This window comes from Helianthus annuus, chromosome 14, assembly GCF_002127325.2.
Source record: "Helianthus annuus cultivar XRQ/B chromosome 14, HanXRQr2.0-SUNRISE, whole genome shotgun sequence".
In the NCBI taxonomy this organism is placed as follows: domain Eukaryota; kingdom Viridiplantae; phylum Streptophyta; class Magnoliopsida; order Asterales; family Asteraceae; genus Helianthus; species Helianthus annuus.
In genome coordinates this window covers 114795378-114867466 of record NC_035446.2, presented here as the reverse complement: position 1 = coordinate 114867466, position 72089 = coordinate 114795378, and the positions used below count along the sequence as shown (strand labels likewise).

At 38.1% G+C, this 72089-nt stretch overlaps 4 protein-coding genes and 1 pseudogene across 4 annotated transcripts; 4 read left to right on the top strand and 1 right to left on the bottom strand.

Moving 5' to 3' along the window:
* The first annotated feature begins 1772 nt into the window (after nucleotides 1-1772).
* Nucleotides 1773-3148, top strand: LOC110907194 (proline-rich receptor-like protein kinase PERK8). The gene is made up of 2 exons (XM_022152210.1): nucleotides 1773-1906; nucleotides 2665-3148. Exons 1-2 carry the CDS (start codon nucleotides 1773-1775, stop codon nucleotides 3146-3148), a joined length of 618 nt encoding a protein of 205 aa, XP_022007902.1.
* A 6038-nt stretch (nucleotides 3149-9186) lies between these two features.
* On the top strand, nucleotides 9187-10803 carry LOC110909088 (dehydrodolichyl diphosphate synthase 6). Its single transcript, XM_022154095.2, has 2 exons — nucleotides 9187-9402; nucleotides 9642-10803. The coding sequence occupies exons 1-2, from the start codon at nucleotides 9365-9367 to the stop codon at nucleotides 10576-10578; spliced, it is 975 nt and encodes a 324-aa protein (XP_022009787.1). The 5' UTR covers nucleotides 9187-9364; the 3' UTR covers nucleotides 10579-10803.
* Nucleotides 10804-11252: 449 nt separating this feature from the next.
* LOC110909087 (ankyrin-1) lies at nucleotides 11253-15256 on the bottom strand. Its single transcript, XM_022154094.2, has 6 exons — nucleotides 15179-15256; nucleotides 14949-15102; nucleotides 13970-14470; nucleotides 13496-13624; nucleotides 12401-13272; nucleotides 11253-12319 (listed from the first exon to the last, which is right to left on the bottom strand). The coding sequence occupies exons 2-6, from the start codon at nucleotides 15100-15102 to the stop codon at nucleotides 11687-11689; spliced, it is 2289 nt and encodes a 762-aa protein (XP_022009786.1). The 5' UTR covers nucleotides 15179-15256; the 3' UTR covers nucleotides 11253-11686.
* A 46424-nt stretch (nucleotides 15257-61680) lies between these two features.
* LOC110905781 lies at nucleotides 61681-65326 on the top strand (annotated as a pseudogene).
* A 5719-nt stretch (nucleotides 65327-71045) lies between these two features.
* LOC110905780 (dirigent protein 19) lies at nucleotides 71046-71723 on the top strand. The gene has a single exon (XM_022151286.2). The coding sequence runs from the start codon at nucleotides 71059-71061 to the stop codon at nucleotides 71596-71598; it is 540 nt and encodes a 179-aa protein (XP_022006978.1). The 5' UTR covers nucleotides 71046-71058; the 3' UTR covers nucleotides 71599-71723.
* The last annotated feature ends 366 nt before the right edge of the window (nucleotides 71724-72089 follow it).

Genomic DNA, 72089 nt, shown 5'->3' with positions numbered 1-72089 from the left:
TAATTAGGTTAAATAGGTTAAGTTTAGGGATTAACTCGGTTAGTTGCGTGTAGTGTTTTAAAGCGGGTGTTAGGGTGTTCAGGGACCCTAACTGGCTCAGAAAAAGATTAATAATGTTAATGTCATTATTTTTATGTTCCGGGTATAGTCCGGTTGTTCGGTTGGATAGTAATCCGTTAAAGCGCTTAATAAAGCTTTAAAGTGTCGTTAATTCCCTTTTTAGTGACACAACTTATTCCCGACACTTTGGTAAGTGTCTAGTAATATTTTTCTCATGTTTTGGCACTTTATTAGCTAGCTAGAAGCTGAATTGTAAATTAAAGTGCTGTGTTTTGTGCTTAGAGTACGTTTTAGGCACATCCGATCACTGTATTTTATTCCTAGAGACGCAGTTCTACAACCCTTGTATCCATACACTCACTATGGGTGTAGTAGAATAATTCTGGCTCATACAGGCCTTAGAGGCAGTATCTGCCCGATGCTGGCTTTATCAGCATGTTCAATAGGTTATCCGTTCATAGTGCTACTGTGCTTTTGTGCATCATGTTTGTCACTAAGGCTCAGCATGTAAATAATGTAGTGACGGTATGTAAAGTATGATGCAGGAATGTACAAGTATCAGAAATCAAGTAGCAGTTCATCAGTAATTTTAAGTAAGCACAGTAATTAAGCAGTAATTAGTCATTAATTAAATCGTACGGATACCTGGTTTAGTGAGGGTTGTCACAGTGGTTAAGTATCTTCTCCATTCATCGGAGTTCAAAAAGGTCTTGGGTGATGTGTACACCGAGCTTCTTGCTCATGGGAGACACCAAGGTTTGTTTGCTGGTTACAAAGCTTTGTGAGCCTGGGGAGCCTCAGGAAAAGTCTTCTCTTTTTCAACCCAAAGCCTTCGAAGCCTTCAAGGAAACTGTTTTGAAGGTAGGGCATATTATTTACCCTTATGTGGGTGAAGTCTCCAAGTGTTTTGGTAAACCTTTGCCTGTCTTGCAGGAGCTAAAACCCAAGGGCCTTAATGAGGCTGTTTGTAACGAAGTGTTGAAGTCCCTCTCGAAGAAACGTCCTTGCTCCGGAGATAGCGAGGAAACGTGTTCTGAAGGTGGTGAGGGCTCAAAGGGTTCAAGCCTTGAAGCCTCCGAGACAACGGGTGTCGTAGGGAGGAAAAAGAGGATGGCTAAAAACTCCCAAGATGATGGGGTTTCGAATAAGGATGATGCAGCAAAGTCTACCGTCTCTGATGCTGATAAGTGAAGAAGAAACTTTGATTTGTAGTATTCTTAGCATGTCGAACAATGTTATGGAGCTACACAACTGGTCTTTAAGATAAAGTAAGCGGCGTAGCCCCACGGTGGGCGCCAACTTGTTGATGCAACAAATAATAGACCAAGGCCTGTAGCGATATCTCCGGGTAAAAGGGTTCAAGGGTTTCGATTAGCCTAACGCAGGTCGTGGGGTCCCCCCACGTTTGCAAGACGTGGAGAGAGGTTCATTAGTGTTATTGTTGTTCTTCTTGAATTCTAGACTGATATGAAACCAGCCCATAACGTAATCATTGGAGAAGATGAATTATTTGGTGTGAAGAAGAGAAGCATAAAGCTAGTTCTCATGGGAGAAGAAGAAGAAGAGAAGCAAGCATGAAGCTTGTTCTAGAGAGGGAGAAGGAGAATCAGAGAGTTAAGATAGTTTTCAGCTGATTCTGGAGTGTTTCATATGTTTGGCATGGGCTGCAATTTATAGGGGAAGAGGTTTCTCAAAGGAGAAACCTTTAACTAATGAACCTGGCTTGCAGTGAGGGACTTACCCTTTTAGGGGTTGAACGGTTTGGACCTGCGGACAAAAGGGTGTTCTCTGTGCACATGGGTGGTGGTGGTGGCGGTGGCGATGGTGATGGCGGAGGTGGTCGAAGGTGGTAGTGGCGGCGATGACGATGGGTGGTGGTGGTGGTGGCGGCGGTGGATAGCGGTGGTGTGGTTGGGTAGCGACGACGACAGAGGCGGTTGGTGACGAAGGCGGAGGTGGGTAGCGGCGGTGATCGAAGGTGGCAGCGGTGATGGTGGGTGGTGGTGGCAGACGTGGGTAGCGACGGTGATTGATAGCGACAGCGACGGCGGTGGCGGAGGTGGGTGGCGACGGTGATCGGAGGTGGCAGCGGTGACGGTGGCGGTGGTGGGACAAAGGTGGGTGGCGGCAGCGAGGGTGGCGGGTAGGGGCGATGGTGGTGGCGATGGTTGCGGTGGTAGTGGTGGTGTTATTGGTGGGTGGCGGCGGTGGGCGGTGGTGGTGGTGGTTGGAGCTGGTCGGCGGCAGTGGTAGCGGGACGGCGGTGGGTGGCGGCGGAGGTGGGTGACGTTGACAGGTGGCAGTTGTGGTGGATGATGATGGTGGGTGATGGCAACAGTAGCGGGTTGTGGTGTTGTTAACGAAGGCTGAAGAAGGAATGGAATGGAAAAAATTATGTAACGTTTGGTATGCAGGAATGAGAGGTGGAATGGAATGGACCATTGTGAGGGAATTGAGAAAAGAGTGTTTGGTTGGTCGATGAAATGGAATCGTCCATTCCAAAATGCATTCCATTCCCTCAAAATCATTCCATCCGTCCCCCCTGTTTTTTTTCTATTCCATTCTCTCTTCATCCTTCATTAACAACACCACAACCCACCATAGTTGCTACCACCACCCACCCACCACCACCATCACCGTCATCCGCCACCGTTACCCACCTCCGCCGCCACCTGCCACCACCGCTACCACCACCTACCGCCGCCACCCACCTCCGTCCCCGCCACCGCTGTCGCCGCCACCCACCGTTCTACTGCCACCTCCAATCATCGCCACCACCCACATTCGATCATCGCCGCCACCATTGCCACTGCCACCTCCGATAACCGCCGCCACCACCACTATCAACCGCCACCACCCACTGCCACCACCGCTACCACCTCCGACCACCGTTGCGGCTGCTACCACCCCCGCTACCACCATCGCCACCGCCGCAACCTACCTCCACCGTCATCCACCGCCCCGCCACCTACCTTCACCGCCATCCACCACCACCACCATCGTTGTCACCATCCGCCATCGTCTCCACCCACCACCACCGTCGTCGTTACAACTGACACCTAGCACCACGCACCATCATCGCCCATAACTGACCACCGCCATCTGATTTTATTCCTTCGTCTTTTTTCGCATACCAAACAACAAAAAGTAATTGTTCATTCCATTCACACATGGTAACCAAACAAGCTATGGAATGGTAATGATCAATTCCATTAACTCATCCATTCCATTACCTCATTTATTCTATTCCCCTGTCCATTCCATTATCCCATAGCAAATAGACCCTTAGACTATCCACATCAAGGATGTTTGTAGGTGACATGGAGGGTGTTCATTCCTACGTGGAGGACATTTGTGAGAGGGATGGATTAGTGGGTGTTGTAGAGGATGACATGGAGGGTGTTCATTCTTTACAATTCTTGGGGAAGAATGGTGAAGAATGGCCTAATGGTGGGTCCTTTTTTTTATAAGGTTGTTTGTGGGAATGATATATATGTTATTGTTGTGGGTAAAAAGTGTTTGTGAGAAGAATAAGTGAAAAGCTGATGTGGCATGCTGATTAGGCTGTTTGTAGAAAGGATAGCCTTTCACTGATGCGGATAGTCTTAGGGTGGACGGATGGAATAATTTTGAAGGAATGAAATGCATTTTAAAATGAGCGATTCAATTATATCAGCCAATAAAAAACTATTTTCTTCATTCCCTAACAATAGTCCATTCCAGTCCTTATTCGTGTATAGGAGACGCTAAATGAAATATCTAGAAATCGGACCATTAAATGAAATATCTCACGTGGATGAATTAGTTATATAAAATTAGCCGTTCAGAAGGAAAAGTTGAATAAATTGCTTTTTGTTTCTCGTGCAAAATATCTCACGTGGATGAATTAGTTATATAAAATTAGCCGTCCAGAAAGGAAAGTTATATAAAATGTTTTTTGTTTTTCATGCAAAATCCAAGGAAATGCCAATATATGTAGAGGATCCTGATGTGAGAAGTGTATTATAACACTATATATAACACTATATAACATCATATAAACACCGTATAACACTATATAACAAATATAACACTATATTTTGTCTGATAACATGTCTATGATAGATGTATAGTGTTATATAGTGTTACATAGTGTTATATGGTGTTACGTAGTGTTATACGGTATTTATATGGTGTTATATAGTGTTATATATAGTGTTATAATACACTTCTCACACTTCTGGATTAATGTACAAGATCCATACCCTGCCAATATATATACTTTTGCAAACCAAACGCGCTGATTAGATTTTCAAAAGTTGTCGAATAAACTAGCGTTTAACCAACACAAGTCTAATTTTCTAGGACCCAACATTATTTGATTATGAAAATCATCTAGTTTATATAATGGTTAAGTGCTTTAAAGTTTCTTCCTAACATATTTCATGTCAGATACAAACCGAAATTACAAGCCTAAAAAAATTAAAAAGGATCTCGAACTTTTAATTCGCTTTGGGCCTCCAAAATTCTAGGACCGGCCCTGAGAATATATACACAATATCTACACTATGTAGGTTTTAAACCCTAAACCTTTAGATTGTTACGTACACCATTTACCAACATGAGGATGGCTAACAACATATTAGAGTCTGTAACTCGCTTGTGTGTGAATACAAACAAAGAGAGACCAAGTTACTTCCTTGTCATCCAAAGTATTTGTTAGTAAATTACTTTTTGAATTCATATCTTTAAGTGGTTTTAACCACTTAAGTACAAAATCAAAAAGTTTAATGCTCTGAGTCTCTAACCGTTCATTTTATAACTTTTTGAATTCAAGTTTGTTCTTTTTTTAACGTTTTGAGTCCAATTTTGTTAATGGAATTGGACTCAAAAGGTTAAACAATTGGAATAATGGATTTTAATAATCCTAAATATTAGTCGTTGGCCGGTAACGATTCCAACTTAAAAAATAACCAGTAGTGGTCTCTCTTTTCATATATTGTAAAGAGTAAATTGCTAAAATCGTCCCTGACGTTTGTTCACATTTGCTAGATCCATCCAAAAAAGGTTTTTTTCTCATAGGAACCACTAAGGTTTCAAAAAAGTTGCTAAATCCATCCAAAATGACTAATACTCTAACAATACTAAGTTGATAGAGGGGTAATTTAGTCATTTTTTAATTTATTTAATTTACCCTTTTTTTAACATGTTATTACATGCCCCACCCTTTTATATGAGGTTGTATGCACTGATAAACCATCTGCGATCTGCGTATGATAAATATTAGCAGGTTCAATTTCCCGAAATGCAATTCAGTATGTGTGAGGTGGAGAACAGCTGGGAATAACAGACCCTTAACTGCCATTAACAGTAATCCGGAGCTCATTACAACATTTGACTGCCAAAGTGTTGGTATAATTTAAACTTTACTTTTAACCAATATCGCTAATATCAAGTTAAAAATTAGTAACAGACCTTGTTGAACACTTGTTGTTTATTAGGATGAACGAAAGTAGCTGGTAGCATTCAAAAGACCCCCAACTGCAATTATATGTCAGAGCATAATTCACATAACAAATAATACCGAGAGCTTTTTCTGTAGAAAATAGATATATAATGGAAAGGTGGATCGGAATAAGCTGGATAAAAACATGATTTCAACATTGAATGGAAAGGTCAGGTTGAAATGGTTTATTCAATTGCTGGTCTGAACCAGCTGATATGAAAACAACCATCGAATGGGTCAGCTGGATCGGCTTTATCAAACAAACATAACAAATACATTCCGTCGAATACAAAATGCTTATATGGGTCAGCCAGAAGTAAAGAAAAAGATAGTAACAAATACATTCCGTCAAATGCAAAAAATAGCCATCGATTTCATTAGATGATAACTAGTACATTACAACATCTTTCAATGATAACCAATACATTTGAACATCATTCAATAATCCCCTCGAAGATAATACAATATGATAATCATCCAAGTAACTATCAACATACGCATGTCTGTCTCAGATGGTTTATCAGTGCATACAACCTCATATAAAGGGGTGGGGGCATGTAATAACCTATTAAAAAAAGGTAAATTAAACAAATTAAAAGAATGATAAAATTACCCCTCTATCAACTTAGTATTGTTAAGAGTATTAGTCATTTTGGATGAATTTAGCAACTTTTTTGAAACCTCAGTGGTTCCTATGAGAAAAAAACATTTTTTCGATGGATCTAGCAAATGTGAATAAACGTCAGGGACGATTTTAGCAATTTACTCTATTGTAAGCCAATGGACCTTTACTAAACCGAAAAGGATAAGGGGACAAAAACAAATTAAGGTTCTTTAGTAAAAGTCCATTAGTTTATAATATGTGGAAAGGTGGGACTACCACTGGTTATTTTTTTAAGTTGGGAACGTTGTCGGTCAATGACAGATAGTTTGGATTATTAAAATCCATTATTCCTAAAAACATGGACTCAAAAGGTTATAAAAAAGGTCTAGGGACTCAGAGCGTTAACCATTTTGATTTTAGACTCAAATGGTTAAAACTAATAAAACATAAAGACTCAAAAAATATTTTACTCTATTAGTTAATACTAAATTCTCGCTTTAAAAATTGTAATTCTAAATGCCAACATGTTTGTTTTTTCAGTTTTCTCAAGTTTTATGCATTTGGATATTAGTCGAAAATCTTAAAGTGTCTAAAACTACTGTTGCAATTATTTTTATTAAATGACGGATGGTTGTAAATACTTCTATAAGTTGTAGGAGTTGAATCCTTCACCTTTTGAATATGGTGAGACACACCTTACCACCACACTACAACAACTAATTTGAAAAACCCGTATACAAACAAACCCAAATGACTTATTTTTCCACTACCAAGAATCAGAGAAGTTGCAACTATTGGATTGACTACACACCGAGAGTTGTGGCTTGTTGCCATCATTGATGTTGTGTTTCTTTTCTTTTTTATTTTATTAAAAAAATGATGTTTATGAGCGAGAAGTGAAATCGAAAAATAAGGAGAGAAGAAGCCTTGGTTTTATAAAGCGCGCATGAGACAGCATGTCAAACTACACAAGACGCGTGAAATACAAATAGCACACCCAAGGCATGTATATATTTTTTTTTTTGAGAAAAGCCCTCCAAGACGTGCACCTCACATATTTATCAATTTTTTGTGCAGCAAATCTAATCTAATCTAATCTAATCTAACTACTATAATAAAAGAAACCAACTTTTGCACACGTGTCACTCATTGAAGGTATCCTCAAATTTATATTTATCTAAATAAATAAATAATAAATTAATATTAAATCTTATCATACTTTAATAAAATATTATCCTCAAATCTAAATTGTTAATTTAATATATTTTTAAAACAAATACCTCTCTTATCTATTTATCTTATATTAAATATATAAATAATAAATTAATATTAAATGTTATCCTAATTATTTAAAAACATAACTTTTTTTATTATTTGGTATACAAAATTATGTTTATTCAACTCGAGTAAAACGCGAGGTTTTTAAGGATATAATTTTTTTTTTATTATTTGGTAGATTTTTCAACCCGACTATATACGGGTTTTTTAAAGATACGACGTTTTTAGTATTTAATATACAAAATTACATTTATTTAGGATATAATTTTTTTTTATTATTTGGTAGATTTTTCAACCCGACTATACACGGGTTCTTTAAAGATACGGCGTTTTTAGTATTTAATATACAAAAATACATTTATTTAACCTGTGTAATACACATGGTTTTTAAAGATATAACTCTTTTTTATATCTATTTAATACGTGTAATATACGGGGTTTTTAAGGATGTAATTTTTTATTAGAGTAAACTGCCATTTTGGTCTGGTCACTTTTGCCACTTTAGTCCAAAACTTAAACTTTTTGCATCTGGGTCCCTGTGGTTTCAGTTTTATTGCCATTTTGGTCCAAAAATGAAATCAGGTCATATTTGTCTTATAAAATCCTGCTATTTTGTCATTTTTCGCATGTGCAAAATGATCATTTCTTTTTTTATAAATAAATACCATATTTTATAAGACAAATATAACTTGATTTGCCTCTGAGGAAAATGACAAAATTGCAGGATTTTATAAGACAAATATGACCTGGTTTAATTTTTAGACCAAAATGGGAATAAAACTGAAACCACAGGGACCCAGATGCAAAAAGTTTGAGTTTTGACTAAAGTGGCAAAAGTAATCAAACCACAGGGACCAAAATGGCAGTTTACTCTTTTTATTATTTGGTAGATTTATTCAACCCGATTATACACGAGTTTTTTTTAAAGCTACAACGTTTTTAGTATTTAGTATATAAAATTACATTTATTTAATATGTGTAATACACATGGTTTTTAAAGATATAACTTTTTATTATTTGATATATAATATTACATTTATTTAACCCGTACAATATACAAGGTTCATAAAGATATAAGTTTTTATTATTTAATATATAAAATTACATTTATTCAACCCGTGTAATACACGGGTTCTAACCTAGTTGTTTTATAATAGGTTTTTTGGCTTGTACGTTTAGGTAAAATCATATATAAACCTTATATATAGCTATATTTTGGATAAAGGATGCTAAAAATCTACATGATATATATAAAAAGTAGTATATAACTACCCTGCGCCTCAGGCACAAAACGTCCACCGCTTTTGCGCTTTGGTTTTAGACCTCGTTGTTTTTGTATGATTCCCGCTTTAAAAAAACCAAAGGAGAGACAAATCGTCTTCTGATCAGGAGCGGATCCAGGTACAATCCTGGGCGGGCAAGCATACCCCTTGAAAAAAATTAGTGTATTCTTTTTGATAAAAAACTTGACCGCACCTTTAAAAATATGCTTGAACCACCCATCCACACCCCTAGCTGCCATTACTTCTAATCTAGTGACGTTTTAACATGGTGACAATAGGTAGATTTTAGAAGTGAATTAAATTAAAAAAAAGTAGAGGAAATGGAACTTTTTTTTGTATTCTTTTCTTATTTATTTATACAATTACTAAAACATAACGTGTGCCCTAAAAATAAAGCACTTTGCCGTTACCAGAATATATTTGTGGACTATGGTTGTTATATGATTGTATATAAAATACGACATTTTGTATATATTTGTGGACTCTGGTGTTAAATGATTGTATATAAAACACGACATTTTGTTTTTATTTGATATTTGCATTATTGCATTACCAATCACAACAGCTTCGACTGGTCTCCATTGCTATAAAAGCGATGTTATTGGACACAAGCCATAAATCTCTCAACAGATTCTCCTCTTCTACCAACTGAAAATGGAAGTGAATCCGATCATTACAACTGATAATTCTTTGTAAGTCTGTAAGATTTTAGTTCAAATATGTGTTTTTCATTTGGATTTTTTAAATCATGCTGAAAATGATGTAACTTGAGTTGTAGTTTTGTTGCACATTAGGTGTTCGATGAAATGCCCCAATCACATTTTCAAGGATATTGGCATTCGTTATTCACAAATTTTGTTTTTAAAAGAAACAGAGTAACATTTACAACTACATTGAACTGTTATTTAAAGATTTGACTGTTAAATTTCAGGAAAAAGATGGAAGAAGAAAGATCAGAAAGTATTATGACCAAGTTCTTAGCAGACTTAAATATAACTGCAAGAAAACTCCTTTTTCGGGTCATTTCCACCGGCCCGATTCCACAACATATAGCATTCATCATGGATGGAAACCGGAGGTTCGCCAAGAAATGGAAGCTAACCGAGGGTGGGGGCCACAAAGCCGGATTCTTGTCGCTCATGTCGGTTCTAAAATATTGCTATGAAATAGGTGTGAAGTATGTGACAGTTTACGCATTCAGTATTGATAACTTCAATAGGCGCCCGGATGAAGTACAATATGTAATGGACTTGATGCAAGAAAAGATTGAAGGGTTTATGAAAGAATTAACAATTGTGAACAGGTATGGTGTTAGAGTCTTGTTTATCGGCGATCTTAAAAGGTTATACGAGCCCGTTAGAGTTGCAGCCGAGAAAGCAATGGAGGCCACTGCTAACAACACACATACATATCTTTTAGTATGTGTTGCTTACACTTCTTCACACGAAATCCCGCGTGCCGTTTATGAATCTTGCGAAGAAAAGAGTGGTGGAACCGGAGTTATGATTAATGGAAATGGAAGTGTGAACGGAGATTACAGTGAAGAAAAGAGTGGTGGAACCGGAGTTATGGTGAATGGAAATGGGAGTGTGAATGGAGATTACAGTAATGGAGATCATGAGGAGGGGGTTAAAGTGGTGGATATTGACAAACATATGTATATGGCAGTGGCTCCTGATCCTGATATTTTGGTCAGGAGCTCAGGGGAGACGAGGTTGAGTAACTTTTTGCTGTGGCAAACCACCAACTGCGTGTTGTATTCGCCGAAAGCGTTGTGGCCGGAGATGGGACTGTGGCAGGTGGTTTGGGGGATCTTGAAGTTTCAGAAGCATTATAAGTATTTGGAGAAGAAGAAGAAGCAGGCTTGATGTTGAAGTAGAGGTTAATGACATAATGTGTGACACCTACCAACAAACCAATAAATTGGTTTTCCAAACTACATGTTTTAAATAATTGGTCGCTTGTTTTAGATGACTAGTTTGTACACTGTTCATTGAATTAAAGATTGTTTGCTATTTAAAGTCTATACTTTAGTAGTAGATAACTTTAATATTAGAGTAAATTTCACTTTTCAATTAATCCTTTATCTTTTCCAACTTGGTGTGTTACAAATTTTATAATTTCCTTCGGTGTATGACTTAGATGTCTTGTATATCTTGAAAAGTGATTTGAGGTCGGTGATGTTATTAGATTGATATTCAATATGTGTTGTACTTTCACTTATTTTGAGGCTTGTACTTTGTTGCGGTCTGGGGCAAAGCTTCATGGAGCCAAGTGTTAGTTTTACCAAAAATTCCTTTTCATAGTTGTGTTCAAGTAGGTAAACTATTGGTTAGAACAATTACAATACTAGTCCCTCAAATATCTTACTATGGCACTATTAGTTCAAACTACAATTGCAACGTAACAGAAATCATACACTGTACATTTAAAACAGAGATATGTTCTCAATTTTTGTGTCAAGTAATTTACATGTTACTATGATCATATGACAGAAATCATACATTGTTCTAGTTACATAAGCTATTTATTTTTTCATTCTGACATGCATAGATCATCATAAAAAGTGTTGTGTTTCTGAGTGTTATTTATTTATTTTTTGTTTTTTTCCAGAATTACGCTGATCCTAAGAAAAGGAGTGTTTTTTTGTACAATGTATTGAGCAATGAAAACACTTTCTAGGAAGTAAAGCTAGGCGTTTTCCGTAGGAAACGAAATCTTAAAATCTTCATTATCTTCTTAAAAATTTACAAAACCTGCACTCACCATCACAACGTCATTGTTGCATTAAGACAATTTACATACTCTTAAAAATCTTCATTATCTTCTTTCTATCCATCAATAAATCTTCAGCCTTTCTTCTCCTATGTACTTTTACAAACGAACCCTCGATCTGTACTAAACAACGTTTGCAACTTAGTACAACTAGTGCCTTCTGAAATTAATCAAACCATTACAATATGAAAACGACAATGGTTACACCCTCGGGTTTACATAGTAGAGGAATTGTTTACCGGGCTTAAATAGATATCTAGAACCATATGTTGAGCGAATTACATCGACTAACAGATGATATTGCAGCACAACATATAGAAGGACCGGCGTGACAGCAAACACACTAATAAAGATAGGTATCCATTTCATTTCTTTATGGTATAGTATGAAGAAGCTGACGCTAAATGTGATCATCATGGTTGTTATAGAGAGGAACAGAGTTGCTAGACCTAACATCAACTTTGTAGGTAATGATTCCACAAAATCACGTTCCGCGTAACGGGATGTGAGGATGGATAAGAAGGTAAGTATGGAAGCTGATGATAAGAACAAGGATATGGCATCTGCCACTACAAATACAACGAAGATTGATTTCCGATAGAAGATAGGAATACCATAGTTTTGACTATATCCACCTGGAATTGTAAAAGCCGCTGCAAATACTATCGTGGCAATAAGCGCCGCAACAACCATACATTGACTAGCCGTTCCTTTCATCCACTTTTCGCCTTCTACAATAAGTTCTTTGTGTTCCTCGGTGAATAACTCGCGTGGTGTTAGACCATCTTTGTTCTTCCTTTCTCTATAAGAAGGGGGGATCATATTCCTTACTTCCTACAACACAATCAACCTAGAATAGTTATACACTAATATAGACGCTCTTATCACCAATGACTTTGATAGGAATATATGTACCTTGAACCATAACAATTCTCTTTGCATTTGTAAAGCAGCCCCGGACACATCAGCAAGTCGCTCTTTCGTGGCACTCTTTCCGGCTAAGTGCAACATATTGTTCTCATCTGCATCTCGGAGGGGAGTTATCAAATCCTTCATTGAGCCTATCTCATACAATAGATTGTAGATACCCTCATGACGATCTTTGACAGCAATATGAAATATTGTTTGATTGTAATCGTTTACCTTCCACATCAGATCAGGATATCGACGGATGAGCTCAACTAAAAATTTAGTATTGCCCATTTCTGCAGCAATAAATAGTACCCGAGAAGAGTGTGTTTCCTTTAAAGTTGACGCAACACGCATTTTGGCAATATGTTTAGAAACAAGCTTTTGTAAGTACCGCACTTGATCTTTCTTTCCAGATTCTCGCTTGAGTATGTTTTGCGTGTTAACATGCATGCTAACAATATGATCAGAAATGAGTTTTTGTAGTTCGAGAGCGTGATCTCCCTTACCTGAAACTGGCCTCTTGTCTTGCTTAATCATGTTCTTTGTTTCAACATGCATGTTCACAAGATGTTCGGAAATTAGTTTCTGTAATTGCAGAGCTTGATCAGCATTTGGCGGCCCTCTCATTATGTTTTGGGTTTCTACATCCAGTTTGTCAAGAAGTTCCGAAATGAGTTTTTGTAGTTGCAAAGTTTGAACGACCTTTTCTGAAGTTAGCTTCTCCTCTTGTTTAATCGAATCAGGTGAACCTCGCAGTATTTCATCAATTTCAAGCCGAGGCTTTTTCGCAATATCTTCCCAAACAATTTTTAGTAGTTGCAGTGCTTCACTTTCCTTTTCATAAACTCCCACATTTAAACTAACTAATGCCACAACTGAAAGCAACAACAAGAAAAAAAAACGGTCAAATTGATATATAATATGATCCTCGATATCTTGTTCTCTAGCCTATATGGTTACACGATTATCAACGTGTGTCTCATATGCGTCTGTTTGCGTGTTTGTTTATGAATTTTTGCAATGGTATAAACGTAAAAAACGTTAACTAAATAATTAACATAAAAAGGAGAATGAGACATTACAAGTAGAGATGTTTACCGGAACTAATACTTCTTTCAGTGACATTATAGTTTGTTTCAGAAAACGCGTCAGGCTTTCGAGCCAATATTCCAAGTAGATTCCCAGTTTCAAGCTTCGGATGCTTTTTAACTATCTGCAGGGCGACATCTAAAAAAGGTTCCACAATCACTTTGAGTTTCAACAAAAGCAACTATGAAAGCAAACACTTTAAACACTACTTTAACTAATTACATAACCTCTGTTTATTATTTATATTTTAAATCAATTAACGAAATAAATACTAAAAAAATTATGACGAACCAAAACTACATATAGATAGATCATAATGAACAAAATATAAAATCTATATATTATATGGAAATGTGTAATAACCACACACACACATATATATATATATATATATATATATATATATATATATATATATATATATATATATATATATATATATATATATATATATATATATTATATACTAGCCGAGATGCTTACCGAACATATCAGCTTCCACACATTTCTCAAGAAGCCAACCGCGATTCTGAGGATTCCAACCATCATCATTCAACTCGTTTGAATTTTCATACAGATACTTCACCACTTCATAATTCCCATACAAGGCAGCCGAATACAACGGCATCATTTGTCCCCTAGCACCAGGGATTATCAGCAAGCCCCTATTCTTTTCCACCATTATCCTAACCGTTTTAATATTTCCAGCTGCAGCTGCTAAATAGAGCGCGGTGTTGGAATTTTCATTTACAAGTTCCAAGTCTTCCTCTTTCATCATATCCACCAGATTTTTCACAAACTTCTCCACATGTTTGTTTGTTTTCACCGATGCTGCAACGTGAAGTGCTGTTTCCCCATTCTCGGTGATGCTATACCTTACCAACTCCGGATCCTTGTCAAGAATGGCTTTTGCGGCTTTCCAATCACATTTAACCGATGCTTCGTATAGAGGTACGCAAAATTTGAAGTACATTTCTCTTTGAGCTTCAATCAATGCAACCATTACTTAATTAGCACCCTACTCATGTCAATATTATCTTCCCTAAAACTAGAGTAAAGTACACGGATGGTCCCTGTGGTTTACCAAAATTTTGGATTTGGTCCACAGATGGTCTTTAGTCCCCAACCAACACATCTAAAAGTTTCAGCAAGTCCAAGTTAGAGGCTAAATGCGTTGCAAAGTGCAAACCACATGGACCATCCATATACTTTTGGAAAAAGCTGGGGACTAAATGCGTTACAAAAGGCAAACTATAGGGACCATCCGTGTACTTTTGAAAATCTAGGGACTAAATGTAAGATTTTAGTAAACCACAAGGACCATCTGTGTACTTTACTCCTAAAACTAATTAGCATCATTCAAATGCATATGGGCAATAGTTAACATTGGCTTAAGTGACATCATAACTAACATATATATTACAGTAAATAATGAAGCATAATGTAATGAAACCGAAAGTACCTGCAATGAGAGACCGATTGGGTAGGTTGCGTCGATTGGATTTTAATCTTCTAGAGTTGGCAAATGAAGCAGCACGAGGGTTGATTTGCTGCTGATGGTTCAAGGGTTTCTGCTCATCTATTGAGGTTAACTGAGCACCTGTTTCCTTCTTCATCTGCACATCCATATATACCTTTATTATTATTTAATACGTAAAGTGTAACCAAAATGAGTGATACAACTGAAAATACCTCTGGGGACAGCAGGAGTGAGTTATGTGTGTTTGAATGAATGAAAAAATGAAAGGCTGTGAGTTGAGTTGAGTTGTGTAATCAATTATTTGAACATCTGTTCCATGATAATATATAGAAGCTAAACTTTTAAAGTCAACGTCAACGTGTATAGAAATTCAAAAAAGAAAAGAAAGTATATTGTTACTTTCTTTTAAGTGACAAGTGTTCACATTTTGTTCTAAGTCGGCAAACCTACATTGGTGAAGAAAACATTTATATGTATTTTTTAATATCCAATGAAATCATATGTGACAGCTATAAATAAAACTTGGCTATCACATTCACAGGTTATAGCATTTGTTTGAAGCTGCACTATATATTTCCTATAATTATTTATTGGATCTTTTTTTGGCTTTGAAAGCTAGTAGCTACTACTAACCCAAAAAAATTTCAACCTAGTAATTTACCTATCTTTTTAGGTTCTTATGTTATTTTTAAATAAATTTTATGAATGTCATATGTTTTTTATGATTTCTAAATTTTACTAGTGATAAAACAACAAGATTTGTAGGATTTTTCAAGTGGTAAAAAGAATTTTGTCTTGTCTGAAGACCAAAACATGTTTGACACCTGTAAAAAAAAAGTTGGGTTTGCCACATTTGATAGTGTATACACATGTGTGTAAGCGTAATTCAAAAAGAAACTGGTATGAAAAGAGATTATTATACCAAATGCACCATAAAAAGAGATTATTACCCGTTGTAAGACCACATTGACAAATATAAATGTATGAAAAGTTTGGATTCATGTTATTGTAAAGTAGAATTTGCATGTATGAGTCAATTGGACTGATATTTGGATCAATGAAAATCATTTTTTACTTAGTAATAAGTTCTTCACTTAGATGTTGGCTTTGAGTATCCTGGTGTTCATTTCCATTTTGATGATGGTAAGATATGACCATGTCATATGGGTTTCTACACAAAAGTGTTTTTATTTTTTGGTTTCTCTGTCTTTATTTTTTGGTTTTTATGTCTTTATATTTATATTTATTGAATTTAGTCAATCATTCACTATAACCCATTTTTTTATAATGAAGCCCACCCATTTTAAGCCCATTATCCATAACCTAATAAGTTTACCCTAAGCTGCGCCCATTCCAAAAAGTTTACTTGAATCTCTTGATTATTTATAAAATGATTATTTAATTTACAAAAATGATCTTTGGATTATTGATTTCTTCTTGTTTAGATTGAATATTTGATAGACTATTTAAATGTTAGTAATAATAATTAGAAACAACTCTTAACCCCATACATTTATCAAACTCGATTGGTGTGTTTACTCAAGTTAACAAATAAAAAGGATATTTTCCAAAACATTCTTGACACATAAATTAAAGAAAAGATTATAAACCAAAGGGTTGGAATCAAATATCAAGTTTATTTCGGCTAGAAAGGATAGAAATCAATAGAATTAGGACATGTGGCAAAATTTAAAATAAAGAGCAATGGTATTTTAGTCAATCTTATCCTTTCTTCTTCCTTTTCAAAACACAGTAACTTCAAAACCCACCATTTTCAAAACCCACAATCTACAACCATTTTTTCACTTTCTCTCTTAATAATCACTACATTATAGTGCGATTTTCGTCACCAATTCGATGATTCAAACACCCAATTAACGTGTTCTTCAGCTTTTTTGAAGAAACCCAGTTTAATTTCATACAAAATCTCGTTTTTTCCGGTGATTTTGAAGATAATCATTCGATCCGTTCGATTCGAGAGCTGATAAGTGTTTCAATCATTCAAAATTTGTCAATTGTTGAAGAAATCACTTCGATCCATGTAAGAAATTCTTAGTTTCATTTTTATGATATGGGTTTTTGATTTAGTCATTGCGTTTTACGATCTTGGCGGGGATCCGGGGGCAGCGCCCCTGGTAGCGGGGTCCCAGGGGCGGCAGCCCCTGGCGGGGTCTAAGGGGCAGAGCTCAGACAATTCAAAGCACAAAAAATTCACAGCATTAAAGAATTAATTTTCTGTAAATTGCCTCTGGAAAAATGCATTCGTAAACTACATTGGTTCAGACAATTCATAGCTCAGATAATTCAAAGCACAGACAATTCACAGCACAGACAAAACTATTGCCATGGTTCAATGCGTTTTAGAGAGAACACTTTCTTTGGTGTTTTTAGCCAATTGCGTTTTAGAACTAAAACATTTTTATGTGTTTTCTGGCCATTGCGTTTTAGAAAAACACATTCTTGAAGTGTTTTTAGTCATTGCGTTTTAGGTAAAACACATTTTTAGGTGTTTTCAGTCCATTGCGTTTTACAGAGAACATTTTCTTTTGTTTTTTTAGGCAATTGTGTTTTAGAATGAGACATTTTTTAAGTGTTTTCTGGCCACTGCGTTTTACAAATAAGACATTTCTTTGTGTTTTTGGTGCATTGCGTTTTAGGTAAAACATTTTTTTATGTGTTTTCAGTCCATTGCGTTTTAGAAAACAGACATTTTAAGTGTTTTCTGGCCATTGCGTTTTAGAAATAAGACATTTGTTTGTGTTTTTTGGTGCATTGCATTTTAGGTAAAACACATTTTTATGTGTTTTTAGTTCATTGCGTTTTAGAAAATACATTTTCTTTTAAGTTTTTAGGCTATTGCGTTTTAGAAATAAGACATTTTTTTGTGTTTTCTAGCCATTGCGTTTTACAAATAAGACATTTCTTTGTGTTTTTGGTGCATTGTGTTTTAGAAAAATGTCATTTTTTAGGTTTTTTTCCAATTGCGTTTTACGCAACTGGGTTTTTTCCATTGCGTTTTACGCAACTGGGTTTTAGAAAAAAAAATTCGAAAATATAGCAATAGTATACTCGTTTTAAAGATAAAAAACGCTCGTTTTTTTGGTGAAATTTTTATAAAAAAATAATGTCGTATGAAAGAGTTATTAACGTTTAAAAATGTGGGGAATTGGAGGAGAGAGAAGCTATTGGCTTGGATTGACTAGAATACCCCTAAACAAACTTATGCGCCTCTTTTCTTCCCTTCAATTTCCCTGATTTAATCTTAACCCTTGATTAACTAAATGGATGGTCAAGATCACTTTCTAGCCTTGTTAGCTAAATATGTGTATAAAGAACGTCATAGTTTTTGTTACACAAATGCAAAATGAAGTGTAATATTGTTTTACAGTTAAAATTCTCATAGTAACCGAGGGGTTTCAGCAAAAATCGAATAAACAAAAGTAGCAGAATAATAAATAGTAAATACATGTTAGATATAAGTAACATATGTATATAGTATAGATTAAATTCCACTAAAAATGCTTTCTAAGGGGCTGTTTGTTTGCATCTTATTAGCCTCTTATTAGTCTCATGTTTGACTGAGTCAGATATCAGCTTGTTTGTTTCATTCCTCTTAAAACTTCCCAGCATATCAGCTTGTTTGTTTCATTCCTCTTAAAACTTCCCAGCCTCTTATTATAGTCTGAACGAGTCATACATGTGGAGTAGTCTGACCAAGCTCTGAATGATACTTGTGACAATTGTGCCCTAGCAAAAAAAAAAACCCATCTTCTTCCACAGCACATTCCTCTCCTTCTTCACAATCGTCGGACATAGCCAAAACCACAGCTGCCGCCGTGCTTCGTCGAGACCCGCCACCGTTGTTCCTCTCAATCAAGTTCTTTCTCTCCTCAGCTCGGCTCCCTACTCTCTGCTCTGTACCGATATCGCCGCTCAAGACCCTCGCTGGACCAACGAGGTGTGGTGGTCGCCGCCGCTCACGGCGGCGAGTCTTTATCCGCTGCCGTCATCAGAAACGAGAGGGGGAGGTGTGGCTGTCGTCGGCCGGTTCTTCACGGGAGAGGAGGCAGGGAGTAATTTCATCTGTGTGTGTGTTTATGTGTGTATATACAGTTTGAAGTTTTTTAGGGTTTGGAAATTATGTGGTTTCACGGGAGAGGAGGCATGATTATATTCTTGTTGTCGTTGATGGTTGAGGGATGGGGATGGAATGATATGATTTTTAAAACAAGAAATAAGGTAGAAAGGGAGAGAAAGTTCTGGTGGAATGATATTTTTTTCTTTTTGAACGGTGGAGGTGGAGGTGGAATGTGATGGGGATGGAGAAAGTAATATATTTAATAATAAAATAGTTTTTTTAATTAAAAGGGGTAAAAATGTCATTTTACACCGTCATTCAGATGTGCAACCAAACAGCACTTTACTGGTTCAGCACTTATTGGTTCAGAGCCTCTTACCCATTCAGACCTCTTATTCATTCAGCACTTATTGATTCAGATGTTGCCAAACAGCCCCTAAGATTATTATGTGACCCGGTTTGATCGAACTAGACCAAAACATCTAAAATTGAGTGAGATATCCGAGCATCTAATAGTTCCGATGCCTATGGAAAAAAAATTCCGTGCTTATGTTCTGAGAGCATCCACAGCAATAAACCTGGTCCAAAATTCAGACTGCCTAGTCAGCATGCCACATCATTTCAAACCGCACTTTTTCCCACGACAATAAACATTCTAAACTTCCGCATCACACCCCACTTTTTACACTTAAAAAATGTTTTTGAGTGGGTGGTCCCCAAAATTGCCACATATGTTTGTCCGCTTAAGCAAACGACCCACCACCGGACCACCTCCTCCAACGGTGTGGTTTGGAAAACTCCTTGCCCGCTCTGCCAAACCTGTGGTGGACTCCATTGTACCACCTCCTCCAACGGTGTGGTTTGGAATACTCCTCGCCCGCTCTGTCAAACCTGTGGTGAACTCCATCGTACCACCTCCTCCAACGGTGTGGTTTGGAAAACTCCTCGCCCGCTCTGCCAAACCTGTGGTGGACTCCATTGTCAGAGATGCAATACCTATTTTAAGTTTAAATTCTTTTTATGAAGCTCCATGTTATAAACTACTATTGATTGATTTAAATCAAGTTTAAAATACTTCAATAGCACAGCTACTTTTACGACTACCGTTAAAATAATCCTGTAAATCACTAGTTAAGTTAATGCAGTTAAAATAAGAGCCAGTAGGAGTAATCTATAGGACATTGGTTATTGAAATCATTGTCATGTATGCCAAGTTCAATTTTTTTACGTGTATGACCTTTCTAAATTAGTGTAGAAAATTACAATTCAGAAAATAAACCATCTACGCGTGTGACACACATTTCTTCATTAGTTGTGAAAAAAAAATTAGTATCGTCTATAAAGGTTTAGTATGTTATGGAACTAGTAAATTACCTCGCACTTCTCAGCGGAAACTCGGCTGAGAAAATCCAAGCGAAAAGGTCATGTTATATCTAAAAAGATGTAGATACGTGTTTAAATCAATTGAAAAATATAGAAATGAATACCCGTAACCTATATGGTAGTTAGGATTCAATCTCTCAAACAACACACACAAACGAAACTGCAAGAGAAAAAAATTAAACAAAGATGAACATACGAGATTTACGTGGTTCGGTCGGCTAACATACGTTCACGGTCTACAACCGGGATACTTTTATTATTACAAGTATAGGACATTAATATATAGAGATAGATCTAGGGTTACAATCTTAGTGAACAAGAAAGCTAAATGGGCCCAAATTGTCTTCATGTCTTCATTAAACCCGAGCAATCAAGACTCCACAAACCCAACAATCTCCCACTTGGAGGCTTGATAATTTTCAAACTGCTATCCACTACGAATTTGTACCTCTCGTAATCTTCCTCATCTCCATAGTTGCAACGGCCTTCTTTTTAGTTAACCTGAAGGCCCGATGAAGCTCCCCAAGCTCCAACACATCAGTCGTGGCTGAAACTGTCCCTGGCCCGTCCTCAATCCCTACTGACTCCCACTGACACAAACCGGATTCTGGAACACCCTACGAACAAACACTCTCCATATTCAGCAAGTAATCCACTTGAGAGATTTTACCAACTGGAACGCCTGTTCTCCTGACCCAATGTCGACAAGGAACTTTGACTGAAAACAACCTGTGCTCCCAGTCTCCCACTGCCACGGAAACCTCTGAGTGGTCTGCCTGAAACTTTTTCCGCTCGTTCATCCTCAATCTGAGTAGTGACTCTCGTTGCTCACTTGCAAAGACAACCTTCTTCTGCCCACGAGATTATGTGAACCTGACTTTGGTTTTCTTCTGAATTGGGATGGTCTCTCACTCAGATGGTAAATTAACCATGTAAATCAAACCTCTCTTTCTTCCTTAAGCTATGACAATATTTCCCTTAACAACTTTTCACTGCCCGTTCCCGAGTTTAACCAAATGTCCATGTTCATCCAACTACCCAACAGAAATCAATCTTTCTTCAAGCCACAACTTCTAGAATTAATGTGGGATGTCATTGATCACCTAGTGTAAATTGACCTCGCCATGCATTAGGACAAATACGCCACGACCAATGCATATAATCAACGCCACCATGCATTCCTAAGAAAACAAGTCTATTTTTATTTGCGTTAAACAACTTTAGGATGTAAACTTTTTGTTGGTTTTCGCAAATATCTCTAGTTGTATAACTTGACCACACCTTTGCAAAACTTGTACAAACTTTCTCGTGATATTTTTTCAGACATATGCAAATATTCATCTCATGTGTCGCTAGCTTTTCCGTAAGCTAATTGACGAATTGTCGATGTACACTTTTTGTAAAGTAGTAAACCCCTGTTTGCCTCTAGTATCCCACCGTAATGTGAAAAACGGGTCAAAATTTGCCAAATTATCGGCTATCCGTAGGAAAAGACGACGACTCATTCGAAACCGACGCCTAAAAATATCATCGATATAGACAGCGTTTTCGGCAAAATAGTCGGCCCCAACCTATCATGAGCACCTATGTTGAGTATAAATATTAATGACAATAATTGTTAATTACACTAAAAATAAAATCTTATTGCACTAAAAATAATTTATGTTAAAGACAAAGTATATTTACGCTAAAAAATAATAAGCCAAAATTAATTACATTACACTTTACATTACATGCTATTACATACTATTATTACATAATATAGGGAAAAGATCAAATAGAAAGTTAATTTTCGCTAGGAAGGATAGGAAGCCATAGGATTATGACATGTGGCAAATTTTAAAATAAAGAGAAAGGGTATTTTAGTCAATCCAACTCCTTCTTCTTCCTTTTTCAAAACCCAGTAAATTCAAAAACCCACCATTTTCAAAACCCACCATCTTCAACTATTTCTTCACTTTCTATCTCAATAATCACTACATTATAGTGCGATTTTCATCACCAATCAATGATTCAGAACCCGATCAACGTGTTCTTCAGCTTTTTTTGAAGAAAACCCAGTTTAATTTCATAAAAAAATCTCGTTTTTTCCGGTGATTTTGGAGATAATCACTCGATTCGTTCGATTCGAGCGTTGATAAGTGTTTCTATCATTCAAATTTTGTCAATGGATGAAGAAATCGGCTTCGATCCATGTAAGAAATTCTTTAATTTCATTTTCATGATCTGGGTTTTTGATTTAGTCATTGCGTTTTACGATCTTTGCGGGGGTCCGGGGGCGGCAGCCCCCGGTAGCGGGGTCCAAGGGGCAGAGCCCCTGGCTGGGGTTGAGCTGCATTTTAGAATGAGTCATTTTTAAGTGTTTTCTGGCCATTGCGTTTTACATATAAGACATTTCTTTGTGTTTTTGGTGCATTGCGTTTTAGGTAAAACACTTTTTTATGTGTTTTCAGTCCATTGCGTTTTAGAAAACAGACATTTTAAGTGTATTCTGGCCATTGCGTTTTACAAATAAGTCATTTCTTTGTGTTTTTGGTGCATTGCGATTTAGGTAAAAACACATTTTTATGTGTTTTCTGGCCATTGCGTTTTACAAATAAGACATTTATGTGTGTTTTCTGGCCATTGCATTTTACAAATAAGTCATTTCTTTGTCTTTTTGGTGCATTGCGTTTTAGAAAAATGTCATTTTTAGGTTTTTTTTTCATTGCGTTTTACGTAACTGGTGGTTTTTCTATTGCGTTTTACGCAACTGGGTTTTAAATTTTTTTTAAATATAGCAATAGTATACTCGTTTTAAAAATAAAAAAACGCTCGTTTTTTTGGTGCAATTTTTATAAATAAATAATGTCGTATGAAAGAGTTATTAACGTTTAAAAAATGGGGGGGGGGGGAATTGGAGGAGAGAGAAACTATTGGCTTGGATTGACTAGAATGCCCTTGAACAAACTCACGCGCCTCTTTTCTTCCTTTCAATTTCCCTGATTTAATCTTAGCCCTTGATTAACTTAATGGATGGTCAAGATCATTTCCTATCCTTCCTAGCCAAATAAACTTTCTATTGTATCTCCACCCTACATATATATACTATTATTAATAATAGAAACTAATGAATAATACTTTTAAGGGTAAGATCAAATAAAAAGTTTATTTTGTGTATGTAGGATGAGAAAAATTTTAACCATTTATTTTTCAAATCAATGGTTAAGATCAAAGTGTAGGAGAAATGAGGAGTGCAAGAGTATCTTGGGAAAATCCTATTTATGGACTTTCTCTCTCCACACGCAAGACACATGCATGTTCCACCCTCATTTTTTAAACGTTCATAACTTTTTTGTACGACATTAATTTTTCATAAAAATTTCACCGTAAAATCGAGCGTCTTTTTATCTTTAATTTGAGTACCATATTGCTATATAAAATACGAAGACAAAAAAAAAACAACTAAAATGTGTTATATTTCTGTGTTGTATAACATTTTTTGTACTGGATTTTTATACTATATTTTTGTGTTGAATTTTTTTATATTAAATTTTTTATTCTCAATTTTTTGTGCTGGATTTTTTTGTACTACATTTTTTTGCTGAATTTTTTCGTGCTATATTTTTTTGTACTAGATTTTTTTGTGCTATATTTTTTCGTACTACATTTTTTGTGCTATATTTTTTTGTAGTAGATTTTTTGTGCTAGATTTTTTTACTAGATTTTTTTGTTGTATTTTTAAAAAACAAAAGGAGTGACACATGTCATTTTCACTCCTATTTATAAGAACTAAAATGTCTTTCTTTCCTACTTATTAGGAGTGCCACATGTTATCTTCACAATCCTTCTAAGGCTACTTAGACAAAATCCACTTTTTAGTGGATCCTTTCCTGTACTTTTAATATTATAATAATATATATTTTTAACATTTTTATTATATTAATAATTATAATAATAATTATTTTCTTTACTTTTTAAGTGAATACATTTTCATATTTTTCTTAACTTTAATGTTTTTTTTTTGCATCACAGGTTGAGATAAGCTTGGTGTTAATCGGTATCGAACCGGTACTGGTATTGAAAATACCGGTACGGTCATGTTCGATATCAGTGCATGAATGTAAAAACCGGTACCAGCCTGGTATAGAAAATGCCAAAAGTCGGTACCGAATTGATATTGAAAATCTTTTAGTTTGGGAAATTCGGTACTGCTACCCGGTACTATTGCTCCTCCCTGATCACGGGTACCGTACGAACAACAACGATATCGTACAACTTTCTTTTGTTGATTTTCTTCAACTTCTAATGATTTCTTTTTTTTAGTTTCAGGTGTCACACCCCAACCAATGGCGGAATCATCGGAGTGGGACTAGTTCGAGATTGCAAGAGACTTCATAACACTATTTGTGACAATATTTAATTCAACCATTTTCATTTCATAATCAAATTGTCAAACATTACAAGGAAAATTCAAATAACAGCTTGTTTATAACATAACAATAACAAAATTGATACAACACTTTAAACCTAAACGTCTAAGTGAGTATCTAAGCATCATTGCTAATCCATTTCATAGCATCATCAATTATCAACCTGTAACATGTTTAAAATAAAGTTCAATGCAAAAGCAAAGGCGAGTATACAAGTTTAAGAATAAGTATAAGTATAAGTTTAAAAGTTTAAAACGAATCCACATGACAACTTAGTTTATACAAGATCATCATACAAGGCATGCAATATCTCTAGTCAACCCTCTGTTTACGCAAAATGATATAATTCAACATGACCTCTCGTTCACGGGTGGTGCGTTACTCCTATGGCGCTATAGCCTATACATGTTAAATGGAGGCTCATACAAAGCTAATGACTATGGTATCACATAAGAATCACCCAAGTATAAGCATCAAGTATCACAACATAGCATTCATGTATTTGGATTGTTTCGTGCAAGTATAAAGATTAAAGTTTAAGTGTGATTTTATAATTTAACATGTTACACCCCAAAAGTGGTAAACATAAAAAGGGGGTTTCGAGTATACTCACGGTTTTGCAAGTCTTCAACTTGTGAATCCGCGAGTGAGTTGTTGTGGGAGGTTGGAACACCAAGTCCTTATACACGAAGAAACAAAGTGTATGAGTATTGGGAATTCGAGAGATTAATGATTAGGAATTTAAACAACATGAACTTAGACATATGAAAATAATCATCTTTAACACATATGAGGCTTTAGATGATGTAACCAACACTTTGACAAGTGAACATTAGTTCATCATCAAGGTTGTTCACTTAGATAATATATAGGATATGTAATATATTAACATGTCTAATAGATCAAGCATGATGTAGGAGGGTAAATCCTCCATTTAGGAACCTCTTAAGTATCATAGAAATTATGTAGGAGTTAGGAAGAAAAGTCTTCCATTTAGGCACCTCTCAGTGTTCACCACTACAGTTGATGTTATGAACATTAAAGGAGGGTCATGAACTTACAAGTAATACAAGAATATGAACCACTAATCTAAGAGAAATCATCAAGCAATGCGTGGATTTTATGTAGGATAACCCAAGTTAATCCTAAATCACACATTCATCAAGCTTTAAGCTTGAACATCACTTGTGGGTTAAACCCTTGAAAAAAAAGAAAGTTTGTGAGGTTATATGATGGAGAGGGTGAAACCCGAGAATTTGGTATTTTGCAGGTAAAGTATGGAATTTGATGTGTATTTGATGTGTTTATTAGCTTGGAATGAAGTGAATACGAGAATTTGGTATTTTGCAGGTAAAGTATGGAATTCGGTGCGTTTACGATGGTTAAAGATGAAGTTCTAAGCATAGGATGTGATGTTGTAGCTCAAGAATGAGTTTTAAAGCTTGTTCGGGTGATATAAAGGCTCGCGAGTGGAAGAAATGTAGAAAAGTGAAGTTTGGGGGCCATTTGGATAGTTAATGGAAAGTTAGTGGTGTCTACAAATGAGAGAGATGGAAGAAACAAAGTACATAGACTAGTTTGTAAATTGTTGAAAGTTTGAAAGTGAGGAGGAAAGATGGGGCTTGTCTCGATCGTAGCTTATGAACACCAACTCATAGCTTACGAGTTGGTGGTGTGTGAAAACAAGTTGGGACAGAATTTTTAAATCGTAGGCTACGGGTAATATACCGTAGCTTACGAGTGGGAGTATGTAGAAAGAAAAGGGACAGAGATCGCAAACCGTAAGCTACGGTTTCTGTTCGTAGCTTACGAGTGTTACTTTGGAATACTATGTCACACCCCCAAAATCCCACACGCGGAGTACCACCGCTTGGAGGCGTGACATGACCAGGATCAAGCCACCAATCATATTGAACAAGCATATAATAGTTAAAGTAGTTCAAAAACCCAAATCAATACGATTGATGTTCAAGCCAAACTTTATTTAAGTAGCGGAAGCATTAAAGTAAAAGCCCAAAATAAGTTATAAGTTCAAATATCGTTCACGATCCGTATCCCACAACGACCTGCTCCTCCCTGTGCAAGCTCCATAATGTACCTAAGGTCCTGCAAGGCATGCAGCAAATAATCAACAACTAGTTGAGCGAGTTCACAGAAAATAAGTTCATAACAGTAATGCGTAAGTTCATCTAGTGGGGGCTTCCCATGCATGTATGTACTAATGGTGGGGGTTTCCCATGCCTTGTATATATATTACTAGTGGGGGATTCCCACGTTTATCTTTACTAACGGGGGCTTCCCAATATGGTACTTACTAGACTATTTGCAACCATGTGTTCTTCTTAGTCCGAGAACAGGAATACGTACTAGGTCACGTAGGATTTACGTGAGAGCCCTTCCCCGAGGACAGTGGTACGCGTGGGGTTTACATAGGATTTACGTAAGTGTCCTTCCGACCCGGAAGACAGTAGTGGGTATTAGGTTACGTAGGATTTACGTAAGTGTCCTCCCGACCCGGGAGACAATGGTAGATACTAGTTTACGTAGGTTTTACGTAAGTGTCCTGACTATCCTGAGGACGATGGTCTATAGTCTAGTGATTGCGTAAGTACGAGTAATCATTCCATATCCAACATTCCAACCCAATTCCCAACCCGGGAATCCCATGCCTTGGCTGTGTGAACTCACCTTGGTTTGCTCGGCAGATACACAAAAAGGTTTCCTTGAACTAAAGTGGTCAATCTCGTCCTAACAGGGTTACCACACAAGTCAGGTTTTGACTTCAAGTAATGCACGTATTAAATCATAGCAAACACGTATTGCACGTTAACAGTCAAGAGCATAACACAATCATACTTGTGCGTTCTAAAATCTAAGCCCAATTGTACCCGGCCCAAAACAATCCAATATTCTTCTCGGCCCAATAAGATTAAACAGTCCAATAAAGATCAGATAACAATTTCCAAGTATCCGGACCAAACAGTTGGGCTTGTAACAGTAAAATCCAATAGCAACATAGTCAGTCTCGAGTCGAGACTATCGGTCTCGAGTTATGCTGTGTCGAGATCTCGAGTCGCAACGAATGAGATCTCGAGTCGCAACAGGAATGTTCTCGAGTCGCAAGAGAGATGGTCTCGGTTTGTCATGGTCCACTCGAGACTGTTCGGTCTCGAGTCGCAACTGGACTCGCCTGGTCTCGAGTTGTGCTGTTGTGTGCAAGTGTTGTGGTCTCGAGTCGAGACGGAAGGTATCGACTCGCAATCTGTGTCGCAACAGAGCATGTAACAACTTTCCAAAATTTTCAGCTCAATCAGTTCCGTAATCTTAGCAAACATCTTTGGTAGTTTCACAATCAGATCAATCAACATAATATCCATTCATTCGATTAACATAATATCAATCAAACAGGGTTTTAACACCTTAATTCTCATGAACCCTAATCCGTTATGACATGTATCAAGAACATAAACAACAATCCTAACACTAAAGCATATCAATATGATCTGATTTCATGAACATCTAACCGATTTATATGTTAAATCTTAAACACCAACATGATAACCGAACCACAACAATCAATACATATCCGATTGACTAGAACCTATATCAAGCACACACACACACAAGCCGATTTACTAAACTCAATGATTAATCACACATCATTACTAAAATCATAAGGTAACACATGCAATCAACATATTAACAATTATACGTTCATGGTAGTACACTAACCGAAAGATAAAGGATGATCCGAATCCAACAGTAAGGATGAGAAGGTTTATTCGGCTGCCTTGGTTCCGAGTCGGTCGAGAGAGAGTTGAGTGATTGTGTGTGTTCTTGATTGCAAAGTTGTGAAAAACTAAACCCTAAGAGATGTGTGTGCATAAATACGTAATAGGGAAGTGGGCCAAAACCCCACTTGGGCTATCTCATGGTCTCGAGTCCACCGAATGGACCGAGTGGATTTTTGTGTAATCGAATATTATTCGGTTTAAGTAAACATATCTCGCAATCACATAAACACGTAACACATAGCATTTATTCACTCAATATAATTCACGTAATCACAATGTTTTAAACAGTTACACGTAATATAAGAGACGGTAAGGTACGAGTTGTCACATTATCCCCAACTTAAAAGAAATTTCGTCCCGAAATTTGGTATGCACTCACTGAGGAAGCTAGGTAAGTTGTATCGTTCACTGGTTTTCCTGGGGTGTCACATCCTCCCCCCGTTGATCTGGAATTTCGTCCCGAAATTCCGCAGTAGGAGCTTCAGCCTCAGTAGTGGTTGCATTGGTTCCGAATAATTGGGGGTACTTTTCTGTCATCCTGTCTTCGCGTTCCCAGGTGTACTCTGGGCCACGACGGGAGTTCCAACGAACTCGAACAAGAGGGATTCTCTTGTTTTTGAGGACCTTTACATCCCGGTCCGTGATTTCAACTGGCTCCTCGACGAACTGCAACCGCTCGTCGATAGTGAGTTCCTTGAAAGGAACTATGAGGGTCTCGTCTGATAGGCACTTCTTCAGATTCGACACGTGAAATACATTGTGAACTGCACCGAGTTCAGCTGGTAGGTTTAGCTTGTAGGCCACCTTGCCTATTTTCTCAATAACTTCAAATGGTCCGACATACCGCGGATTTAGTTTGCCCCGTTTGCCAAAACGAACCACACCCTTCCAGGGTGAGACTTTTAGTAAAACCCGGTCCCCGACCTGAAATTCCAATGGCTTTCTACGCTTATCCGCGTAGGCTTTCTGACGGTCTCGTGCTGCCACCATGCGTTGTCGTATTTGTGCAATCTTTTCCGTGGCGTCCACTACAATCTCTGGACCCGTGATCTGACTATCCCCCACCTCTGCCCAACAGAGAGGTGACCGGCATTTACGCCCGTACAATGCCTCGAATGGAGCGGCTTGTATGCTGGTGTGATAACTGTTATTGTAAGAGAACTCCACCAAAGGGAGGTGCTTTTCCCAGCCGTTGCTGAAGTCTATAACGCATGCCCGAAGCATGTCTTCAAGAGTCTGGATCGTTCGCTCAGACTGCCCATCCGTCTGAGGATGATATGCTGTACTCATGTCTAACCGTGAGCCGAAAGATTTGTGCATCGCTTGCCATAGTTCCGATGTGAATCGTGCATCCCGATCCGAAATGATGGAGGTGGGCACCCCGTGCCTCGAAACAACTTCTTTAAGATAGATGTCTGCGAGAGTGGAGAACTTATCCGTTTCCTTTATAGCTAGGAAGTGTGCAGACTTGGTGAGTCGATCCACGATCACCCATATGGTATCATTCCCACGCTGGGATCTAGGTAGGCCTGTAACAAAATCCATGGAAATTTCTTCCCATTTCCATTGCGGTATCTTGGGTTGCTGAAGTAGACCCGCTGGTTTCTGGTATTCAACCTTGACTCTCGCACAGGTCAAACACTTGCCGACGTAGGTAGCGATGTGGGCTTTCATGCTAGGCCACCAATAAGTAGTTCTGATGTCGTGGTACATTTTGTCCGACCCTGGATGTACCGAGTAGCGAGACTTGTGAGCTTCATCCATTACCAGCTCGCGTAGACCGCCATAAAGTGGGACCCAAATACGCCCCGTTACATAGTAGGCGCCGTCTGCCTTCTGTTCCATTCGTTGTCGTGAGCCGCGTAAGGCTTCAGCTTTGACATTTTCGGGTTTCAATGCTTCTATCTGAGCAGTTCGTATCTGTGCAGGAAGGCTAGACTGAATCGTAAGCTGTAGTGCTCGCACGCGCCGAGGTAAAGTGTCTTTCCGACTGAGAGCGTCAGCCACAACATTGGCCTTGCCTGGATGGTACTTGATGGCGCATTCGTAATCGTTCAGAAGTTCAACCCATCTTCGTTGACGCATGTTCAAATCCTTTTGCTTAAGGATATGCTCGAGACTCCTGTGATCGGTGTAAATCGTGCACCTGGTACCGTACAGGTAGTGTCACCATATCTTAAGCGCGAACACAACAGCTCCCAGCTCTAAATCGTGCGTCGTGTAGTTCCGTTCATGAATCTTAAGTTGGCGCGAAGCATAAGCAATAACCTTGTCGCGCTGCATCAACACACATCCAAGACCCTGAATGGATGCATCACAATATACTACGAAATCGTCCATGCCCTCTGGCAATGAGAGGATAGGTGCACTGCAAAGTCTATCCTTTAAGTGTTGAAAAGCAGTTTCCTGCGTGTTGCCCCAACGGTAGGTGACACCCTTCTGTGTCAGTAGTGTAAGCGGCTTAGCAATCTTTGAAAAGTCTTTAATAAACCGCCTGTAGTAACCCGCCAAACCCAAGAATTGGCGTATTTCCGTTGGCGTACGTGGTGCAGGCCAGTTTCTGATCGAGTCTACCTTGGATGGATCGACATGGATCCCATCCTTGTTCACTACGTGGCCTAAGAAGTGGACTTCACGAAGCCAGAAGTCGCATTTCGAAAACTTAGCGTACAGCTGTTCCTTTCGAAGAAGTTCCAGAATAAGGCGTAGATGCTGCTCGTGTTCCTCCTGACTCTTGGAGTAGATCAGGATGTCGTCGATGAAAACAATGACGAACTTGTCAAGATAGGGTTTGCACACCCTGTTCATAAGGTCCATAAACACGGCAGGCGCGTTCGTTAACCCGAACGGCATGACAAGAAACTCGTAGTGGCCATAATGAGTTCTGAATGCGGTTTTGGAGACGTCCTCATCCCGGACTCTCAGCTGATGATAACCTGACCTCAAGTCTATCTTTGAATAGTAGCACGACCCTTGCAACTGGTCGAATAAATCATCTATGCGTGGAAGTGGATAACGGTTCTTCACCGTTACCTTGTTCAGTTCACGGTAGTCGATGCACATTCTGAACGTACCGTCTTTCTTTCTCACGAATAACACTGGAGCTCCCCAAGGCGAAGAGCTTGGACGAATGAAGCCCTTTTCCAAGAGCTCTTGCAGCTGCCTTGACAGTTCCTCCAATTCTGATGGAGCTAGACGATATGGTGCGCGAGCTATGGGTGCTGCTCCTGGAGCGAGCTCGATTTGAAATTCGACCTGACGGTGAGGCGGTAAACCGGGTAAATCTTCAGGAAACACCTGAGGCTAGTCGCGTACAACTGGAATATCCTCCAGTTTCTTTTCCTTCACTGATGCATCTGAAACGAGTGCCAAGATTGCGGTGTGACCCTTCCGCAGGCACTTCTGAGCCTTCAAGAAAGAGATGATGCCAACCACAGCACCACTCTTGTCGCCTTGAACTTCGAGGGGTTCTTGACCAGAACGTGGAATACGAATGATCTTCTCACTGCATAAGATCTCTACCTGATGTTGGGATAACCAATCCATCCCTATGACGATATCGAAACTTCCCAAGACTATGGGAATAAGATCGATGGAGAAAACTTGACCGGCTAAGACGATACTACAACCCCTGACTATTTGCGTGGCTTCTAAACTCTTACCATTAGCTAGTTCTACGACGTGTTTGGTGTTTAGGGGTGTTGATGTATGTTTTAACAATTTACTGACTTTTAGCGATATGTAACTTGTATCGGCACCCGAATCAAACAAAACAGTAACATAAATATCGTCGAGGAGAAACTTACCCATAACCACATTGGGATCGTTCATTGCATCTCCTCGTCCTAACACGAAAGCTCGACCCCTTGCCTCATTGCCATGGTTGTTGTTGTTTCCCCCGTTGTTGTTCCCGTTGCCCTGGTTATTGTTGTTGCGGTTCTGATTCTGGTTCAACTGAGGACAATCGCGTTTGAAATGACCTTCAGCCCCACACTGAAAACATCCCCGGTTTCCACGCTGTGGCTGCTGCTGCTGTGAGTTCTGTGGAGCTGGTTGTTGCGGTTGGTGGTTCTGATTTGCAGGCCGTGGGCTCCTACAGTCCTTGGCCTCGTGACCCATCTTGAGACATCTTTGACAACGACCCTTGTTGCACTGGCCGCTGTGATGTCTGTTGCAGTTGTGACACTTGGGGTGAAACCCTTGATACCTTCTCTGTCTATGACCACCAGAGGTTTGCTGACTAGGACTCTGGTAGTGGTCAGTCTTCTGCTGCTGAGCTTGAGACTGAACTGTTGCTGAACCTTTGCTAGAATCCCCATCCCACTTTCTTTTGTTGTCACTGGGTGTAGTGGGAGTAGCGGCTGAAGTGGTAGCACTGATGCGTTTGGGCAACTTGTTCTGTTCCACCGCCTGATCCGTGAGGCGATGAGCAAGACGCTGAATGTCTTGGATGTTGTCGAGGTTAGCCGACGTAACATGGCTCTGAATTTCTGAGGCTAGACCCTTGAGGTACAACTCGATGCGCTTAATTGGAGGGTCTACCATGGTTGGACACAAGATAGCCAGTTCGTTCGATCGCTTCGTGTAAGCTTCAATCTCTGACCCCGTCATCTTCAAGTGATAAAACTCATTCTCCAACTTGTGAATATCATCCCTTGTGCAGTACTCACGTTTGATAAGTTCTTTGAAATCATTCCAGGGTGTGGCGTTAGCAGCTGCCAACCCTAAGACCTGAACTTGGGCGTTCCACCAAGTTAGTGCTATTCCTTCTAGCGTGCCAGTAGCGTATTTCACCCTGCGAGCCTCAGGGCATTCACACATCTCGAACACTGACTCTAGCTTCTCAAACCAGTGGAGGAGTCCCACTGCTCCCTCGGTGCCGCTGAAAGTACTTGGACGACAGTCCATGAAGTTCTTAAAAGTGCAGACAGGCTGCTGCGCTGGTTGACCTATTGTGTATGAATAGGACGAAGTTAAATACGACAGTTAATGCAGGATCTAAGGATCCTAGTGTGAGTCTATACTGCAGGGTATACTACCTGCTTGAGCAGCTGCAAGTGCCGCAGCAACTTGAGCTTGAACGAGAGCCTCTAGCTGGGCTTGAGTCATGTTAATTCGTCCAGACATGATCTTCATTGCAAAAGTAGCGTAAGTGAGAATGGTTCGCGAGTAGGGCGATGACAGAAAAGCGTAAGCACGTAGGTATTCTCATGTAATAAAGTCATGTGTATCTAGCGTACTACGAGCAAAAGTTCTATACGTTTCTACCATGCAGGTAACAAACATAAACCTTATTACACAGGATGTCGAGTCTTGCACGTGGAGCGAAGCGTCGTTGTGGATCGTTGAAAGCATTGTTCTGGTTATAGTCTGGTTTTAATAAAAACGTTTTCCCATATTAAAACCAAGTTCTCTATAACCAATGGCTCTGATACCAATCTGTCACACCCCCAAAATCCCACACGCGGAGTACCACCGCTTGGAGGCATGACATGACCAGGATCAAGCCACCAATCATATTGAACAAGCATATAATAGTTAAAGTAGTTCAAAAACCCAAATCAATACGATTGATGTTCAAGCCAAACTTTATTTAAGTAGCGGAAGCATTAAAGTAAAAGCCCAAAATAAGTTATAAGTTCAAATATCGTTCACGATCCGTATCCCACAACGACCTGCTCCTCCCTGTGCAAGCTCCATAATGTACCTAAGGTCCTGCAAGGCATGCAGCAAATAATCAACAACTAGTTGAGCGAGTTCACAGAAAATAAGTTCATAACAGTAATGCGTAAGTTCATCTAGTGGGGGCTTCCCATGCATGTATGTACTAATGGTGGGGGTTTCCCATGCCTTGTATATATATTACTAGTGGGGGATTCCCACGTTTATCTTTACTAACGGGGGCTTCCCAATATGGTACTTACTAGACTATTTGCAACCATGTGTTCTTCTAAGTCCGAGAACAGGAATACGTACTAGGTCACGTAGGATTTACGTGAGAGCCCTTCCCCGAGGACAGTGGTACGCGTGGGGTTTACATAGGATTTACGTAAGTGTCCTTCCGACCCGGAAGACAGTAGTGGGTATTAGGTTACGTAGGATTTACGTAAGTGTCCTCCCGACCCGGGAGACAATGGTAGATACTAGTTTACGTAGGTTTTACGTAAGTGTCCTGACTATCCTGAGGACGATGGTCTATAGTCTAGTGATTGCGTAAGTACGAGTAATCATTCCATATCCAACATTCCAACCCAATTCCCAACCCGGGAATCCCATGCCTTGGCTGTGTGAACTCACCTTGGTTTGCTCGGCAGATACACAAAAAGGTTTCCTTGAACTAAAGTGGTCAATCTCGTCCTAACAGGGTTACCACACAAGTCAGGTTTTGACTTCAAGTAATGCACGTATTAAATCATAGCAAACACGTATTGCACGTTAACAGTCAAGAGCATAACACAATCATACTTGTGCGTTCTAAAATCTAAGCCCAATTGTACCCGGCCCAAAACAATCCAATATTCTTCTCGGCCCAATAAGATTAAACAGTCCAATAAAGATCAGATAACAATTTCCAAGTATCCGGACCAAACAGTTGGGCTTGTAACAGTAAAATCCAATAGCAACATAGTCAGTCTCGAGTCGAGACTATCGGTCTCGAGTTATGCTGTGTCGAGATCTCGAGTCGCAACGAATGAGATCTCGAGTCGCAACAGGAATGTTCTCGAGTCGCAAGAGAGATGGTCTCGGTTTGTCATGGTCCACTCGAGACTGTTCGGTCTCGAGTCGCAACTGGACTCGCCTGGTCTCGAGTTGTGCTGTTGTGTGCAAGTGTTGTGGTCTCGAGTCGAGACGGAAGGTATCGACTCGCAATCTGTGTCGCAACAGAGCATGTAACAACTTTCCAAAATTTTCAGCTCAATCAGTTTCGTAATCTTAGCAAACATCTTTGGTAGTTTCACAATCAGATCAATCAACATAATATCCATTCATTCGATTAACATAATATCAATCAAACAGGGTTTTAACACCTTAATTCTCATGAACCCTAATCCGTTATGACATGTATCAAGAACATAAACAACAATCCTAACACTAAAGCATATCAATATGATCTGATTTCATGAACATCTAACCGATTTATATGTTAAATCTTAAACACCAACATGATAACCGAACCACAACAATCAATACATATCCGATTGACTAGAACCTATATCAAGCACACACACACACAAGCCGATTTACTAAACTCAATGATTAATCACACATCATTACTAAAATCATAAGGTAACACATGCAATCAACATATTAACAATTATACGTTCATGGTAGTACACTAACCGAAAGATAAAGGATGATCCGAATCCAACAGTAAGGATGAGAAGGTTTATTCGGCTGCCTTGGTTCCGAGTCGGTCGAGAGAGAGTTGAGTGATTGTGTGTGTTCTTGATTGCAAAGTTGTGAAAAACTAAACCCTAAGAGATGTGTGTGCATAAATACGTAATAGGGAAGTGGGCCGAAACCCCACTTGGGCTATCTCATGGTCTCGAGTCCACCGAATGGACCGAGTGGATTTTTGTGTAATCGAATATTATTCGGTTTAAGTAAACATATCTCGCAATCACATAAACACGTAACACATAGCATTTATTCACTCAATATAATTCACGTAATCACAATGTTTTAAACAGTTACACGTAATATAAGAGACGGTAAGGTACGAGTTGTCACATTATCCCCAACTTAAAAGAAATTTCGTCCCGAAATTTGGTATGCACTCACTGAGGAAGCTAGGTAAGTTGTATCGTTCACTGGTTTTCCTGGGGTGTCACATCCTCCCCCCGTTGATCTGGAATTTCGTCCCGAAATTCCGCAGTAGGAGCTTCAGCCTCAGTAGTGGTTGCATTGGTTCCGAATAATTGGGGGTACTTTTCTGTCATCCTGTCTTCGCGTTCCCAGGTGTACTCTGGGCCACGACGGGAGTTCCAACGAACTCGAACAAGAGGGATTCTCTTGTTTTTGAGGACCTTTACATCCCGGTCCGTGATTTCAACTGGCTCCTCGACGAACTGCAACCGCTCGTCGATAGTGAGTTCCTTGAAAGGAACTATGAGGGTCTCGTCTGATAGGCACTTCTTCAGATTCGACACGTGAAATACATTGTGAACTGCACCGAGTTCAGCTGGTAGGTTTAGCTTGTAGGCCACCTTGCCTATTTTCTCAATAACTTCAAATGGTCCGACATACCGCGGATTTAGTTTGCCCCGTTTGCCAAAACGAACCACACCCTTCCAGGGTGAGACTTTTAGTAAAACCCGGTCCCCGACCTGAAATTCCAATGGCTTTCTACGCTTATCCGCGTAGGCTTTCTGACGGTCTCGTGCTGCCACCATGCGTTGTCGTATTTGTGCAATCTTTTCCGTGGCGTCCACTACAATCTCTGGACCCGTGATCTGACTATCCCCCACCTCTGCCCAACAGAGAGGTGACCGGCATTTACGCCCGTACAATGCCTCGAATGGAGCGGCTTGTATGCTGGTGTGATAACTGTTATTGTAAGAGAACTCCACCAAAGGGAGGTGCTTTTCCCAGCCGTTGCTGAAGTCTATAACGCATGCCCGAAGCATGTCTTCAAGAGTCTGGATCGTTCGCTCAGACTGCCCATCCGTCTGAGGATGATATGCTGTACTCATGTCTAACCGTGAGCCGAAAGATTTGTGCATCGCTTGCCATAGTTCCGATGTGAATCGTGCATCCCGATCCGAAATGATGGAGGTGGGCACCCCGTGCCTCGAAACAACTTCTTTAAGATAGATGTCTGCGAGAGTGGAGAACTTATCCGTTTCCTTTATAGCTAGGAAGTGTGCAGACTTGGTGAGTCGATCCACGATCACCCATATGGTATCATTCCCACGCTGGGATCTAGGTAGGCCTGTAACAAAATCCATGGAAATTTCTTCCCATTTCCATTGCGGTATCTTGGGTTGCTGAAGTAGACCCGCTGGTTTCTGGTATTCAACCTTGACTCTCGCACAGGTCAAACACTTGCCGACGTAGGTAGCGATGTGGGCTTTCATGCTAGGCCACCAATAAGTAGTTCTGATGTCATGGTACATTTTGTCCGACCCTGGATGTACCGAGTAGCGAGACTTGTGAGCTTCATCCATTACCAGCTCGCGTAGACCGCCATAAAGTGGGACCCAAATACGCCCCGTTACATAGTAGGCGCCGTCTGCCTTCTGTTCCATTCGTTGTCGTGAGCCGCGTAAGGCTTCAGCTTTGACATTTTCGGGTTTCAATGCTTCTATCTGAGCAGTTCGTATCTGTGCAGGAAGGCTAGACTGAATCGTAAGCTGTAGTGCTCGCACGCGCCGAGGTAAAGTGTCTTTCCGACTGAGAGCGTCAGCCACAACATTGGCCTTGCCTGGATGGTACTTGATGGCGCATTCGTAATCGTTCAGAAGTTCAACCCATCTTCGTTGACGCATGTTCAAATCCTTTTGCTTAAGGATATGCTCGAGACTCCTGTGATCGGTGTAAATCGTGCACCTGGTACCGTACAGGTAGTGTCGCCATATCTTAAGCGCGAACACAACAGCTCCCAGCTCTAAATCGTGCGTCGTGTAGTTCCGTTCATGAATCTTAAGTTGGCGCGAAGCATAAGCAATAACCTTGTCGCGCTGCATCAACACACATCCAAGACCCTGAATGGATGCATCACAATATACTACGAAATCGTCCATGCCCTCTGGCAATGAGAGGATAGGTGCACTGCAAAGTCTATCCTTTAAGTGTTGAAAAGCAGTTTCCTGCGTGTTGCCCCAACGGTAGGTGACACCCTTCTGTGTCAGTAGTGTAAGCGGCTTAGCAATCTTTGAAAAGTCTTTAATAAACCGCCTGTAGTAACCCGCCAAACCCAAGAATTGGCGTATTTCCGTTGGCGTACGTGGTGCAGGCCAGTTTCTGATCGAGTCTACCTTGGATGGATCGACATGGATCCCATCCTTGTTCACTACGTGGCCTAAGAAGTGGACTTCACGAAGCCAGAAGTCGCATTTCGAAAACTTAGCGTACAGCTGTTCCTTTCGAAGAAGTTCCAGAATAAGGCGTAGATGCTGCTCGTGTTCCTCCTGACTCTTGGAGTAGATCAGGATGTCGTCGATGAAAACAATGACGAACTTGTCAAGATAGGGTTTGCACACCCTGTTCATAAGGTCCATAAACACGGCAGGCGCGTTCGTTAACCCGAACGGCATGACAAGAAACTCGTAGTGGCCATAATGAGTTCTGAATGCGGTTTTGGAGACGTCCTCATCCCGGACTCTCAGCTGATGATAACCTGACCTCAGGTCTATCTTTGAATAGTAGCACGACCCTTGCAACTGGTCGAATAAATCATCTATGCGTGGAAGTGGATAACGGTTCTTCACCGTTACCTTGTTCAGTTCACGGTAGTCGATGCACATTCTGAACGTACCGTCTTTCTTTCTCACGAATAACACTGGAGCTCCCCAAGGCGAAGAGCTTGGACGAATGAAGCCCTTTTCCAAGAGCTCTTGCAGCTGCCTTGACAGTTCCTCCAATTCTGATGGAGCTAGACGATATGGTGCGCGAGCTATGGGTGCTGCTCCTGGAGCGAGCTCGATTTGAAATTCGACCTGACGGTGAGGCGGTAAACCGGGTAAATCTTCAGGAAACACCTGAGGCTAGTCGCGTACAACTGGAATATCCTCCAGTTTCTTTTCCTTCACTGATGCATCTGAAACGAGTGCCAAGATTGCGGTGTGACCCTTCCGCAGGCACTTCTGAGCCTTCAAGAAAGAGATGATGCCAACCACAGCACCACTCTTGTCGCCTTGAACTTCGAGGGGTTCTTGACCAGAACGTGGAATACGAATGATCTTCTCACTGCATAAGATCTCTACCTGATGTTGGGATAACCAATCCATCCCTATGACGATATCGAAACTTCCCAAGACTATGGGAATAAGATCGATGGAGAAAACTTGACCGGCTAAGACGATACTACAACCCCTGACTATTTGCGTGGCTTCTAAACTCTTACCATTAGCTAGTTCTACGACGTGTTTGGTGTTTAGGGGTGTTGATGTATGTTTTAACAATTTACTGACTTTTAGCGATATGTAACTTGTATCGGCACCCGAATCAAACAAAACAGTAACATAAATATCGTCGAGGAGAAACTTACCCATAACCACATTGGGATCGTTCATTGCATCTCCTCGTCCTAACACGAAAGCTCGACCCATTGCCTCGTTGCCATGGTTGTTGTTGTTTCCCCCGTTGTTGTTCCCGTTGCCCTGGTTATTGTTGTTGCGGTTCTGATTCTGGTTCAACTGAGGACAATCGCGTTTGAAATGACCTTCAGCCCCACACTGAAAACATCCCCGGTTTCCACGCTGTGGCTGCTGCTGCTGTGAGTTCTGTGGAGCTGGTTGTTGCGGTTGGTGGTTCTGATTTGCAGGCCGTGGGCTCCTACAGTCCTTGGCCTCGTGACCCATCTTGAGACATCTTTGACAACGACCCTTGTTGCACTGGCCGCTGTGATGTCTGTTGCAGTTGTGACACTTGGGGTGAAACCCTTGATACCTTCTCTGTCTATGACCACCAGAGGTTTGCTGACTAGGACTCTGGTAGTGGTCAGTCTTCTGCTGCTGAGCTTGAGACTGAACTGTTGCTGAACCTTTGCTAGAATCCCCATCCCACTTTCTTTTGTTGTCACTGGGTGTAGTGGGAGTAGCGGCTGAAGTGGTAGCACTGATGCGTTTGGGCAACTTGTTCTGTTCCACCGCCTGATCCGTGAGGCGATGAGCAAGACGCTGAATGTCTTGGATGTTGTCGAGGTTAGCCGACGTAACATGGCTCTGAATTTCTGAGGCTAGACCCTTGAGGTACAACTCGATGCGCTTAATTGGAGGGTCTACCATGGTTGGACACAAGATAGCCAGTTCGTTCGATCGCTTCGTGTAAGCTTCAATCTCTGACCCCGTCATCTTCAAGTGATAAAACTCATTCTCCAACTTGTGAATATCATCCCTTGTGCAGTACTCACGTTTGATAAGTTCTTTGAAATCATTCCAGGGTGTGGCGTTAGCAGCTGCCAACCCTAAGACCTGAACTTGGGCGTTCCACCAAGTTAGTGCTATTCCTTCTAGCGTGCCAGTAGCGTATTTCACCCTGCGAGCCTCAGGGCATTCACACATCTCGAACACTGACTCTAGCTTCTCAAACCAGTGGAGGAGTCCCACTGCTCCCTCGGTGCCGCTGAAAGTACTTGGACGACAGTCCATGAAGTTCTTAAAAGTGCAGACAGGCTGCTGCGCTGGTTGACCTATTGTGTATGAATAGGACGAAGTTAAATACGACAGTTAATGCAGGATCTAAGGATCCTAGTGTGAGTCTATACTGCAGGGTATACTACCTGCTTGAGCAGCTGCAAGTGCCGCAGCAACTTGAGCTTGAACGAGAGCCTCTAGCTGGGCTTGAGTCATGTTAATTCGTCCAGACATGATCTTCATTGCAAAAGTAGCGTAAGTGATAATGGTTCGCGAGTAGGGCGATGACAGAAAAGCGTAAGCACGTAGGTATTCTCATGTAATAAAGTCATGTGTATCTAGCGTACTACGAGCAAAAGTTCTATACGTTTCTAGCATGCAGGTAACAAACATAAACCTTATTACACAGGATGTCGAGTCTTGCACGTGGAGCGAAGCGTCGTTGTGGATCGTTGAAAGCATTGTTCTGGTTATAGTCTGGTTTTAATAAAAACGTTTTCCCATATTAAAACCAAGTTCTCTATAACCAATGGCTCTGATACCAATCTGTCACACCCCCAAAATCCCACACGCGGAGTACCACCGCTTGGAGGCGTGACATGACCAGGATCAAGCCACCAATCATATTGAACAAGCATATAATAGTTAAAGTAGTTCAAAAACCCAAATCAATACGATTGATGTTCAAGCCAAACTTTATTTAAGTAGCGGAAGCATTAAAGTAAAAGCCCAAAATAAGTTATAAGTTCAAATATCGTTCACGATCCGTATCCCACAACGACCTGCTCCTCCCTGTGCAAGCTCCATAATGTACCCAAGGTCCTGCAAGGCATGCAACAGATAATCAACAACTAGTTGAGCGAGTTCACAGAAAATAAGTTCATAACAGTAATGCGTAAGTTCATCTAGTGGGGGCTTCCCATGCATGTATGTACTAATGGTGGGGGTTTCCCATGCCTTGTATATATATTACTAGTGGGGGATTCCCACGTTTATCTTTACTAACGGGGGCTTCCCAATATGGTACTTACTAGACTATTTGCAACCATGTGTTCTTCTTAGTCCGAGAACAGGAATACGTACTAGGTCACGTAGGATTTACGTGAGTGCCCTTCCCCGAGGACAGTGGTACGCGTGGGGTTTAGGTAGGATTTACGTAAGTGTCCTTCCGACCCGGAAGACAGTAGTGGGTATTAGGTTACGTAGGATTTACGTAAGTGTCCTCCCGACCCGGGAGACAATGGTAGATACTAGTTTACGTAGGTTTTACGTAAGTGTCCTGACTATCCTGAGGACGATGGTCTATAGTCTAGTGATTGCGTAAGTACGAGTAATCATTCCATATCCAACATTCCAACCCAATTCCCAACCCGGGAATCCCATGCCTTGGCTGTGTGAACTCACCTTGGTTTGCTCGGCAGATACACAAAAAGGTTTCCTTGAACTAAAGTGGTCAATCTCGTCCTAACAGGGTTACCACACAAGTCAGGTTTTGACTTCAAGTAATGCACGTATTAAATCATAGCAAACACGTATTGCACGTTAACAGTCAAGAGCATAACACAATCATACTTGTGCGTTCTAAAATCTAAGCCCAATTGTACCCGGCGCAAAACAATCCAATATTCTTCTCGGCCCAATAAGATTAAACAGTCCAATAAAGATCACATAACAATTTCCAAGTATCCGGCCCAAACCGTTGGGCTTGTAACAGTAAAATCCAATAGCAACATAGTCAGTCTCGAGTCGAGACTATCGGTCTCGAGTTATGCTGTGTCGAGATCTCGAGTCGCAACGAATGAGATCTCGAGTCGCAACAGGAATGTTCTCGAGTCGCAAGAGAGCTGGTCTCGGTTTGTCATGGTCCACTCGAGACTGTTCGGTCTCGAGTCGCAACTGGACTCGCAATGCTGGTCTCGAGTTGTGCTGTTGTGTGCAAGTGTTGTGGTCTCGAGTCGAGACGGAAGGTATCGACTCGCAATCTGTGTCGCAACAGAGCATGTAACAACTTTCCAAAATTTTCAGCTCAATCAGTTCCGTAAACTTTGCAAACATCTTTGGTAGTTTCACAATCAGATCAATCAACATAATATCCATTCATTCGATTAACATAATATCGATCAAACAGGGTTTTAACACCTTAATTCTCATGAACCCTAATCCGTTATGACATGTATCAAGAACATAAACAACAATCCTAACACTAAAGCATATCAATATGATCTGATTTCATGAACATCTAACGATTTATATGTTAAATCTTAAACACCAACATGATAACCGAACCACAACAATCAATACATATCCGATTGACTAGAACCTATATCAAGCACACACACACACAAGCCGATTTACTAAACTCAATGATTAATCACACATCATTACTAAAATCATAAGGTAACACATGCAATCAACATATTAACAATTATACGTTCATGGTAGTACACTAACCGAAAGATAAAGGATGATCCGCACATGAATATCCAGTCTGCCTAAGTTTCATGGCCACGCACATGAAGAACCATATCTACACATTGCTGCATATGATGCACGTTGCAACACAATCAGCAGCCAAGGTTTCTCAGTTGATGATGTGAAATTGGTACTTTTCCAATTCACACTTGAAGTCAAAGCACAACAATGGTTTCATTCGCTACCGTCAGCTTCGATCTTCACATGGGGCGAAATGCAACAACAATTTTTAGATGAGTTCTATACTCATTTGCGTACTAACAATGCAAGGAAGGATATTCGAGGGTTTCGACAACAGCCCGGTGAGTTATTTCACGAAGCGTTCATTCGTTTCAAAATGATGCTCAAGAACTGTCCACATCATGAGATATATTTGTGGGAGCTTATTAATACATTCCACGAAGGCCTAACAGATGAAGATGCCAGGGATGTAAATTCAATATCCAATGGTACTTTTGGAATGAATTACGAAGAAGATGATTGGGAATATTTAGAAAGAACCACAAGGGCATCAAAACGTAAGGCTCAATCTTCTAGAAATGCACGACAGTCGACAGTGAGAGCGGTAGAAAATCCACCGGAGGCAAGTGGTCAGTTTCCATTGTGTAGACATTGTGGAGATCTAGGGCATATAGTGGATCAATGCCCAACCATTCATGGTAAAAGTGAGGATGTGAACTATGTGCAAGGTGGGGGCCGTGGAAGAAACTTCAACATGCAGTCCAACACATATCACCCGGGCCTCAGAAATCACCTGAATTTAAGCTATGGGAATACAAATAATCAGCTAAATCCGGGGTTTCAAGGCAACAATCAATCTGGTGGTCAAAGAAATTTCAATCAGAACCAATTTCAAGGTAACTTTCAGGGTGGCTACCAAAACGATCAAAGAGGATAAGCCGGGTCTTCTAACACTTCGGGGGGTAACGATATGATGGAGATGTTGAAATCAATTCAGCTTGAATTACAAAACCAAAGGCTTGAGCTGCAAAATCGTGCTCAAAAGGATGAGATACGAGATACAGCCGTTCAGTCATTAACCACACAAATGGCCCAACTTGCAACCGATGTGAAGGAGTTGAAACAGCAAAACAGGAAGCTTCCCAGTGACACTCAAACGAACCCCAAGCACGGAAAGAATATACCAGTCAGCGGGGCAAGTTTCGTTCCTAAAAACAATTTGAATGATAAATTTTTAACTTCTTCTGTTTCCCATGTGATTGCAGGTTTAAGTGGCGCAAATGAGGATGGAGATGGGTGTGACTCAGGAGAGCCGGTCGTCCCGATTCGAGTGGGAAAGTTCAAAATCCACAAGGCATTGTTGGATTATGGAGCTGGGATGAGTGTTCTTCCCGGTAGCCTTTATGACCAGTACGACTTTGGTCCGTTACACGCAATCGATCAAATGGCCATGTTTGCGGATGCGAGTTTAAAGCAACCTCGAGGGGTTGTAAAGGATGTCGTAATTCAGCTCGGCGAATTCTACTACTCAGTCGATTTTATGGTGGTTGATTATGCACCTGCGCCGACCTACGCACAATCGAAGGTAATTTTGGGTCGCCCGTTTCTGTATACAGCAAATGCACAAATCGACTGCAGGAATGGGATGGTAATTTTAAGTTACAAGAATCGTAAGCTGTATTTCAATGTATTTTTAAAATCTATTGCTTATGATCTTCTGAATGATGTGAGTCCCACAGGTGCTACTAATGAGATTGGTTCGAGTGGAGGTAATTTTTGCAGGTCTGAGTTAACGAATGATGGAAGGCAGGTGAACAAGACAGCTGTGAGAGGAAGAGCAATTGCAGGAAAACCACCCGATGGTGGGAGTGAGTGGGGCAACAAGGCTGAGGTTGAACTCAACTGGCGTGGAGCTGCGAACCTCCAACAAGATTGGATAACGATGTATGGAGAGAAATGGGAAGGCAAGCGTTCAGATGAACCCCCCTGAGCACGTCAGGTACGGTCTGGTTGAAGATCTAAAACTTAGCGCTCTTGGGAGGCAGCCCGAGGATGTAGAGTATTGTATTTCGTTTTGGTTTCGTTTGGTGTGTTGTGTTTTGACAAGTTTCTATGCGTTTATCTTCGCGAAGGCAATGATTCTAGGGATGGCAATCAAACCCGAACCCGCTGGGTAAACCCGAAACCCGACACATTTGGGACGGGTTTAGGGTTGGATAATCGGGTTTGGGACGGGTTTGGGAATAGTTTTTATTTTTTTCGCGGGTTTGGGACGGGTTTGGGATTTAGTGATATACCCGTTTACCCGACCCAATTACCCGATAAGGTGTACCCGTTTACCCGATATAATTTCTTTTTATATTATTAAACATTTATATATATGATACATCCATTTTTTTACACATATAAGTATTCTATTCCGTATACCTTGTAGTTATTTGATATATATTTTTATAATAACAATACAAAATGTAATCGGTTAGTAGTTACCCAATAGATACCCAGTGAGTTTTGAGATAAGTATACCCAACGAGTAATTTTTTTAAATTAACGGGTTTACCCGAAACCCGCGGGTATACCCGATACCTGATGGGTATTTACCCGCTAGAAACCCGACGGGTTTTGGGACGGGTTTGGGACAAGCTTATCTAACCGGGTTTGGGTTTGGGATTACCTAAACCCGTCCCAAACCCGACCCATTGCCATCCCTAAATGATTCAAGTGTGGGGATGTTTTGCAACATCCCCGATGAGACATCATAAAATCCTATATTTATTGCGTATTTTCCGGTCTTGATTGCAGCAGTTACAACGCTACAGACGCTCACTTGTTTCTGATCAGGTGCATGTGTTTCTCTATCCTGTTTCGGTGTGTTTTTGTTGTTGGTGGTGTTAAAACTTTAGTGTGTTATGGGAGTGTGTTTAGTTATTTGCTTTAAGAGTTAGCCGTTTGGTTTATTTGGTTGGATTCCAGGTACATTTTAAAAGCACCATACATTGGGGACAATGTATTCTAAGTGTAGGGATGGGGGAGCCCGGGAAGGGATTTGTGGTTAAAGCTTGAAGAGATTGAAAAGTGGTTGAAATCGATGAAAATGAAAAAATTGAAAAAAAAATTGAAAATTTTGAAAAATTTCATCGCCTTAAACAAGCTAATTGGATACGAAAACCTAAAGTTTCAATCACTAATAGGCTTCTTACAGGTAGTAGACTAGATTAGTCCCTTGTCATGGTTATCCCTTTAAGTTTCATGAGAGTAGGTTTGACAAGTGTTTTATAGGAAATGAGTTGAAAAGAGATGTCTATCTAGGAGTAACATGTTTTTAATTGCATATGCTACATGTCGTCAACCTTTTTACCTTTTCTTGGTGAGATCTTGAGCCTGTAGACGGATAGGATACATTATATGATGAATTCATTTGTTGAGTGCAGGCTACGTGTTACTCTGTGTTAGAACTTGTATGATTCGATGCATGCTGAGACTGTGGATTTAACAAGGGCACATAGATGATAAAGGCATTAGGATTCCCTGTTATACCCTTTGTGTTTGTGTCTCTTTCGTGTTATTCACCAAATTTCCCTTAGTAGCCTTGTTGAGCCTAACTACCTTTCGTTTGTTCCCCCATTGTCTATTGTGATAAACCGACCGTGATGATATTGCTATGAAAAAGAAAAAAAATTGAAAAAGAAAAAAAAAAGAAAAATAGAAAAATATGTGAAGAAAAATGAAAAAGAAAGGAACAAAAATAGAAGTATTGTGAATATCGTATCTGTTCTTGGGTAGAAACCAACCCAATAGTTTTAGTAATTATTGTTTGAATAAAGTTATCATGGTTTAGTTATTGTTTATGAGCCAATTATAAAAGAAAAAGAACCTAAAAATATTTTCCTACCTTTACCCTAAGCCCAAAACCCGAAAGTCCTTTTGATATGTGCCAGGTTAGATGATACAGTGGAGGTGTGATTGTCATACAAGTCTATGATTACAGGATTTCATGTTTTCTTTTTGAGTGTTTATATACTAGCACATTACACGCTAGTCCAGATATTAATCTGAGAGGAGAGCACATTGTGAGGGGTGTGTAGCATGTTATTAATTGTAAACATGTTAGTTTTAGATAGGCAAGTCTTAAGTTTTTGAAATTGCATCATTTACTTGTCAGACTATCAATCTCGAGTGTGTCAGTCTATGGGATGGGTATGACTTGGGACTGAACAGGTTGAACCGGTTAGGGAGTTTAAAGGTGTTGTTGCTATGGTGACTAGTTCTAGTTGGTTTGCTTGGGGACAAGCAAAGTCAGGTGTGGGAATGTGATGGAGAGGGTGAAACCCGAGCTTTAGAGTGTCTAAATATAATGATTTATGTGTATTTGATGTGTTTATTAGCTTGGAATGAAGTGACTACGAGAATTTGGTGTTTTGCAGGTAAAGTACGGAATTCGGTGCATTTACGATGGTTAAAGATGAAGTTGTGAGCATAGGATGTGATGTTGCAGCTCAAGAATGAGTTTTAAAGCTTGTTCGGGTGATATAAAGGCTCGCGAGTGGAAGAAATGTAGAAAAGTGAAGTTTGGGGGCCATTTGGATAGTTAATGGAAAGTTAGTGGTGTCTACAAATGAGAAAGATGGAAGAAACAAAGTACAGGGACTAGTTTGTAAATTGTTGAAAGTTTGAAAGTGAGGAGGAAAGATGGGGCTTATCTCGATCGTAGCTTATGAACACCAACTCGTAGCTTACGAGTTGGTGGTGTGTGAAAACAAGTTGGGATAGAATTTTTAAATCGTAGGCTACGGGTAATATACCGTAGCTTACGAGTGGGAGTATGTAGAAAGAAAAGGGACAGATATCGCAAACCGTAAGCTACGGTTTCTGTTCGTAGCTTACGAGTGTTACTTTGGAACACTAATTGAGCCGCCAATTAAAAAAGGAGGGGATGTATGTGAGGGTTTTGTTTTTATGTTTTCATATATCATCCATCATAAGGACTTGTTTTTTTGGACGGCAGCCTTCTTTCACGGAAGACAAGAACATCAAATCATCCTCTCACATAATATCATCATAAGTTTGGCGGCAAGACTTGGGGAGTTTGGTGTTTCAACAAGATCATCATAATCAATCAACACCACACATCATCATCACACCATCAGAGATCACGTGACATTGGGGGAAGGAATTAAAGATTTGATGTTCCTTAATTTTGTCATCTTTTCTTTATATTATAGTATAATAAAGATGGTGATTTTAATTATGGTGCAAGCTTTCGAAGATCAACCAATCCACATGAGCGGCTAAACTTTCTGTGGTTTCCTCCGGATGGAGGGTTTTTGTAAGTTGGATAATTTTATGTGTTTGTGACAATCGTATAACTCGGTGATCTAAGCATTCAATGCTTTTCACCTTGATTTGATTTATTGGTTGTAAACAATTGCATTTATTTAAACCTTAATTTCTAAGCATTCAGTTCCCGAGAGTTCTAGTAATTGGGATATATTTGACATGGGGTTAGGGTTTGTAAATTGTAATTGATAATCATTCGATAACCTCCCGTTATGTATTGACCAGAGTACTTAGTCGTTGGTTATCACAATTAATTAATCGAAATTAACACCTATGTCTATGTAGGTAACGATTATACACATAATTGAAGTTAACTGCAAAAACCTGAAATCTAGAGGAACCGTCTTTTCTCCTATTGATTTAAATCACAATTTTTATTTGTTAATTTAGCTATTTCTCATAATCAAACAAACCGACTTTTCTCATTCAGTAATATTTAATCAGTGCTTTTCATTAAGACATTTTCCACAGTCCTCCCTTGGTTTGATACCCTGCTTATTCTATACTAGTAGTTTAAATAGGTTTTTGCATGTCACTAACAACAGACATCATTATACCTCTGATTTTGAATGTCTTAACCTTGTTTTTAAGCCTAACTAACCATAGAAGTGGTTATAAGCATAAGGACATAGGTTTGAGATGAGTTAGACTCAAGTTGAATCATGTTTAGTAAAGTTTGAACCAAACAGAGACAATCAGTGAACTTTGGAGCCCTTTTGGCAACGTTCCAGGGACTGGCTAATTTGGGAGTGTTGTAAGTGTTTAGAAAAGTGAAAATGGCTTGGAGATGGCTTGGTATTTATAGGAGAAGGTTAGGGTAGGTTGTAGTTGGGTATTTAATGCCAAAAACGAGTTTAAACTTCAATTAAACACTAATCCCGCTCAAATTCGCGAGCTGAAATGAGGCTTCTGATCTGGGGAGTGGCTCGCGGCCAACATAAGGTCTGGGGGGGGGTGCTTCACGGCCTGCGACTTTCCTCAAGACAAGTTTTGGTTTATTACACTTTAGGCCCCTCTAGTTTTTTTAGGGTTTTAAGGTGTTTTAGGTGTTATTTGTGACATATACGCAAAGTATAAGGGTAAATCAAGTATAAGTCATCGCTTCAAATCCGAGAAAGGGCTTTTTTTGAATGTTCATTATGATAAGTAGTCGATTAGGAGAACTGCTATGTCACTACAGGGTATACTCTTCCTCATGTTTCATTATTCATATTTTTTGTTCATGAACATAAAACAAGTATAACTAAGTGTATGAGTGTCGTATTTAAGTATTGTATTTGCTCAAAATACGTATCATGCATAAGTTTCACGTATTTGCAAGTTTAACACATAGTTTCCAAGAATTACGAATAAGCATCAATCGTTTCACGAAATTAAATGTATGAGCATGTATTAAGTATATCTAACACGAAATTAAAGAAATACGAACTTTATTTATGATCCAAGTCTCGGATTTTACCACGATTACAACGAAGGAACGATTACAAGAACACAAGGCTTCCAAAAATAGAAATACAAGCAAGACTTTCTAATTATGGAAAGTACGAAAGAGCAGGACGTTACATCAGGGGTAAGGATGAGCTCGGTGCCAATCGATACCTAATCAGTACTGGTACCAAAAATACCGGTTACGTACAGGTGTATGAAGGTAAATATCGGTACCAGGAACGCCAAAAGTCGGTACCGAATTGGTACTTAAGATCTTTCGGTTCGGAAGAATAACATTTTAAGCATAAAACAAGAATGGTCAAAAATATGGTTCCTACTACAGACTAGGTCGAACATGGAAATTCTACCTAATTCCCTATAGTTATGGCTCTGATACCAATCTGTCACACCCCCAACCAATGGCTGAATCATCGGAGTGGGACTAGTTCGAGATTGCAAGAGACTTCATAACACTATTTGTGACAATATTTAAATCAGCCATTTTCATTTCATAATTAAAATCTCAAACATTACAAGGAAAATTCAAATAACAACATGTTCATAACATAATAATAACAAAACTGATACAACACTTTAAACCTAAACGTCTAAGTGAGTATCTGTAGGATCGTTTTTAGACCCGAACGAGTCGATCAGAAGAGCTAATCTCAGTTTCAGAGGCGGAAACTAAGAAACTGAGTTCAATTTAGCAAGTATTACTCTTTAAACTGTCGTTTGTATTGATTGAATGACGTTTACAACGAATCGACACTTCGGCAGCACTTCGTGGCAAAACCGGAACAACTGATATGAGATTTCGCTCGAGACTGCCTATATATAGGCCTTTGATTCCGCTTGAACATGCATGTTCAGTTCAAGCGGAATAACATCACAACAATTTAAGAGAAATCAGCATTTACATTTCAAGCGGAATCAGGATCTTGAGTGATTTCGCTTGAAACTGACCCAAGGTCATTTCAAGCGGAATCAGCTCTAAATCACTAATTCTCGATTTTCGTGCCCTAATCTATCTGATACAATACAAGACTCGATACAAGACGAAGACGACAGACGGATGCACCAACAAACTCCCCCTCGGATGTTGACGGAATCTTCAGTGTCGAGTCTTCGCACCTTCAGTCTTTATCAGCCTAAGGGCTTCTCTTTGAACTCTTTGAAGTATCTGACGCTGTAAGCATTCTCAATCTCTATCTTCTCTTCTCTTTCAATCTTCTCTCGGATGTTGACTTCTTCTCTGTTCATCAGCACCAATAAACACTCTCCCTCAAATGTTGAATCTTTTGAAGTCATCAGCATCAACAATCTCAGGATCAGAAACCTGGCTCAGCTCTTTGTCATTCAGACTCCCCCTCTCAGTAAGCTGGGATTGCAGTCTGGCTTTCACAGGTTCAAAATCCATTCCAAGATCATGACCTGATCCTCCTTCAGCTCAGGTTATCTGCACAATCTCTACCTCAAACATAAGTTTTCTAATATGAACATTTAATTCACTCGGACACCACTTGTGAAAGTCATAAAATGATCTAACATTTAGTTTATGATGAATCACTTGTACGAATATAGATTTTATCTCTTGCAAAAACATTTTCTTTACAAAACTATCTGATGAACACTTGAAAGATATAAACTCTTAAACACACTCTCCCAAACCAATTGTCGTCATGTTTAGCACTTGGAATTTTGAAAATCAGCTCTTCAACACTAGTTGTCGAAAATCTTTTTGGATTTTTTTTTTAAAATTTATGCTAAAACACACTAAAATCTTTTTGAGATTTTTGAATATAAGGAATGTAGTAAAGAAATATTTACAAACAATATTTTTATGAGTTTGTGTAAGAGGATCATATCAGTTTATGAGACATATCACCAACACCGTTAAGCTTGATTTCATTTTAAATTCTAAACAACTCACCTAGATTGTCAGTATACTGGTCCAATTTAAATTTTCACACAAAGTTCAACTGTTTCGAGATACGAGATTAATGTTTTAGTGACTTAAACTTATTCGCGTGTCCCACTACTTGAATATACTCCCGTATCCAGATCCCAATATTCAGTCTTACAGGTGAGTATACCTAGATGATATCTGTAAAGGGGTAAAATGCGAAACCGTGAGAGCTCAGGTCAGAACTTCCGTTCAGCAGAGAGATGACGGCTCGACTTTTGGTGTGTCCCCTTTAGAGGATCTTTTGTTTCAATAGCAATGACTATCAATTTTATTGTTTCATCAATTTGCTGAGGGCAGTGCTTTTTCAAGCATTTGCGGAAAGTATTATACGGGGACTAGGTCAGAATTTCCATTCAGCACAAGTCCCGGGATAATACCCCAGATATCACTGAGTATAAAGACCTAGTATCTCAGAAAGAGGGACCTTTCAAACAAGATTTCGCGGGTTACCCATATATCCAAGAAATTGTTATCCACAAAATAAGCAAGTTTGAGTTTAGGTTTATATCTCGACACAATTTACTAAATGTGTAAAAACCTATTGGCATATCCGCAGTGAGATTGTTTACCACATTTTAACTTTCCAATTCTTTAGCATGTTGTGACAGTCTACTGATGTACTATCATTTCCTCTTTTTGACAACAAAACTCGTTTTTGGATTTTTTATCATGTTTTTGGCTTTTTCAAATATTCTAATGTTTTTGGATTTTCTGAAATTTATACTCCCCCTAAAATGCAAACACATTTTAAAGACAGTTTGAAAAACAAACTAAGCTCTTGTCCCACTAAAAAAAATTTGAAAACAAACTATACAAATAAAATGACAAACTGATGTCGAATCACTTCAATTCGCCATCCACTAGGCATAAACAATCAGAACTCCCCCTATCAACAAACTGTTTTCCCATTTAGATTTCAAAACACTTAAGTTTGTTTCAATCAAAATGGTTTTTTCGGAAAATAAGTTTTGTTGATTTTACCATTTGTAGGGATGGGGATGTGGTTCATCATATTGTCTTCAACCAATTGTATTAGATATCATCAAGTTCAAATTAATGACCTTGACTAATCACTTTATAAGAACCAACCTCTGTACCACTTGAATAACAAACATAACCAAATCTAAAGAATGATGCCGATTCATGATCCACGATTACCAACTTGGGATCTCCGGCATGTCAGGTTTTTCTATTCAAAGAATATATCCACCCAAGCCTGACCAGCCTTGGGTGTTACCGAGTCATCAACACTCGATTTCTTACCTCCCCTCTTCATCTCATAGAACCCTTTAACCCCTTTGACTTTTCGATCAATCATCTTACCAAAGATATGTTTTACCTTAGGGTTAAAGGCCTTTTCAACATCAAAAACCTTTTTATCATCATAAAATTGGTTTGATATCTCAACTTTACCAATTTTCTTTTTAAAATTTTCAACCCGAAGTGGTGGAAAATTCTCATCATCCACAGTCGAAACTGATTTTTCACCATTTTCTGCAACCTGTGGCTCATCTGATTTTGTGGAATCAGATTCATCGCCAGAAGATAGCTCCTCTGATTTTTACTTATCAGAATCATCGCTAGAGCTATCAACAGACTTCTTAACAACCCATTTCTGGTTGTCAGATTTAGCTCTTTTGTTGTAAAATTTGTTTGAACATTCACCAATTTCAAATTTTGAATTTTTGAATAGTTTTGTTCTGTCAATTGGTGGTTCAAACTCAACCACTTTCTATTTGAGTTTGGAAACTCCCTGTTTAGTTTGAATTGCTTGCGAACAGTCATCGCAAGATGTCCAACTCTTCCACATTTGAAACAAGTTCGAGTTTTCTTTCTCTGATTAGCATTCTTCATTTCTTCTTGCTTCTTTGCAAGGAATTCTCTATTTGACTGTCTCCAAAATGCTTTCTTTTCTTCTTCTTCTGATGATGTTCCTGAAACAAATGTCATTTTTGATTTAAAATCACGAACATATTTTTCATTTTTCTGTTTTTCTGTTGGAGTAAAACCCAACCCTTTCTTTTTGAAATTACCATGGTTAGGTTTCTTTTGAAAACCAGAACCATAACCTTTTTTCTTGTTTTCTCTTTGCTTAACTCTTGAGGTGTATTTTTTAGGTTTATCAGTAAGATTTAAATCTTTTATTTCAGAAATGTTAATTTCTGTAAGTTTGAAAACCTTCTTTATCATCTCAGTTTTGACACCTCTTATTGGAAATTCCTCATCAAAATATAATTTGTCCGAATCATTCAAAGTATACGCCACTTTAAATGTCTCATCATTCAAATTAGATTTTGATAACAGGAATTCATTACTATAAACTCTTTTGCTCTGTTTTTCATTTTGACCCGGAGTGCTGGATTCAGACTTGGACTCAGACATAGACTCCGACTTTGACTCCTCAGTTTCATCGTTATCTAACACATGATCCACCACTTTCTTCATCAATTGAGATTGTTGATCAGTGTCAGACGATGTAAACGTGACATCAATACTTTCAGGCAAATTGACTGACGACTCCGACTCCCACTGTAAATTTGTAGCTTTTTTGACTCTTTCATCATTTGGATTTCTGGGCAAATATCCATTATCCAGCGGGGGTGGACACTTGTTGTAACTGACACCTTCTTTCTTACCAGAAATCTTCTTGTCTGTCTTTTTCTTAGTGTCTTTCTTCTTCTCAGTCTTTTTCTCTGGAGTCTTTTCTTCAGAAACTTTTTCAGCATTCTTTTCTTCAGTTACTTCATCATCTTCAAATGCCTTCATGCCTTCAACAGTAGCATAGATCCTGTCAATGACATAAGATGTACATGAGTAACTTTTCAACAAACGATTTACTCTCTCAGTCTCAATTCTTTGCAACTCCAGTTTCTGTTCAAGAACAACACACTTTTCAATGTAGTTATTCACAACTTTTTGCTTCGTCATGAATGCTCCTAGAAGAGTTTTCATAGCAGATGCCTGTTCTTCACTCGTGTCATTATACATGTTCATTGCTTTGTTCAGCACATCATAAGATTCCTTCAACCTGTTCATGTTGTTGAACTTTGGAACTTCTTTAACTTTTCTTTTCACCACCGGAGCTTCATCATCACTGCTTACTGGTGTCTTGATCTTTTTCTTTTTCTTCTTGGCTTTTTCATCTTCACTATCGCTTTTAGCCATCATCTTCAAATGATCCCTCATTCTTCTAGCATAATACTCTGTATCATCATCACTATCTTCTTCAACTCGGGCAACAAAAGCTGTGTGAACAGGAGCTTGGTCAGGAATATAATCATCCCAAGTAAAATTCTCCCAGCTAAACCCTTCAGGTAACTTTTCATCATCTTGATCAATCACACATGCTTTAGCATCAGTTGGAATATATTTATCCCAGTTGAACCCTATTGATGGCTTCTTCTCTTCTTGATTAACCACACAAGCTCTTTTTGAAGAATCTTCAATCACATTTCTTCCATGTGCAGTTTGTGCCTGATGCTGAGTTGGTTGTTGAGCAACTTGATGGTAGATGGCTTTTCGGTAGTAATCATTGTTGTTGTTGAAAGGATTTTGAGCTCCACTTGCCTCACGATTGGTGCACTCCCTCTTGAAGTGTCCTTTTTCCCTGCAACGAAAACAAGTGACTTTCGATTTGTCAAAACCCAAAGTAGAAACATTAGCTTCATGAAGATCATCTCTTCCAGTGATCTGCTTAAATTTCTCAGCTCTCCTCAACACGCTAGCCAAACACCATTTTATATCCATTAGCTCCATCTCTTGAGCATCGATCTGGTCATAATCCTCCTTTGTCAACATTGGATTCCCGATCCGACCTGTAACAAAACTACCATAAGATTCTAAAACAGTTCCCAACAAAGACATATGGCTTTTAGCTAACTCTTCAGAATATTCCTGATCATTTTCAATATTCAACACAATATTGCACTGAAGCTTTTTGCCATTTCTTGTTGTTGAAACATTCGGATCAAATGATGAAAATGATGAGAAACTTGTGTTATCCATTCCATTTCTTGAGCCTCAATCTTTTCAATAAACTTGCTTAGTGTTAGATTGTTGAAACCTTTTTGTTTCTTAGCATCATCAAGTATGTGCCCCAAATCTCATGCGGCAAAGCATCGGCCAGTTTTTCAATCAACTCCTCATTCTCTTTGATGATACTAGCCCTCTTCATGTTTACCAATAAATTGCAGTATCTTTCAATTATTTCCTTTGTGCTTTCGTTTTTCAAACCACGAAATAAATCAAACTCTCTTTTCAAAAGTGATTTCTTGTTTTTGATCATTTCTTGGCTTCCAACAAACTTAGATCCCAACGCTTTCCAAATCGAATAAGCACTCCCAGTGTGTTGTAGTAAAACCATGATATCCTCTTTGACTGCTTGTTGCAGTAAGCTAATCATCATCTTTTCGTTTTTGTATTTCTTTTTCTCATCGGGACTAAGATCTTTGATAGGAATCACATTTTCGTCATCATTAATTGGTCTAACGTATTTTGTTTCAATGCATTCCCAAGTATCCAAGTAATTAGCTTGCACCCAGTTCTCAAAACGTTCTTCCCAACTCTTATATTCCTCGATGTTCATGAGTTTAGGAGGTTTTTGCATAGTTCCCGTTTCGTTTTCCAACATCGTTTGCTGAGCAACTGTGATCGGGGTAGCAAAGGCATTATAAAAATCCTCGTCCATGATTCGGTTTTTCAAAGTTTTCAAAAATTGCCTGTTCAAGCGAAATATCAAGTTCAAACAACAACTGTTCAAGCGAAATCACAGATTTGAAGCGGAATCAGTCAACACTTTTCAAGCGGAACCCCGTCTGGAGCGAAATCAAACTGCACTTTCAAGCGAGATACCATTCCAAGCGGAATCACTAAGAACTTTTCAAGCGGAAACTGATTTTGAGCGGAATCACCAGAAATTCTCAAGCGGAATACCCTAACTGATAGATTTTAAGCGGAATCAATTAGAAACTTTCAAGCGGGATCTGATTTTTCAAGCGGAATCAGCCCTGAAATACTGCTGACGTCATCATTTTTCACTGATTTTCAAGCGGAATCACGAAAATTATCAATTTTAGATTGATTTTAAACTTGAAACTTTTAAAGCTTTGTTAAAATGCAATTACGAGTGCACTGTGTGAATTTGAGCCAATTTTAACTGTGAAAAGTTTTGAATTTCGAAAAAGAATGGTGTAGAAACAGAATTTGCAGCTGAATTGTATATAACTCTTCTTCCTGAGCTCTGATACCACTTGTAGGATCGTTTTCAGACCCGAACGAGTCGATCAGAAGAGCTAATCTCAGTTTCAGAGGCGGAAACTAAGAAACTGAGTTCAATTCAGCAAGTATTACTCTTTAAACTGTCGTTTGTATTGATTGAATGACGTTTACAACGAATCGACACTTCGGCAGCACTTCGTGGCAAAACCGGAACAACTGATATGAGATTTCGCTCAAGACTGCCTATATATAGGCCTTTGATTCCGCTTGAACATGCATGTTCAGTTCAAGCGGAATAACATCACAAGAATTCAAGCGAAATCAGCATTTACATTTCGAGCAGAATCAGGATCTTGAGTGATTTCGCTTGAAACTGACCCAAGGTCATTTCAAGCGGAATCAGCTCTAAATCACTAATTCTCGATTTTCGTGCCCTAATCTATCTGATACAATACAAGACTCGATACAAGACAAAGACGACAGACGGATGCACCAACAGTATCGAGGCATCAATGCTAATCCGTTTCATAGCATCATCAATCCTCAACCTGTAACATGTTTAATATAAAGTTCAATGCAAAAGCAAAGGCGAGTATACAAGTTTAAGAATAAGTATAAGTATAAGTTTAAAATTTTAAAACGAATCCACATGGCAACTTAGTTTATACAAGATGATCATACAAGGCATGCAATATTTCTAGTCCACTCTCTGTTTACGCAAAATGATATAATTTAACATGACCTCTTGTTCACGGGTGGTGCGTTACTCCTATAGCGCGATACATGTTAAATGGAGGCTCATACAAAGCTAATGACTATAGTATCACATAAGAATCACCCAAGTATAAGCATCAAGTATCACAACATAGCATTCATGTATTCGGATTGTTTCGTGCAAGTATAAAGATTAAAGTTTAAGTATAATTTAATAACTTAACATGTTACACCCCAAAAGTGGTAAACAAAAAAGAGGGTTTCGAGTATACTCACGGTTTTGCAAGCTTTCCACTTGTGAATCCGCGAGTGAGTTGTTGTGGGAGGTTGGAACACCAAGTCCTTCTACACGAAGAAATAAAGGCGTATGAGTATTGGAGGATAACGGCAGATTAAAGATTTGGAGGTTAAAACGTATGAACATAACCTTATGAAAGTAATCATCTTTTAACACATAGTGTTTAGATGATGTAACCAAACATCTTGACAAGTGACCATTATATCATCATCAGAGGTTGGTAACTTAAGTAATGTGTGTGTGTATATATATATATATATATATATATATATATATATGTTAATATGTCAATCATGAGGTAGGATGATAAATCCTCCATTTAGGAACCTCTTATGTATCATAGAATTTATGTAGGAGGTAGGAAGAACAAGTCTTCCATTTAGGTACCTCTAAATGTTCACCACTACACTTGATATTATGAACATTCAAGGAGGGTCATCAACTTACAAAAAATAATAGAATATAAATAACTAATCTATGAGAAAACATCAAGCAATGTGTAGATTTTCAAGTAGGATAGCCCAAGTTAATCCTAAATCGCACAACCATCAAGTCTTAAGCTTGAACATCACTTGTGGGTTAAACCCTTGAACAAAACAGAAAATTTGTGAGGTTTACACCTCTGATTTTACATGTCTTAACCTTGTTTTTAACCCTAACTAACCATAGATGTGGTTATAAGCATAAGGACATAGGTTTGAAATGAGTTTCCTCAAGTTTAATCAAGTTTATCAATGTTTGAATAAAGAACAGAAAAATCAGTCAACTTTGGAGCCTTTTTGGCGATGTTCCAGGCTCTGTTTTTCCAGAGAAAACCTTTGGAAACGTTGCTAAGATCAATCCAAAGAAATAGGAAAAAGAATCGAGTGAATCGGACAAGAAACGAGTGAGTTATGCTCACTTTTGAATGAGAGTATGAATCTGTCTTGCTTCTGATGTTGCTACGAATTTCAGCTGATTGAGAGTGATTTAGAGGTGTTTGCAAAGTGAAAATAGCTTGGACAATACTTGGGTTTTACAGGGAAGGATTAGGGTTGGGTTTGGTGAAGAATTAAATGCTAAAACCAAGTTTAAAATCAACTAAACATGAAAATCCCGTTCAAAATCGCGAGCCAAAAAGGTTTCTGATCTGAAGAGGGGCCCGTGGCCCGCGTAGGATCTGGGCTGGGCGAGTCGCGACCCGCCAAGCCAAGCCTGGTTTGAGAACAACTTTCAAATAATGACATTTAGGCCTCTGGAGTTTGTATTTTAGGGTTTTTAGGTGTATTTAAGGGTCATTTATGATAATTAGGCATATAATAAGGATCAATCATGTATCATGAACATAAAACAAGTTTATTAAGCATATAAATGTCGTGTTTAAGTATCGTATTCGTTCAAAAGACGTATTATGCATAAGTTTCACGTATTTGCAAGTTTGGCACATAGTTTCCAAGAATTATGAATATGTATCAAATGTTTCACAAAACCAAGCGTATGAATATGTATGAAGTATGTATAACACCAATTTAACAAAATACAAGTTTTATTCATGATCCAAGTCTTGGATTTTACAAAGATTACAACGAAAGAACGATTACAAGAACACAAGACTTCCAAAAATAGAAATATAAACAAGACTTTCTAATTATGGAAAGTACGAAAGAGCAGGGCGTTACACAAAAAAAACGCCAAAAGTCGGTACCAAATTGATATTGAAAATCTTTTAGTTTGGGAAATTCAGTACTACTACCCGGTACGATTGCTCATCCCTGATCACGGGTACCGTACGAACAACAATGATATCGTACAACTTTCTTTTGTTGATTTTCTTCAACTTCTAATGATTTCTTTTTTTTGTTTCATGGGTAAGTATGAGCTCGGTGCCAATCGATACCTAATCGGTACTGGTACCAAAAATACCGATTTCGGTACCGGTATATGAAGGTAAAAATCGGTACCAAGAACGCCAAAAGTCGGTACCGAATTGGTACTTAAGATCTTTCGGTTCGGGAAATTCGGTACTAGTACCTAGTACCATTTACTCATCTCTGACCACGGGTTTCATACAAACAACATCATTACCATACAATTTTTTTGGTTGATTTTCTTTCAGTTATCTTTTAGTGTTTTTTTCTACATTTTCTTTTTATTCCTTCAGTTGTTCCATGCGCAACACACTCGTAGTGATTTCAAAACAAATGTAAACACAGACTAAATAACAAAAGAAGTTTGCCGCAACGCGGCGACAATGATAAACCTAGTTACCTTAATAATCTTTATTTAAGGACGCCTCCTTGTGATAAGTTGTAACGTATTTTCTTCTTCCTCCATGATAATTTGTGCCATCTCCATCACCGCTTGAAAAAAAAAAACTCATTAATGTCATCCAAGGATGATGAAGAATCCATGGCTTTGGCTCTAATATTTAGAATTGAGGGTTGTAGAAAAAATAAGGTTGTAGTGAATTTATAGATGGAGATGGAAGAGACTGTGTGAAAATAATTATGAATTTGTGGGTTTATATAATTTGAAAAAAAAAACTGTTTTTTAAATTGAACGGTCACATCACATCACGATTTCCAATGCAAATGAAGCCTGTGGTGATTGTGGGACAGCCCACGAAAACAATGACCCTAGGAAGAAGGGGGTGGAGTTGAGCTGGGTCAGGGGCGAAGCTAGCATAGTGGAAAGGGTAGCCTGTGCTACCCCTCAACTTTTTGGCGAACAGGGCAGATCAATGTAGTCTGGTGAGATTAAGCTCCTTTATCGTCCCCATCCCAACTAAATATAATATCACTAAAGATTTTCCGGTTAACTAGAGATACAACAAGTGTCTGCATTTTACAGTTTGGAACTTCCGTGAAAGAATGAGGAAGAAGATGTGATTTTGAATTGGTTGGTGTGAGGGTGTAAAAGTTTCTTTAAAATTAAAAACAAACGTTGTAGTGTCTGTCAAACGTCTACCCAATGCGACCACACTTTGACTGACAACAGAAACTATAAATTTTGTTTTGAGTAAATTACGATTTTGGCCCCTGTGGTTATATCACTTTTACCCTATTAGCCCAAAATAGAATTTTTTTTAACATATGTACCCCCAATGTCTCTGTAACTAACTAGTTTGGCCCCTGCGTCTAACTCAACACATAACCCAGGTTAATTAAATATCACATGCTCCTCACATGATGGGCAAATAAGTAATTTCACCTCCCCACTTTACTTCCTTTATAAACAAAACCCCTGCCTTTTTCTCTATCACTTCATCTTCTTCACTCATTCCCTCTTAAGGGTTTATGATTATCCAAATCTCCTCAAATCAGGGTTTCATCCATCTCAATTTCTAGGGTTTCATTAGCTTCAAAATCACATAACAATGGCTGCCGCTGATAGCGATCGACAATCAGGCACCGTCAAGTCGTTCAACGACACCAAATGCTTCGGTTTCATCACCGCAGATGACGGCGGTGAGGATCTATTTGTTTGTAACATCCGTCAAATTGGATTTCCAAATCCGACCCGTTTTAAATTCGGATCCTAACCTTTGAAACCTCGGAATTTTTTTTCCGCGAATTAATTAACCGTCCAAAGATTTTTTTTCAAATTTTTATTATAATTATCAATATGGCTATTTATTTATTAGTTTAATTAATTAAATTTACAAATTAAAGTTTAATCTTTTTATAACAATAATCTAGTTAGTTTGGTTAAGTTTTAAAGGTAGTATAAGTTAACTAAGTAGCTAATCTAAATAATTAAACCTCAAAGTTCAAGGGCCCTTTTGTAAAATTAGGGTAAGCTGTTAAAAAAAAAAAAAAAGAAATATGTAGACCATACTCGATCAACTACCTTTGGTGCAAAGGTTGCATTTAAATAAAACTCATTCAGATTTTTATGTGATTTTCTTTTGAAACCTTTTTTTGCCGCCTAAACCAAAAAGACAGTTGTGTTTCCTTTTTGCCGCACACGACCAGCCACCTTTCTAATGTGTTTCGCTGATTGTCCGGGAAATACATGATTTCCGCGTTTCCTTTTCTTGATCGACCGCTGATTAACCGGATCCCATATTACGCGCGTTTCCTTTTTCGGGTCAATCACGAAACCACCTATATAAACGACACCCTCATAGCCCATCTCGACACCTTCACCTCACCCACAACACGTTTTTACACTTCACCGGAGTAAACTGCACGTCGCAGAAGTTCGCAACGGAAAACAATACGGGTTCACCATTTTCGTTTTGTGAAGAAGATGACGCGAACCGTGCTCGTCGGAACCGGAATGGTGCCGAAGTTTTATGTCGGATCCGAGACCTCCATCTCTGTTACTCGCTGGTCTCACCGCCACACTCGACGCCTCCCTTTCGCCTCTCTGTTTCGTTAACTCGCAGGAGTAACCAAGTTCACCGGAGTTCTCGCCGGTAAAACGCACTCCACTCCATTTTCGGTATACCTTCCTTCTTTATTTTGTTCCTCGTTAATTCTTTTGTAGGGTAAAGTTCTTGTACAAATAATCTTAACATACTAAACATACAAATTGAAGGAAAACTCAAAAAAACAAGGTGGCATTTTTGTAATTATCAATAACTATCAAAGTTACTCTACAAATACCTCTAAAAAAACCTAACCACTCCCCCCACCCCAAAAAAAACCTAAACCCCCCAACCCCCCCCCCCCTCCCACCCCCCAAAAACCTAAAAAAAAACCTAACCCCCCCCCCCTAAAAAAAAAACCTAACCCCTCCCCCCACCCCCAAAAACCTAAAAAAAACCTAACCCCCCCCACCCCCCCACCCCCCAATCCAAGCTAAAATGCTAAAAACTAAACCCCCCAAAAAACCTAACCCCCCCCACCCCCAAAAACCTAAAAAAAACCTAACCCCCCCCCCCCCCACCCAAGCTAAAATGCTAAAAACTAAACCCCCAAAAAACCTAAAAAATCTAAAAAAATAAAAAAAAACACACAAATTATTTTATTTTATTTTTTTAACATTTTTTATTAAAAAATCGCTACTTTTAGTAGCAGCAACAAAAAAAAAAATTTTTTTTTTTTTGCTAACGAAATGTAGCGATTTTTTAATAAAAAATGTTAAAAAAAAAATTGTGTTTTTTTAGGTATTTTTTGTTGTAACTTTGATAGTTGGTGGTAATTACAAAAATGTCACCTTGTCTTTTTGGGTTTTCCTTCAATTTGTATGTTTAGTATGTTAAGATTATTTGTATTTGATCTTTTGCCTTCTTTTGTAAGCTGATATTTATTCTCATCTTAGTAAACATTCAAACCCAACTATAAATCTAAAAGTGAGAAATAAAACATAACAGTGGATCTATGTTTTTCTTCCCTTGTTCGGTTTCTGTCAACTTGTTTTGAGAAGAAGAAGATAGCCGCTGAACATGGTTAAAAATAATATTAGCCTTAACTTTTCACAAAAACTATTACATATCAAGTGGTTGATGTTGTTTAACAGCTCACAGAGGTCGCGGGTTCGATCTCTGTTCCCGACATTTTCGCTGCCTTTTTTTCATTCTTTTTATTATTATTCTAATATGGTTTTCCTTTTTATTATTATTCTAACCATTTTTTTAATGCACGTTTCTTGGATAATAAAACCCTTAACATCTTGTTTTATACTTAAAATTTTTATTAATGTTAATTAAAAGATACTTAATTATGTCTTTTATCATTTATCTTCTTTCACGATTTATTTTCCGTTATAACAATAAACACTCTAATTTCCCTAATAACAAAAATAACACACAAAACTGTTCTTTTAAATTCTCTTATATCCTTAATATAATTATAAATTATAAACATTAGCTACTATATTTAATCTACAACTTTTAATTAGATCGTTTATTGTGTTATTCCTTATCTAGGATAATTCGCCGTGCTCGTTCTCTTGGATTATTCTCCATCTTTACTCGTGCGTTAATACAAGAAGCGCAACGCAATCAATGTGAGTATACTCGAGCCCATTTTCGTTTTAAACACATTTGGGTGCAACATGTATTCCATATTCAAATTACACAAAACTTGAGTCTTGTTTTTAATCACACTCTATCCGCATTTAAACACGAAACATTTTGCTGCTTGTTAATCTCACATGCTATGCAAGTTGAACGTATTGAACAAGTTGAACGTATTGAACAAGTTGAACGTATTGAACAAGTTGAACGTATTGAACAAGTTGAATGTGTTAACCTCCCGGTAGTCTATTGGGAAAGGCAAAGTAGTAACTTGGATCATGTTATTCGTGTTGGATATGAGTATTTAAACTTTTATTCTACTTTATGCTATGTATTAAACTTGTATACTCGTCAACTTTTTGTTGATGTTATTTTAATACATGTTGCAGGCTGATGGATGAAGTGATCAAGAAAACAAGCTAGGATGAACCTAGAAACCCATCTAGAATAACAATGTTTTGAACTATTTTTGATACGAGGTTTGAATCTTGTATGACATTTTAGCATTTATGAATTTTGATTAAATCTATAATGTCACAATTAGTGTTATGTTGTTTTGAGCAATTTGTTCGTCTCATCCCGATGTTTCCGCCATCGGTTGGGGTGTGACATTGTTCACCGATTGTCGATCAGAAGCTACGGTTTCCGAAGCTTAGGTGACGGCGAGACTGTGGAGTTTGTGGGGAGACTGGATCTGATGGATGGACTAATGGATGTTTTAAGTGTGGTGAGTCTGGACATATGGCTTGGGATTGTAGTCAGGGCGGTGGTGGTTACGGTGGTGGAGGTGGAGGTGGAGGTGGTGGTTATCGCGAGGGACGTGGTGGTGGCGGTTGTTATAACTGTGGTGAAGTTGGACATTTTGCTCGTGAGTGGCCTACTGGTGGTGGTCGTTGATCGGAGATTTGGTTACTGTTAGTTTGTTTTGCTTTTTTTGTTTGAATCAATGGTTAATCCATTTTGCAAATGGTGTTGATCTGTTTTAGATGGTTTTAGTTTTGTTTTTGGTGTTCTATGTTAATGAATGTGGTTGATGGATTTATGGTTTTGTTGATGGTACTGGTTGTATCTTGGTTTAACCTTTAAATTGAAATCAACTGGTTCGTATGCTCTTTTGTTTGGTGATGGATAATTGATTTTAGTTTTGATATGTTGCATTTACACCCAGCTTTTTTGAAATGTGGATGCAAGTATTATTAGTATATCTGGGAGGTAAATTACTTATTTGCCCATCATGTGAGGAGCATGTGACATTTAATTAACCCGGTTTATGGGTTGAGTTAGACGTAGGGGCCAAAATAGTTAGTTACAGAGACGTTGGGGGTACAAATGTTAAAAAAATTCTATTTCGAACTAATAGGGTAAAAGTGATATAACCACAAGGGCCAAATCGTAATTTACTCTTTTGTTTTTCTTTAATTGAAGAGTAAAATGCGCGGATAGTCCCTGTGGTTTGGTAAAGTTTCACCTGTAGTCCCCACCTTTCCAAAATTACATGTATGCTTCCTGTGGTTTGCTTGGTTGTTACTCGGATAGTCCCTGAAGTGGATGGAGTTAATTTTCTCAATTAAGTAGGTGTGAAATGACAAAATTACCCTTACCATTAAAAACAATATATTAAGCATTAAAAGAAATATAATTAAATTTTAACAAAAATGAGTGGGGCCCACTTTTCTTTAAACAATTAACATCCCACCCCACCCCACCAGTACCATCGACATTTCTACACCTCCAACAACACCGTCTATATCTGAACTCAAGGCTCCAGAGGCTTTAAACGCAAAACAAGAACCATCAAAACCTATTTCCACTCGATTTCATTAGTTTAAACACTAACTCCCGGTGAACCTGTAACTTCCGGTGATGATCTTTGCTCCCTAAACGCTAACCCCTCCCCCCACCCGACCATCATACACCTCTGGCCTCTCTCTTTATGGGTATTTGTAAAGAGCACAATCCACTACATCTCTGCTCAATCTCATTAGCAATGGATCTGTCAGAGTATGCACAAAATGAGCTCCGATCTTCAGTTTGATTCATACAGTGCCGACATCGTATGTATTTCATTCCTGTTGCATTGTTTCTTCGTTTATTATTGATTTGTTTGACCTAATTTTCACTCGATTACACTCTTGTTGCATCGTTTCTTCGTTTATTGTTGATTTATTTGACCTAATTTACACTCGATTACACTCCAGTTGTTGGATCGTTTCTTCGTTTACCACCGGTGATGGCAACCGTTATGGTGGTGGGGTTTCCGGTGGTAGTGAAGGTGGTAGAAGTGGTCAGCGGTGGTGTTCGGTTGTGAGTGGTGGTGTGATGGTGCTGTATTGTTGAAAAGTAAAGAGAATGACCATAAACCAAGCAACAAAATGTGCTTCTCTCTCTAAACCCAAAGTCGCCAGAGCGGGTTTACCGGTCATTGGAGCTATTGACTGTAACTACACAGGTGGTTTGGGTGGGTGGGGGTTGGGATGAAGATGGGGTTAATATTTTTTTAAAGATAGGGTATTTTTGTAATTTCACATCCATTTAACTGAGAAAATTAACCTCCATCCACTTCAGGGACTATCCAGTAACAACTGGTCAAATCACAGGGAGCATGAGTGTAATTTCAGAAAGTTGGGGACTAAAGGTAAAATTTCGATAAACCGTAGGGACTATCCGGGCATTTTACTCTTAATTGAATTATATTATCATAAATCTGAACAACAATTATTTGTATTAGAATGTTGTATACATAGCTTTAAAAGTTTAACTTATGTTAGAATAATTTTAACAAATAATTCACTTCAGTCCTGCAAGTTGACGAATTATCATTATGTATTTAAAACTTGATAGGGTTTTATCTATATTGTATGTGATTTGACCTGACTAAACCTGAAGCTGGCCAAACTTTTTTACATTTAATGATAGATAAACGACCCTTAAAAGTTTCTGACCCTCCTAGAAAAAAAAATTATGTGTCCGCCACTGTTGGCGAATTACATTTTTAGTGCAATTTTTTTTTCTCATTCTTCTTTTTATGTATTGGTTACTTCTGAGCAATTTTTTTTGTCCGTGCTACCGCTCAACTTTTCTTCTAGATCTGTCATAGGGCTGATGATGGTTCTACGTGGCATGCCCATGAGCCTTTCACAGACCCCATATCGGAAGGCCTTATAGTTTCTTCTATTTTCTGAATATGATTAGTTACATTTGAGTTGCTCGAGAGAAGACTAAATAAATCTTACAAATAACTAAAATGTAACATGTAAGTTGATACATATATGTACAAGAAAAAAGTTTCCAAATAATGAAACAACCATTGTGGTTGGTGACTAGCCAGACAAAGTCTTTAACAACATCTAGATTTGGAGATCATATGTTCAAGTCTCACATGTATAAAATACGTTGTTCAAAAAAAAAAAAAAAATGAAACATTGATCTATGCAAAAAAACATAGATACATATACACATATGTTTTAAGTATAAGAATTTATAAATAACAAAAACTTGAATATGGACAACAAAATTGCGTATATCTAATAATAAAATCACATATGATCGCATTCTTCGTGTTCTAGAAACCTTTTGAAAATATAGGATGAAACCATTTTGAGGTGTTCTATTTGGTTTGGATTCAATTTGAAAATAATGGGTGGAATTTACTAATATAACCTTCAAACAATTAATTTTTTTTACAAGTTATAACTTATAAGACTATGAGAGAAACCAATCTATACTATATAATAAAAGAAACCTGTTTTGGGACACTTGTTATTCTCTCATTTAATTGATTAAAATTATTAACAATACTAAAAATAATAATATTTAATCTAAATTAATACAAATTCTTATTATTAATAATATTTAATCAAATCTAAAATCTAATCTAATATAAATTTTTATTATCAATAATATTTAATCAAATCTAAAGTTATTTTTTTCCCCACGTATGGTTCAGTTTTCAAATGTCAATTTCATCTTAAAATCATATGCATCATTCAAGCCCTATTTGTTAATTTTTTTTAAAAAAAAGGCAATAACATTATAATAATTTCTGAACTAATATTGCAATATCATAATTAAAAAAAAAGTTATATATATACACACACAGAGAGGGGTTAACATACAAAACGCCTTATCGTACTTCACGTACGCGACAGGCATAACCATCAGATCAGGGCTTAATAACGCATGGATCAGTTGGTTGTGTGATAATCACGCATGGGGGGTACAAAATCACGCATGGGAGCCCTATAATCACGCATGGGATACAAATCACGCACGTTAAAGTTGATCAAAAAAAAATCACGCAAGTTATATATGTTGTCGCGTACGTTAATGTACGTTAAGGCGTTTTGTACATTATACTTTCTCTACACACATATGTAACAATATAAAACAACCATTGAATTTTCATGATCATATACAATAACCTGTTTTGGGACACTTGTCATTCTCTCATTTAATTGATTAAAATTATTAACAATACTAAAAATAATAATATTTAATCTAAATTAATACAAATTCTTATTATTAATAATATTTAATCAAATCTAAAATCTAATCTAATATAAATTTTTATTATCAATAATATTTAATCAAATCTAAAGTTATTTTTTTCCCCACGTATGGTTCAGTTTTCAAATGTCAATTTCATCTTAAAATCATATGCATCATTCAAGCCCTATTTGTTAATTTTTTTTAAAAAAAAAGGCAATAACATTATAATAAATTTCTGAACTAATATTGCAATATCATAATTAAAAAAAAGTTATATATATACACACACAGAGAGGGGTTAACATACAAAACGCCTTATCGTACTTCACGTACGCGACAGGCATAACCATCAGATCAGGGCTTAATAACGCATGGATCAGTTGGTTGTGTGATAATCACGCATGGGGGGTACAAAATCACGCATGGGAGCCCTATAATCACGTATGGGATACAAATCACGCACGTTAAAGTTGATCAAAAAAAAATCACGCAAGTTATATATGTTGTCGCGTACGTTAATGTACGTTAAGGCGTTTTGTACATTATACTTTCTCTACACACATATGTAACAATATAAAACAACCATTGAATTTTCATGATCATATACAATAACCTGTTTTGGGACACTTGTCATTCTCTCATTTAATTGATTAAAATTATTAACAATACTAAAAATAATAATATTTAATCTAAATTAATACAAATTCTTATTATTAATAATATTTAATCAAATCTAAAATTTAAATACAAATTTTTATTATCAATAATATTTAATCAAATCTAAAGTTGATTTTTTTTCCCATGTATGGTTCAGTTTTCAAATGTCAATTTCATCTTAAAATCATATGCATCATTCAAGCCCTATTTGTTAATTTTATTTTTTTTTTAAAAAGGCAATAACATTATAATAAATTTTTGAACTAATATTGCAATATCATAACTAAAAAAAGTTATATATATATATATATATATATATATATATATATATATATATATATATATATGTAATAATATAAAACAGCCATTGAATTTTCATGATCATATACAATAATATAAAACATACATCTTAAGCACAATAAATTTAAATATACATACAAAACAAAAGTTCATTGCTTTTATTAAACAAATCTATACTATATAATAAAAGAAACCTGTTTTGGGACACTTGTCATTCTCTCATTTAATTGATTAAAATTATTAACAATACTAAAAATAATAATATTTAATCTAAATTAATACAAATTCTTATTATTAATAATGTTTAATCAAATCTAAAATCTAATCTAATACAAATTTTTATTATCAATAATATTTAATCAAATATAATAAGAATTCATACTAATTCCAAAGTTGATATTAACTTTCAAATAATTAAAAAAAAATCCGCCTAACATCACAAATGTTTCTGTTAAATTCGATTAATTAATTTGTTCAAAAATCACTATTATCTTTATCATTCAGTAGTAGTACGGTTAACCGATTTATCATAATACAACCTCCCACCTATTCAATCATATGATTTTTCAATCTTATATTAACTAAATAAATAAAGATTAATATTCAATCTTATCGTACTTTAAATATAAAAAAAATCCGTTAATTTTTTTAAATATATTTTTATTGTTATTTGGTATATAAAATCATATTTATTCAACCCATGTAATACACGGGGGTTTTTAAAAATATAACTTTTTTTATTATTTGGTAAACAACGTTACATTTATTCAACCCGTGTAATAAATGGTTTTAAAGATATAATTTTTTTTATTATTTGGTATATAATATTACATTTATTCAACCCGTACAATACATATGGTTCTTATAGATATAACTTATTTTATTATTTAATATATAAAATTACATTTCTTCAACCCGTGCAATAAATGAGGCTTTTAAAAAGATAATGATTATTTGTTATATAAAATTTATTTATTCAACCCGTGTAATACACGGGGTTATAACCTAGTAAAGTTATAAGAAAATAAATAGTAAATCACAACAACAATATACCTTTGTTGTTGTTACCGGTGATATTTAATTTTCTTGATTTTCTTATAGCTTTAGGATTTTTTTCATAATCATTCCCGTCGCTATAGTAATACAATAATTCTTTGCCATTTTTTTATGTTTTAATAAATAAACAAATAAAAAAGTTAGAAAAGTCATGAGTACTAGGAAGACACACCAACAACTACGTCTAATTTCCCATTGACAATAAACACATTTTTTCTTTATAGTCTTTGTCTTCCATTATAAATATATATATTTTTATCCTATAGTAGATTGTCCTATACATTTGCAATGGCTCCCTTAATGCATTTCTTTACCACTCTTCTCTTTCTCCTAATTCCACTTGAGGCCACCACCAACTATCAACATGGACTCAAATCACTCCACTTTGCACTCTACCAACATGAAACCATAAACAAAACCGGTTTCATCGTTGTACCCGGAGTAGCTGGGCCACCGGTTAGCCAAACCACGACTCCGTTTGGGACCTTGTTTGTCTTTCAAGATCCCTTAACTCTTAAATCAAATCCTACTTCAAAACTTGCTGGAACAGCTGAAGGAACCTCGATCACTTCTGGACTAGACGGGCTTCAAAGCCTCTCTATTGCTAAAGTCACTTTGAATGTGAAAAAACACAAAGGCTCAATCTCGCTTGTTGGTGTCACAAATAACATTAAGCCTTCAAATCATCCTGTTGTAGGTGGCACCGGTGATTTTCTATTTGTTCAAGGTTATGTGACGTCGTCTCCAGTTAATCTCGTTGGGTTAACTGTTACTTACAAGATTGAGTTTCATCTTTATTGGCCTCCTTATGCATCTCCTAAACTGTAAACATTAGTCAAGAACACATTCTTGATTACCTTATTATGTTATGCTTGTTGTTTAGTTATGTTTTTTATTTAATGTTTCATTTTCTATGGTTAGAACTAAGGTGAACAATTTATATTATTTTCGCCTATAAAGATATAATAAGAGTCAGCATGCCGCTTCATTTCTACTTGAGCTAATATCATAACTAAAGAGATCTCCATGATTTCGTGTTATTGTCTATGATTTTTTGGGTCTTGTACTCTTGTTTCTATCGTGTTCAACGGAATGAAAATATGATTGTTAGTCTTATTTTACTTGGTATGAAAATAATAAGTGACAACTAGAATAAGACCCATTGGCGAAACTTGCTTGGAAATTCGAATACTAATCCACTTTGATTTTGTTGTATATGGAAAGGGATTCGAATTTGGGGGGGGGGGGGTTACATCAAAGTCAAGAGAGACTAGTTTGAAATTATAAGCTTAAAACTAATAAAATCCAATACAAAAGTG

Excerpts from the sequence above, each read along its gene's own strand:
- LOC110907194 (XM_022152210.1), top strand. The coding sequence starts at position 1,773 with ATGAACCTGGCTTGCAGTGAGGGACTTACCCTTTTAGGGGTTGAACGG. Across the intron at positions 1,907-2,664 it reads GATGGCGGAGGTGGTCGAAG|TTGCTACCACCACCCACCCA; the intron begins GTGGTAGTGGCG and ends AACCCACCATAG.
- LOC110909088 (XM_022154095.2), top strand. The coding sequence starts at position 9,365 with ATGGAAGTGAATCCGATCATTACAACTGATAATTCTTT. Across the intron at positions 9,403-9,641 it reads ATTACAACTGATAATTCTTT|GAAAAAGATGGAAGAAGAAA; the intron begins GTAAGTCTGTAA and ends GTTAAATTTCAG.
- LOC110909087 (XM_022154094.2), bottom strand. The coding sequence starts at position 15,102 with ATGAAGAAGGAAACAGGTGCTCAGTTAACCTCAATAGATGAGCAGAAA. Across the intron at positions 14,471-14,948 it reads CAATCGGTCTCTCATTGCAG|CTCAAAGAGAAATGTACTTC; the intron begins GTACTTTCGGTT and ends CATTGATTGAAG. Across the intron at positions 13,273-13,495 it reads TGAAAGAAGTATTAGTTCCG|TTGTGGCATTAGTTAGTTTA; the intron begins GTAAACATCTCT and ends TGTTGCTTTCAG.
- LOC110905780 (XM_022151286.2), top strand. The coding sequence starts at position 71,059 with ATGGCTCCCTTAATGCATTTCTTTACCACTCTTCTCTTTCTCCTAATT.